Raw genomic sequence first — 72,089 nt, forward strand, 5'->3', positions numbered from 1 at the left:
TTATATCCTTTGCCCACTTTTGAATGACCTGATAGTCTTTTAAAAAATTAATTTGAACTTATCTATCAGGGAAACTGAGATTTTGTCTATGGTGGAAGAAGTAAAAGTTTTCCTGATTTGCTGTTTGTCTTTCTGACTTTGCTCATAACATTTATTGCATGGAGAAGTTTTATTTTATTTTTTTCCATAGTGGAATGTATTATCTTTTTTTTTTTTTATGGGCCCTGAATCTTATGTCACAGTTGGAAAAGTCTTTCTTATTCTAAAGTCACTAAATAATTCCCTTAAACTTTTTCCTACCACTTTGGGGTTTCGATTTTCTACATCTGGAATTTATCTAGTATAAGGTGTGAGGTATTGATCCAACTTTACTTCTTCAAGATGGCTTCTGTGTGACTTCAACACGATTGATTAAGTAATCCACTTTCTCCTCACTCACTGGAAATGTCACCTATGGATGCATTTTTATTTATTTCTACATTTTCTATTTTGTTCCATTGATGTGTCTGTCTGTTTTGAGGTAGTCTCATACTTTTTCTTTGTTACTGTCTTGGAATAGGTTTTTATATCTGGCATATGTATTCTCCATTCACTGCTCTTTTTATTCATAGTTTTCCAGATAAATCTTGTTTATGTGTCACTGTGAAATTTTGAATCATCATATCTGCATTTTTAGAAGTGATACCTGAAGTGAATGTCTACCAATACCCTTAAAACTTTGATGATATGACCACTGTCTTTCAAAGTTTTTATCTCTTTCACGCTCGATCTTAAATGGTTCTTACTATTTGGTCAGAGGCATTTCTCAGGGACACAACTTTCTCTACCTTCTGAAAATGAAATTATTAGCAAAATAAATCAAAGAAACCGTGCAGCTAGTGTACTGTCTTTAGCACCTATCTGGAGAGTTTAAATCCATCACTAGTAATGGGCAGATTTTAGGAAAGCATTAGTGGTGTCCTCTATCCAGCAGGGCAGTCTGCAGCATAGCATAGAGTCTCTACCTGCACACTCTCCTCTGATCTCTCCCTTCATATTCATGGATTTCCATATTCATATATTCATTAGCTATTTAGGGGGAAGCCACTATGTGCTAGGCACTGTTCTAGAACATGGCAATGCAGTAGTGTACTAAAAAATTGCTGCCTTTGTAGATTGTGGAATTTACGTTCTAGAAAGCTTATGGGCACATATACATACAAAAACACAAGTAAAAAATAAAATTGTACTACCAAACCCAAGTCAAGAGTTCCTGACCAATGTCCCAGACACCTGTTGTTTTTGGTAACTCGGACTTCCTAGTCTCTTGTTTTGATAGCAGCATTCTGGCTCTCCTTTGGGGAGCCATCCTTCCCACCTTTGGCTATCTAGGAGCCAACAACAGTGCTTCAAACTCTTGAGCTTTGTGAATAGTTCAGGCATATGTAACATATTAAACAGGAAGAATGAGGGACCAGGACTTTTTCTGAAATCGTTGAATAACAGGAATTATTTACACTGTGTTTGAAGGTCATAGAAGGCAAACTGTTCTTTCTGTGGCTATCTCAATCACCTTCCAGGGTAGAAATTTTTTAAAGAATGAAGACAACACAGAAGAAAGCCAGACCAAGACAGTTTACACCTATTTTACTGACTGAACTCCTTGATCCACCTTGTTTGTTTATTTTAGAAAGGGAGAGGGAGGGGGCAGAAGGAGAGGGAAGATTTTTTTTTAAAAAAATCATTTTACTTGAATTCAATTAACATATAGTGTATTATTAGTTTCAGAGGTAGAGTTCAGTGATTCATCAGTTGCATGTAACATCCAGTGCTCATTACATCCTGTGCCTCCTCAATGCCCATCACCCAGTCACCCTATCCCCCCACCCACTGTCCATCCAGAAACCCTGTTTGTTTCCTGTAGTTAAGAGTGAGAAAGAGAATCTTAAGCAGGCTCCATGCCCACTACAGAGTCCCATGTGGGGCTCAATCTCACGACCCTAAGATCATGACCTGAACCAAAACCGAGAGTCAGACTCTCAACTGACTGAGCCACCCAGGGACCTAGATTCACCTCGTTTAAAAACAGATCTAGGGGATCCCTGGGTGGCTCAGTGGTTTAGTGCCTGCCTTTGGCCCAGGGTGCGATCCTGGAGTCCCGGGATTGAGTCCCGCGTCAGGCTCCCAGCATGGAGCCTGCTTCTCCCTCTGCCTGTGTCTCTGCCTCTCTCTCTCTCTCTCTCTGTCTATCATAAATAAATAAAAATAAATCTTAAAAAAAATGAAAAAAAACAATCTTTAAAAAAAATAAAAATAAAACCAGATCTACCCCTAGACTTTTTAGTTCCATGAGCCACCGATTCAGTTGAACCCATGAGATCACATTTATTTCGTATTCTTAGAATTTTATCGTATGACTCTTACTCTGGTTTCTGGCATATGAACTGTGAAGCTATAAGCATTGTTTTAAATGTTCTTCTTCTCTATTCTTTCCTGAGAATACTTGGGAGCCCATTTTACTACTCTTTGTTCATTCTGTGTCCTGTTTTAGCTGTGCCACCAAAACTAAACCAAGATTGGGAGAGGACTGCCTTGAAGGACTCTGTCCAAATTTGGGGGTTTCTAGGGTTATATTGGTCACAGTGGTCATTCCCTGATGATCTGCCTGGGTTGCCATGATGAAGGAAGAGTACGAAAGCAGTAGCCAGAAAACCAAGCCATGGCTGAGAGCTGGCTGTTGGCTATTCAGTGAATGGAAGTAGGAGAACCAGCCAGAGAGGAAGATGAAAAGCATCTTCCATCAAAGGATGGAAATGAGGCAGCCAAGCCTGGAATGGAAGTAGGGCATAAGCAAGTGAAACGGATAGGACCTCAGTCTATGAACTCTGAGCACTCGGTAGGTGTTCTGTGATGGAGTGAACATTTGAAGGGAGCAAACTTGGCTGGGCAATGACATAGTGCTTGTCTGAGTTTTTCTCTTTTCTGCACTTGAGTATCATTCAAAGTTATCTTGAACACATTATCACCTCTTGCTAACTAGATGAGCCGATATTTAACAGGATAAACCCTACCTTTTCCAAAAGCCTATCATTTTAGTCCAACAGACTATGATCCAGAAGACTAAGCTGAGTTCCTGAGGAGAATCCATTACTAATCAACTGGATATTACTCCCCAGGTAGGCAGCTGGAATTGTGTTGTGGCATTTGTTGGTTGTCACTGTGACTGCAGGGTCACAAAACTGGTGTTTGATGGGCAGCAAGCAGGACTGCACTGTCGGCCTACAAAGTAAATATTGTACCGTCCTGAGTGAAAACTATGTTCACCCTCAAATGGAGAACTCTTGAGTATTCTCTAGACAGTAACTTCAACTGTTTACTTCTTAAAGGCTCCTTTACTCCCAGTCATGGATTTCAGTGGAAGGAATGCTGAAAACACTGCCTCTACCCCAAACTCAAGCTTGCCTCTCCTGTGGATGTTATCTGTTTACATATGAATCAGATACGCTGGGTAGCTCTCAGGATGTCTGGGGAATGCTGAAAAGGTGCCCGTCATGTTTCCTTTACTTCCCATTGGCTGTGCTATTTGTACCCACAGCTGCCCCCACCCCCCAGTTGGGGAGATTCCAGCTACCACGATGAGTCTCTTCCTTCCAGGTTTATTTGCCTGTGCATTATGATATGTTTATGCTGCTTCCTTTTGAAGCTCCAGATACACCTTCTGTGGAAGGAACCTACTCCTGATACATATAATGGATTAAACCTTTTCCATGTACTCATTTAGATTTTTGCTTTTTCAGTCACATGCACGGAGTAAGTATTTTGTGCCAGACACCGTGCTAAGGGCTGGGTGCATTTCTACCCTCATATCATGTGTTTTTCACTCACAAGCTTCTTGACATTCTTTTCACTTCTATCTTCTTAGAGTTATTTTTCCTCCTGTTACTTTGGGCATCACATTTAGGAACTTCTCCTTTCGGGTCAACCAGCATTTAGAGGACCACCTCCCAAACCCCTTTCTCTCTAGCAAAAAGATTTGTGTTTATATCATACTCAAGCCACAGGAAGACAAATGTGTGTATGCCCTGCAACTCCCCCAAACAGCTCAGTCATCAGGACATCCTTCTGGGCCTTTGCCTGAAAGCTGCTGTAGTATTGAGACAATTGTCATATTTATTCACCAGGTCACTTTTGGTCTTGAGTAATTTCTGGAAACTTCTACTTAGAGGCAGCAGTTTATCTGCCTCACACCTAAGTACAATGCCTCTGCTAGTTGACTGTGTTTGCTTGCTATACAAATTGTACAAATCATTGTTACTTACTTAAAAATATCTCCCCACTCTGCTGATGACAAGGTCACCAAGGATCCCCTTCAATTGGCTAAGCTTCTTCTATGAGGACTAAATCAATCCATTCTTGAGGCTTCTGACTCTAGGGTTACTGCATTTATTTTTTTATTATTATTTTTTTATTATTTATTATTATTTTTTTTACTGCATTTATTTAATGGCCAGAATTGGTCTGAGACTTCCTTATCAGAGTAGCTTAACAATCATTATTGGAGAAACTTCAGCTTCTCTAGTCATTTAACACTTGTTTATCTAGTCCTGAGTCTCATTCCACATGTTCACATCTTCCGTTCTGCACAAGTGCTGGGGTTTGAGGATGAGTCAGGCTGCTGGCTCACAGGGAAGGCAGAGGTAATATATTCCCGTAGTGGAACCCCAGTCATTCTGTCTCTATGGATAGAAAGTGTCCTGGTACCAGGTCCATAGATACCCAACTTCAACAACAAGGGAGCTCATGGTTTAAAACTGTGAAACTGAGCATCAGGGAGACCAAAGCACATCTCTATTTTCAAAAGTCTGATCCGTTGCAAACATACAGCCCTTGTGAGGGAAGACACAGTTATTAAAGGCATCTGCTGAGGCTTGATCTGCTTCAACCTAACATTGTGTGCTTGTAGAATGGAATTCTCTGAGATGAAAGAATTCTGCAAAGAGAATGCCCAGTACTCCTCTCCAATTTCAGGGGCAGGCTTTCATGGAAACTTCCAGGTCTAGATGATGGACAATGCTTGGTTCTTGCCAGAAGCACCTTCATGTGCAAAGAAGGCACTTCCTAAAGGTATGTTTAAGACATCAACTCAGGTTTTCTGGAAGGAACCTGCCTCTGAGGGCCTCAGTGGGGAGGGTAGAGGGAGACATGAAGGAGACGAAAGGGATTTTCTTGCAGGAGGCAGGAACTCAAAGCAAAGACTGGAGAGGATTGGGGGTGGAAAGCAGAGAGACATTAAGTTTGTGAAAAGGAAGATGGAAAATCTTTGAGAGAAGAGGATGGAGAGCTGCTGGAAGCCGTGATAAGTCAAGAAAAGTGGAAGCCAAATCAAACCAAACCAAACACTGAGGAGTAACAAGAAGCAGAAACTCCTTTTCTGGGGTCCCCTGAAGTGTGAATCTTGGCTGTAATTATGCAGTTGGCAGGTAAGAGCTGATTTCAAGGGTGACAACATTTATTTATTGTTTACTTATATTTTCTGGAACATCTGGATTTTTACAATTCTCAGCATAGGCAGAAGTGGCTTACCTTGCCCTGGGATTCATAAAACAAGGTGGAGGCATTCTAGTTTCTTTTTTTTTTAAAGATTTTATTTATTTATTCATGAAAGACACAGAGAAAGAGAGGCAGAGACATAAGCAGAGGGAGAACCAGGCTCCCTGCAGGGAGCCTGATGTGGCACTTGATCCCAGAATCCTGGGATCATGACCTGAGCCAAAGGCAGATGGATGTTTAACCACTGAGCCTCACATGTGTCCTGGCATTTTAGTTTCTGATGCATTTTGGTGGCCTTGAAGACTTTTGACTTAAGGCCTAGGCAACGCTAAGTGCCTGTTCATTCACTGTGCTCTGGATAAACAAAAGAGGGAAGTGATGTCAATGTCATTGCCAATGATAATAAGCATGTAAAAGCCTTGTGTGCCCTGCAATAATATAGCCTGGTTTAATGCATGCTGTTGGTACTTCTTACATAGTAATTAACTTGGGCAGAATAGACCCACATAATCTTAAACCAATTTTTGAGCTTGAGAGTAGTTGTCTTTGAATTGATGCACATAACTGGACATAATTTCTGTGTTTACTGTTGAAATTGGGTCCCAGTTGAGCTCCAGAATAGACACCAGAGACACTCTTCCTCTGGACAACACAATGTAAGAGCTGAGTACCTACTATTTGCAGAAAAAAACTTACTTATGTTACAGACTGAATTGTGTGCTCCCTTCCCCTGCCCACCACAAGTCCATATGCTGAAGCCTTAGCATCCAACGTGGCTGTGTTGGGAGATAAGGTCTTTGAGAAGATAATTAAGGTTAATTGAGGTCATAAGGGTGGTACCATGATCCAATAGGACTGATGTCCTTATAAGAAGCGAAGTGACACTGGGCATGCTTGTGCATAGAGAAAAGGTCATGTGAGGATACAGAGAGAAGGTGGCCATCTACAGGTCAAGGAGAGAGGTCCCAGGAGAAACCAACCCTGCTGACACCTTGGTCCTGGACTTGTAGCCTCTAGACCTGTGAGAACTTACGTTTTTGTTGTTTAAACCACTTAGTCTGTGGTATTTTGTTATGGCAGCCCTTGCAGACTTAGACAACCATTAGCCTCCCTTCTATGGTTTTTATGCTTCCATTGGAGCCATGGGGTCTTGAGCTCTAGCTTAGGCTGTGGCATTAAAGCTTTGGCATATTCATAAATTTAAAAAAATAAGGCATGGGTAGAAACCAGAGCTTGGCCTCTGCCAAAAGCTCTGATATACTGTAGGTGTTCAATAAATGGTTATGGATTATATGGAGAAGCCGCTAGGAATGACTTTTCATGAAAAGTGACTCTGGAACTTCTGAAGGAGTAACCACATACCTTGACCCAAAGAATAATGAAGAGATTCAAAGGATCCATCTGGGAAAAGGGACATGGAGAGCAAGATCAAAGAGGCTTCAGCAAGGAAGGGTCTGGAGCAGGGAGGAGCTCCCTAAGGGAGGAGCAGAAGTGTCTCAGAAGTGATGACAAAAGTTGGTAGAAAACTTCAGAGATCTTTTTATTGTTATTGATTTTTGTTTTTGCCATGAGTAGATGAGCTGGTTAGGGTCCAACGAGGGGGCTTAGGGTCAATGGATCCCAGGGGCTGGTCTATATGGGGCTCTGGATTCAAAAATCATTGTCACTGTGAAACTACAGGCTTGCAGTGGGGGGAGTGGAGTGTGGCCTGGGGAAGCACAAGTCACACTCCCCTCAGCCAGCACAGAAGCTTCAGCATTGTCTACACAAGACCGTTCTAAGAATTGTTATTCCATGAACCTCCATGGCCTCTATTTTCCATGGTCATCTTGGGCAATGGTGCTAATACACAGCAAGAGGGTCAGCTGAAAATACTAAGTAAAACACTGAGCTTGGACAACCTGGAGTGGACAAACCCTGGTGAAAACACTGTATTCTATGGCATCAGAGCCATTCTGCTGCTGGATCCCTAGGTAGAGAGAGACTTTAGTCACCAGGGGCTTTCCTCTCCTTGTCCTTTCTCTCGTTCATCCAGAGTCATTTCATGCAAGATGCCAGCCCAGGATTTCACAAGTCACCTTTTATATAAAATACAATTTATCTTTATCCTTCAAGAGTTCTATCAATGCTGGGTTCCTTCTCTTCCAGCTTTCATGCTTGTTAAAAAGCCCTACCTTGTCTTTTCTGAATGCTTCTGAGTGCCCCAACCATTATTTGCAACTATCCCCATTGCCACAAGCAGCCTTCAGGAACAATCTGTGTTGCTCAGCTACTTGAAGAAGTTTCTGGATGGAAAGCCATCCAGTTACCTCCTTTACAACAGGAGATATTTCATCTATGAAGGTATTTCCCTCCCACCACCAACTCTCTGGCTTGCTTTGCAAACACTGGCTGCAGCAGCGTAGAGATGTCACGAGCTGCATCTCACGCCCTTCAAGGCTGACTTTTCATGCTCTTTATATTCAACCCATTATCTGTAGAAACTCTACATGCCCTTGGCATTGTCACTCCAGAGCTGAAAGCAAAGCCTTGGCATTCCAGAATATTTTGTGACTCTTATGACTCACCCCAGATGAGAATGTCTAATTCTAGCATCATGAGGAAGGATGAAAGAACATAATTTCCTAAAAAAAATATATGACATTGTTAGAAATAAAAGCCTGTGAGCCCAAGGAGCACAGTCTTAAAACGGAGAAAGCAGAGAGTTTGAGAAGGCTTTCTGGAATCACAAAATCTGCTGTAGTTTTTTATGCTTTGAAAGAATAACTTGAAAGAAAAATAAAAATTGGCACACTGGGGGACACTCTGTGTATACAGCAGTTTTAAAATATGCATTTGTTCACATTCAAGAGTACAAAACCTCGTGGGTTCTTCTTCCTACAATGGCTTCCTGTCTCACTCTAACTCAACAGCTGCAAGTGGCTTTGGTAAATTGTTCTAGTACATTTCCATGAACATTAGTAAAATTTATGTCAACTGAACTGTCAACAATTGTCGGTCTTTAAAGACCCTAATCTCCCCCTTGCAAGAGAATACAAATCTGTGTCACACCTACGGTTTCTCATGTGTCCTGGTACCATTTGTCTATCTCGTTTTCCTTTTGTTCTCCTCTGGACTCAGAAGGCTCCTTGCTCATCAATCAGCTTTAGTGTCAATGAGGTATATTCTGACTTGGTACAGGCTCCCCCTATTACTCCCTCCTCTGGTACAGCTGCCTTTTTTTTTTTTTTAACCAGTGAATGAGGTTTTCCTTGCAGAGCAGCTCCATTTGTGTGCTGCAAAGACAGAAGACAAATTGATTTCAAAACCGCGTTATCCTACATAACTTTGGGGTAATGTCCATTATTCCATAAACAGAATTTTTTTTCTACAGAAACATACGCAAGGGCTTATGACTCCTACCCATCAGGAATTGTTACCCCAGGTTTACAGTTTTTCCAGAAAGTTATGTGATGTCGACAGTCCTCAAGCTCACAGCCTGTTCTATAGATGGATTGAACCATCTCTACATTTGATTGGCTGGGAACTCAGTTGGGGCTTCTCACACTATTTGTGGTGAAGGGTCAGCATTTTTTATTTCCACCATGCCATGGACTGCTGCTTTTATAAAATACAAGATCACAGACTTGGATGCTATGGTAACGTCAAATTTCAAACAAAAGTTTCTAAGTTTCCTGTTCCCGCTTTCTATACTTATTGCAGATAGTGACAGATAGTTCATGGACCAGCCCAAATCTGTGGACCAAATGTGCATAGCATTCAGTCTGGGTCTATGGTCACACTACGCTAAGACTTATCCTGCAAAAGCATCATGCGATGTGGGATGCGTTCTCCTCTGTTTCCTAGAGCAGCATAGATTTTAGACCTATGAGGAGGGAAATGATTTAAACTTGCTTTTAGAAGAACAGGTGCTGAAGGCATCTGTCTTTGTTGGAACCCTGAGTCACCGCAATCAAAGCATGATGATGTATGGCATTCAGGTAGGAAGGAGAAAACAAACAAACCTGCAAAAGAGCAAACAAATCCATTCGATGGCTACTCAGAATTGGAAAGGGAATCACAACCAAAAATACAAATGAGTTAGAAAAAAATGGGAAAAAAATCAAACAAATTAATAAACAAAAAACAGAATCAGACTTACAAATATAGAGAACTGATGGTTGCCAGAAGGGAGGGCAGTGAAGGGGAGTGGGGGAGATTGGCTTTTGGTTATAGAATGAAGAAGTCATGGGAGTAAAAGGCACGACAGAGGGAATATACTCATTGGAATTGTGATAGTGTTGTCTGGTAACAGAGGGAGCTGCACTTGTGGTGAGCAGAGCACAATGTAGAGAGTTGTTGAATCACTAATTTGGACACCTGAAACTAATGTAACACTGTGTGTCAATTGTGCTCAAATAGTTGAGAGAGAGAGAGAGAGAGAGAGAGAGAGAGAGATGAATATTATTTAGCCTAAAAGCTTAAAAATCTTGCCATTTGCAATATGCATGGATCTTGAGGACACCATGCTGAGTGAAATTAGTCAGACAGAGGAAGATAAATGTTGTATGACTTCACTTATATGTGGACTCTAAACACACCAGAGTCAGGGACATGGAGGACAGACTGTGGTTGTCAGGGGCAGGGGTGGATGTGTGTGGCAGTTTGTGGGGGAGTAAAGTGGGTCAAAGGGGTGGTCAAATGGCATAAATGTAAGAGTTCTAAGCTGAATAAGGATGTGAAGTGCGTACAGCGTGGTGACTGTAGTTAGCAATGCTGTATCGTATGCTCGAAAGCTGCTAGGAGGGTCTGTCTTAAAAGCTCTCACCACACACACACACACACACACATAACTGTGACTATGTGAGGTGCTGAGTATGTAAACTAATCTTATTGTGGTCATCACTCCACAACATGTATCAAGTCTCTAGTATGAATACCTCAAACTTACACTATAGGTCAATTATATCTCAGCAAACCTAAAAAAAATGAAAAAAGCAATGCAAGGCCTTGAAGAATTGCATGCAAATTTGAATATTTAGGTCCTCTGGCTGCAGCTGGAGAATGGATTACCAAGAGTAGGCGGGTAGAGAGTAGGCAACTGACCATCAGAGGAGGACAGGTGAGGGCCAGGGCCAGGAGCGGGTCCGGCTCAGCCATTTGGCACAGGAGGCACAGCGCCCATGGCCCACAGCACATTTTAGTGGTTCATGAAAGTGCTTAATTTGCTTATCTTAAAATCAGAATTCAAAAATGAATATAATAATGATGAACATATAATAATGAATTCAACTTGAATTTTATCTGTCTTTATATGAACAAAGTGATAGCACATAATTTTTAATATTTTTTTTTATGGCAGTAGGGGTCCATGAAGGCAAAAGTGCCCAGGGCTCCCTGGTGTCAGAAGGTGGCTCTGGCTGTGAAAGCAGAGAGAAAGTGACTCAGAAGATAAACACTGATAGGATTGGTGATGGCCTCTGGCTGTTGGATGTGGGGATCACACAGCCCCATGGTGGCCACGACTAAGATGGAAAGTAGTGAGAAGACTAAATTGAGGGGAGTGTGATGAACTCGACTCTGGACACTTAAATCAGAGACGTCCATGGGTCCTGAGGAGTTTACAGATGGACAGTCTTTGTGCAAACCGTGTTGTGGTCAGACAAACGTTTCATTTCTTTGGTCTCTGCCATGGGACAGGAAAATTGCTTTACTGAGCAGAAGCTTCTTTTGCAGTGGCATTTATTATGCTGAGATTTTACCTGTCTTACTTTTACTGTAGTAATTGGAGGTCTGGGGACTATTTGGAGAGATCTGAAGGAGTATCATTCTTTTGCTGAAATGTGCAAACTCTATCAGTACTGATTACATTTTGCAAGATGCAGAAAACCCTTGCTGATTTAAAAATTAAAAAAGAAAGAAAAGAAAAACAAAAACAGCTATTCACTCAGCCCCTCTTTGCACATTTAGGCAGATAATACCATGAATGCTGGAGCATAAACAACAAATTATATTAAACAAGCCACGCTATGTACATCTCCATTGAAAACACGTTAGAGAATGAAACTCAACAGCTGCCAAATGTACTAAATGATCAAATCGGAAGGAAGTGAATGTCTTTTTGAAGCTCTCCAAAAGGATTTACAACCGTGGTGTTAAAAAAATAAGATGATATGCATTTGATGGTGACCCTAGAAACGTCTTTTTTTTTTTTTTTTTTTTTTTTTTTTTTTTTTTTTTAGAAACGTCTTAAGTATCTTTCGACAACAATTTCAGCTCATGTTTTATTAAAACCTTTGTTTCTTCAATTACATCTGGTAATATAAAGCATTTTGTACATTAGAGAGAATCTGAGATCTTTTGCCCATGCTTAAAAAAACCTCATATAAAAGATGTGACATTCACTTTAGTCTTTTTTTGTAATAAAATAAGACTTGACCCAACACATTGTGATAAAAGAGCAGTTGAACCAGACCAGATGATCTACCTCTGAGAAAGGCACCACTCATCATTTTGATCATTTCTTCCTCCTCAAACACCAGCAGAAATGGGTCTTTTGTAAAAATTAACTATGCTAAAAGTCTTTTCTCTTTATGTTTCCTCCTGACATTATTAATTTTTAAGATCAACTGGAGCCATAAAATCTATACACATTGAGAGCTCATCATCTCCTTCTTTCCTTTTGCCTCTGATGCCTGAGGTTGTGGTCAGGCCAAAAACAATTAAGCAGAATGTAGGTCAGTTCACCGGGTGATAAATCTACCCATTCCTTTGGGTCTACACTCTGAAGATTCCCTGGTTAACGCTAGGACAGGTGCTATTTCGAGCAGAGATGAAAGAGAAGGATCTTCAAAGAATATGCATGGTGAATGTTTCTAGAGCACGTGATGGAAAGGCCTTGCAGGAAGGGGTTCTCAGCTTCATGAGCAGTCTGCTGTCCTAGAAGCAGACAGGAGGCTGAGTGGCTACATATGGTGACACATTTCTTTTAAGAAGAGGGCAGATACCATGTGGAGTGGAAGATACTGGCTGGAAGGATTCAGCTGTTGTGTGGACAACCTGGGTCTGGGAGTCACGTGCCCAATTCTGGGCCCTGTCAGGTCACTAACCAGATCACGTGTAGGTGGTAAGTCTTGTGCTTCTCTGGGCCTCAGTTTCTTCTTCTGCAAAGGGGATGTCAGTTCATCTCTCAAGTCCATTTCATGGACTGCCATGAAAATCTTGATGGCCTAAGAATCTGCCGTGAATTCATCTACCTCTTTCTATGAAGGGTTACTTTTTTCTGTTTGGGCATCTTGTCTTGTTCCTTAGTGTGGTAGGCAGAATAACGCCCCCCCCCCTCCTCACTTCCCCCACCTCAGAATGTCGACATCCTAATCCCTGGAACTTGTGAACGTGTTTCCTTGCATGACAAAAGGAATTTGCAGATGGAATGATGGATCTTGACATGGAGAGATTACCCTGGGTTATCCTGGTGGGCCCAGTGGAACCATGAGGATCCTTATAAAGAGGGAGGTAAGAATGTCTGGCTTAGAGAGAGGGAGGGAGGGAGGGTGGGAATTGAAGGTGCTATCCTGCTGGCTTCAAAGATGGAAGAAGGGTCCATGAGCCAAGGAATGCAGGTGGATTCTAGAAGCTGGAGAAGGCAAGAAAACAAGATTTTCCCCTAGAGCCTGCAGAAGAAAGCTCTGCCAATCCATTCTAGACTTCCGACTTACAGAATTATAAACTAAGAAATGTATGTTGTTTCAAGCCACTGAATTTGTGGTAGCCACAAGGAAACTCATACACCTTGAGAGGGAGGGCTTCAGTGTCTGTACCCTCCTCCCTCTGGCGGCATGGCTCAGTAGCACTGTACCAGCTCAGCTGGTTAGCATCTATCCTTCCCTGAGGAAGGATTTTTCACTTACAGGATAGGAAACGGCTGCATAGGCTGAGGACTGGCAGGGGAGGAGAGTGATGGTTCAGGCGGCACTCCATCAAAGAAGAAATTTTCTGTTCACCTAGAGCCATGTGTATAAACATCCCTGCCCTGGGGAGGCAGCGGACCTGTAGTGGGAGATTTGCATCCCGAGGCTGAGCTGGTGGAGGCAGCATCGTCTTCAGATGAAACCTTGTTTGGCTTTGTGTAGTATCAAGTGGCTCAGAGCCCAAGAGCAATAGAAACGGAATTGCAAAGCTGGTAGGGCTGCAGCAGGAAATTTACTTTAAGGGACGGATTTGAGAAACAAAGTCTGTAATAATTGCATGTTGATCTCTCCTGAGTAACAGGAGGGTTGGGATGTATCTCTGTTCATCTGAGCTGGTTTGAGATACCCAGGGCAGAGGACCAAGGAAAACTCTAGGTAAGATGCTGTTGAGGCTCACATGACATAATCCATTAAATTATTCAACAGTCATGTCCGTCAGCTCTGGCTGGCAAAGGACATTTAATGGTGCTATATGGGAACGACCATGGTGATGGCGCTTACAGATCTTCCTGACAGCGGATCCCACAGCCCCAGCTCTAACAAGGAAGCCTCTGCACCCACCATGCTCTGCATTGTCACAATATCCAATATCCATATCCCAGAAGAAGAAGGCCCAACCCTCAAAACTCACATTATCCAAACAGGGATCTGTCAGTTGTTAAAGGGAACACCTGGCAAAGCATATTGGAAGGAAGTAGATTCCTGGAGGAATCTATTGGACAACGAGTCAGCGTTTGAAAGCACTTAGTAAAAGGGCTTAAGCATAGTTTTGGTCTTGTTGGTAATGGGGTTGATTAAGAAGACATTCCAGAGAAGACCACATCGTATGAGACAAAGATGGCAGGCAACACTCTGAATTATTCACATAGCCATGCTGCTTGTCCCTGATATGACCGGAAGAGGAATGTCAGAATCTACTTTTAAATGGCTTAGGTTCTAAAATGTATATAAATTCAGAAAGTAGATGTCATCATTCTTGTTAAGGGAGCCCTTCTGTTGGCTTCATGAAGGGTCAAGTAAAAGTACTCTTCCTGATATAGATAAATACAGGGAGCTGAACTGCGGGTGCTGCAGAGCCTCGCACTCACGGTCTTCTGCTCCGAGGTGGTGGTGGCGTGTGTACAGTGTTCTCAGGGACACGCATCAGCGGGAAAAAGCATCGAGCTTGGAGCCCCGAGGACTGGGATGCCTGTGTAGTTTCCGCCACGGGCCAGCTCTGCAACACGAGGTGCTTACCTCACTTCTCTGGGCTTCAGTTTTGTTGGTCTTGAAGTGGAGGTTAAAATAGTACCTCCCTCCGGGATGTTTATGAAGTAAAAAAGTAGTCAGCGCATACAAAAGCCTGAGCAAAGTAAGTGCCCCCAACAGAACCAGCATTTGATGTGTCCTCATTATTATTACTACTTCGTCTCTCTGTGGGTTACTTCTGCCTGTGAGTGATGATCAGTCAGCCGCAAGTAGTGAGTTCAAAATCATACCCAAGAGCAGCTGCTTTGTGGAAGAGTTGAGCATGACAACGAAACTCTAGGTCCCCTAATATTCAATGAATCTTGAGCACCTGCTCTTCTGCTTTCATGGCTTGGCAGCTTCCAGCAAGTTCTCTGGCAAGAGCCATTCCATTTTGTAGTAGAGATTTAAAACTACCTTCCCATCCTCTGCAGGGCTAGAGCATGCCTTGGAGCCTGGGGGTTGATTAAATATGGAAACTCTAGGACTGGAGAGAATTTCTTTCTTTCGTTTCGTTTTTTCTTTCTTCCTTTCTTCCTTTCTTTCTTCTTTCTTTCTTTCTTTCTTTCTTTCTTTCTTTCTTTCTTTCTATCTTTCTTTCTTTCTTTCTTTCTTTCTTTCTTTCTTTCTTTCTTTCTTTCTTTCTTTCTTCTCTCTTTCTTCTTTCTTTCTTCTTTCTCTTTTCTCTTTCTATCAGTGAGAAGGCACAGCAGGTGCCCTTCCAAAGGCAAAGAAAACTGGTGCCCACCATCAGTCCCTACTGACAATATCAACAGTCCTCAGAGGTCCTGAGGCCCAGTGATCACCTCCCAAGGCAAATGCTGCTTTTTCACAGACCAAAGGAGCCCACAAAATGCCAGGACAGGATGCTCCGTAGGCTTGGGAACAGGATCCATCTCCCTGTGAGAACGAGCACCCAGCTTTTCTTCTCTCATCACCAGTTTTGTACCGCATGGGACCTGTCTTGGTCTCGCAGAAGTGGACACTAATTTCCTCTTCAGTGGCACATCAGAAGCGTGTCTGGGGCGGTGCAGGGAGGAAGCCACCCTGTCTGTATTCCTGTCCCTCTGGGCATTGGAGCCCCAAATGCCTGCACCGCCTGACAACGGCAGATGGGGTCTTCCAGGGAGGGAATGACAACAACTCTAGCTGCCAGGATGGGCTGGCTCAGCTTCTTGGGGAGACTTTGTTTCTTCCTTGACGACTTGTCTGAAAGATGATGACTCCTCCATCTGCTAGAAAGCTTTAGAGTTTGGCCAAGGCATGGAAACTTATTTTATTCCTTTCTATCTCTGTGGGCTAATGTGCTTGACTGGGATGAGGCAGGTGCAGTAAACACAGCACTGGCCCCGCAGACCCGGTGGGGTCCTGGCTGGCCCCACTGTCTGCTCCCTGAGTCTCCCCTCCCCATGCCCTGCCACTGTCAGAGCAGATGCTTTCTTTTCAGGGACTCCTCGGACCTCTCCAAGCAGATTCCTAACTTCTTTTTTTAACCTTATTCGGTCCCCATGAAAATCTCTTGGCATGGGACAGGAAAACCAGTGGTCATTGACTGTCTGTACATATCACATCCTTTCTAGGTGCATATAATTAAATAGAAGAGGGGCTGATATTTATTGAGTACTTGCCATATGCCTAGCACTATTTTAAATGCTTCACAAGATATTTTTTCCTTATTCTCATCATAGTGCTATGAAGAAGTATGTCACAATCCTCCATTTACAGATGAGAAAAGTGAAGCCATTATAGGTTGAATCAGTTACCCAGGATCACCTACCTGGTTGGTGTCCATGTTCAATTTAAGCCCAGCTGTCTAAAGTAGGGCACCACTCTTGCTATTCATTATTTTGATGTTGCACCCTTTGCAGGATTCCAAAGAAATCTCATGACAAACTTGTAATCTAGGAATCATTATTTACATTTTACATATGAAGATGTGGGTCTTAGAGAGGATGATGAATTTTTTTCATGACCTACACTTTCTGTCATTGAGAATATAGATGAATCTAATCTAAGATCTACATTTGCTCTTGAGTCAGAGATCCAGTTTTATCTTGCTCTTTCATTAGCTCACTGTAAAAATTGTAGGCTCTTAGAGATATGTATCTCCTTTTCTCAGGTTTGGTTTCAGACCATGTAATGGTCGCAGCACAGTGACTTCTGGAAGACACCATGAGTCCTGGAATCATTCAGATCCCGGATCCATGTAGGCACAGGAATCTATGATAGGCACAGGAACCACTCAGCTCCAACCTCCACATAGTAAAGCTACTACAACTACTAGCAAATGAAATAAATATCTCTACTTTGTTTCCATCTGTGTGGAGATGGTCATGTGGAGTGGTTTGAGCCAATAGACAAGCCAAAATTTACCTACTAGGGTAAGAGAGGTGGTTTAGGAAAGCTTTTACAGGAGAAACTAATGCAATTGGCACTACCACTTCCTCATTCTTTCTCTCTTAAACCAAAGTGTGAGGTTCAGCAACTACATTGTGACTGTCACAATGGCTGTCAACTGGAAATGGCAAAGAAGAAAGATGAAAGAGCATGGTTGAGCTTTGGGTTGTCTGTCTCCAGTGTGAGAAAAATAAACTCCTTTGCTTTTCCTTTTTTAAAAGTCCCTCTTTGTTGGAGTTTCTGTTGCCCTGTGAATGATACAAGGTCTAAACACCTAGAATAGTTCCAGGAATGCTATATCCTTGTGTCAGTTGGGGTCAGCTTAGTTCCATGCCATCTCCTCTCTTTCTTTCCTGTTCAACACAGCTTCACATTTTCCTTCATTCCTTAGAGTCTCCTGTGAAATATGGGTAATTTGCCTCCTGCTAACAATGTAGTAAGCATGCATGGAGGACAGCTCCAACCATTATTTTAATCTCTGAATGGGAAAACTCAAAGTTCTTTTTTTTTTTTTAAGTTGAAAGTTAAACTGAGCATTCTGCTTTTATGTGGCAATGTCAAGAAAATCTATATTCCATATTTGGGGCTGTGCAGATTGCCCTGGAATTAGAGGGGATTTTCCCCAAAAACATGTTATACATTTGTCTGTTCAATATCTACTAAGCTGGCTGCTGAGGTGGATGTATGGTTTATTGTTCTCCCCTCAGTCAAGTATGACCAAGACCCCCTGCTCTTTCTTAATTTAATGGAGTGATTACCTTGATTAGTTAAAAAAATTTATGTCTCCAGGAATTATGTTCTTATTCTATTTCAAACAAATTACTGAAAATTATTCTATTTGAATCAAACGCAGTGATCATTTTCACTTAGGGGGCTTGAAACTCAATAAACATAAATTTAAGTGAAGTAGTGTAATACAAAAAGTTTTTGTGACAAACAAATACGCATTCACACGTATGTGAGCACACATACATGCATGCATGCACACACATGCACACGCACACTCAGTGCAGGGATGCATACTAGAATAACTAGAATGGTTCTTTTAACTAGTTTAATAAGTGAGTGTGGGATCCAGGAAGTACATTCAAGTGATATTGGAGGAATGTCTTCAGAAGAGGCACTATGGTCTACAGGAACTCTGAGCTGGGCCACAGGCAGCCTGTGTTTGATTTCTGATTCTACTGCTTCCCTACGGGGTGGCCTTCCCCCCTAGTTCCTTACCTGAAACACTGGACATTGAACAGAGTATTCTCTCTTTTTTTTTTGGTCTTTGTATCTCTCACATTCCGTGACTGCATGTTCCCTCCACAGATTACACTCTTCTAGATTTTTAAAGAAATGGTATCATGAGTACTGGCTTTCATTTCATGAAGAGTAATCGCCTTACTTTACACTGGTTATAAAAATACAATCAGGATGTACTATAGGCATAATTTTTAAGGTTATATGAAGAAATATGTGACTTTGTTTATAACTCTGCATAGGGGGCACCTTCTGAAGGAGACTGAGAATACCGACCTATAGAAGTCAACATACACAAATTTAACAATATCAAAATGAAAACTTCTGTATTACAAGACATAACCTGGAGACCAGAGGACTACGTTTGCCTTCATGAAACAGGACAAACGACTGGTATCCAGAGTATATCTGTGTGTGATGTTGACCAACCATTTATGTTTCAGGGCTCACCTTATGGATCCTTTCTCTGGGGTATCACAGTTTTGCATTTGCAATTCTATCAAGACTGGAAGTTGAAGTCTGCTTAAGTTAATAAAACCTCAGTTTCTTGAAGTGTAGAAAAGCGGGTGATATGTACATCAAGTCACAGAAGAGGAAGTAAAAGTGACCAGTAAGCATATGAAAATTGGCTCCACTCTTCCCTCATCAGGAATACTGAAATCAAAACTAGGAGATCGCATGTTCCATAATGTGCCGGTAAGCTTAAAGAGAAATAGGGAAAAAACACCATGCAGGGTGTATAGTTGTACTGCCATTTTGGAGGGTAATTTGTTAGTGCTAGAAATTAAGATCTTGCCTATGCATTTATTTTTCTTTGCTTTATCTTTATGGCATCAACTGTGCAGATTTGGATTAATTATAATCTTGGTTATGGCTCAATTTAAATATGGTTCCATGTATATTCTCATTCATTTGTTCATGTTTACTTAATAAGCACATGTGAACTCATCAGCCAGTGTAAAACTAGGACCTCGACCATGACTTTCTCTGTGTCACCATCCCCAGGATAACACGTCTCTCTGTATCTACCCAAGGAAAGAACATCTAAAATCTTGTGTTCCTAATGTTGTTCTTTAAATGTGTATACATGGCTTTATCTCATCCATATGAATCCCTAAGAGGTATATTTTAAAATTCTAGTGTTTTTTTTTTTTTAAACTTACCATAAAAGGGCACAAAGCTATCCAAAGAGAAAGAAAAGACCCTTTCCAGGAAGTGTTAACACACAACCAAGACCAGGTCAAGCCCAAGGAGAATCTGGTTTCATGGCTATGTATTTATAGAATAATTTCCATTTGAAAATTGTTTTCCAAATATTTTAGGAAGCCACCGTGGGAGACTTTTCAGTTAGCGGAAAAGAAAAAAACTCATGCCTTGGTGAAATTTCTTATTAATTGACAATTAGTGTTGAGAATTTGGGAGAGCTTATGTAAGATTTGAAATGTAAGGAGGTTTTGAAACATTCACACAAGGATTCCTTTAGAAAGTTTGAAAAGGCCTGAAAAGATATGTTAAAAAGAATTAAAAAAAAAAAAAAACAGAGAGATTGGGGAAAGGTAATTACCAGATAAGGAGGGTTTATATATATATACGGCGGGTGATAAAACAGGCTGGTTATTAACCTGGCAGGTAAAGGGACAAGCCACTGACGGTAATTGGGGAAATGAGTGCTCAGAATAGTAATTCTTCCCTTCTCCCTTCTTCTGAGGAAATCATTGCTTAATTGAAGCGGATCCATGAGAATCTTTACAATTTCTTGAAAGAGATGGTGATTCAAGAGGCTTTTGTGACTACAAAACAGTGATTTAAATCATTTCCTGAGGAAAGGAGTTTGGAAGAAGATTAAAAAAATTAATGCCAGTTTAGCTATTAGTGTGGAAAACAATCAGGACTGAAATAGATGTTTACCAGCCACACTGTGCTTTTTATGACTTTAGAGGCAATGTCACATCTTGGCACATGTGAAAGCAGAGTTCCATTGTGGCAGACATCAGTGGAATGCCCTGATGTAATTCTGGGAATGCTGCAAAAAATATAATATTGTGTGTCAGAGCTTATAGTGGGGGAAAGTAAACAAGGGAAATTAGGGAGAGGAAACAGATATCCAGATCTAGGAAAAAAACTACTAGAACTGATAAATGAATTCAGTCAAGTTGCAGGACACAAAATCAATGTATAGAAATCAGTTGTGTTCCTATACAATAATAATGAAGTAGCAGCAAATGAAATTAAGAAAACAACCCATTTACAATTTCACCAAAACAATAAAATATCTATGAACAAACTTAACCAGGAAGGTGAAAGACCTGTACTCTGAATACTAGAAACCACTGATGAAATAAATTCAAGATGCAAAGACATGGAAGAACACTCCACACTCATGGATTAGAAGAACAAAAACTGTTAAAATGTTTATACCACCCAAAGCAATCTACGATTTAATGCAATCCCTTTCAAAATACCAATATTATTTTCCACAGAAATAGAACAAACAATCCTAAAAGTATGTATTCAAGAACTTGAATAGCCAAAGCAATCTTGAAAAAGACAAATAAAACTGGAAGCATCATGATTCCAGACTTTAAGTAATATTACAAAGCAGTAGTAATTAAAACAATATGGTACTGAACTGAAAATAGACACATATATCAACAGAATAGAATAGAAAACCCAGAAATAGGTCCACAATTATGTGGTCAATTAATCTTCTACAAAACAGGAAATAATATCCAATGGGAAAAATGATGGTGTTTGGTGGGGGGCACGGGGGTGGTGGTTCCTGGGTGGCTCAGTCGGTTTAGAGGCTGATTTGACCCTTGATTTCAGCTCAGGTCATGATCTCAGGGTGGTGATACCAAGCCTCAAGTCAGGCTTTGTACTCAGCGGAGAGTCTTAAGATTCTCTCTCTCCTTCTTTTCCTCCTGCTCCCGGCTCTTGTACTCACTCTTTAAACAAAGCCAAACAAACAAAACAAAAAACAAATGGTATTGGGAAAACTGGATGGCCACATGCAAAATAATGAAACCAGACCACTTTCTTTCATCATACACAAAATTAATCTCAGACTGGGTTAAGGTCTAAATGTGAGACCTGAAGTCATGAAAATCCTTGAAGAGAGCACAGGCAGTAATCTCTGTGACGTTGGCTGTAGCAAAATGTTTCTAGCTACATCTCCTGAGGCAAGGGAAGTAAAAGCAAAAATAAACTATTGGGACTACATCAAAATAAGAAGCTTCTGCACAGCAAAGGAAACAATTAACAAAACTAAAAGATAACCTATGGAATGGGAGAAGATATTTGCAATGACGTATCTGATAAAGAGTTAGTATCCAAAACATGCAAAGAACTGATGCAACTCAATTTCTAAAAACCAAACAATCCAGTTAAAAAATGGAACATGAATAGACATTTCTCCAAAGAGGACCAGATGGCCAAAAGACACATGAAAACATGCTCAATATTGCTCATCAGGGAAATGCAAATCAAAACTACAATGAGATATCACCTCACACCTGTCAGAATGGCTAAAATAAAGGATACAAGGAACAGCAAGTGTTGGTGGGGATGTGGAGAAAAAGGAACCCTGGTGAACTGTTGGTAGGACTGCAAACTAGTGTAGCCACTATGGAAAACAGTATGGAGATGCCTCATAAAATTAAAAATAGAACTATGCTATGATCTAGAAATTTCACTCCTGGTATTTGTCCCCTTCTCCCCACAAAAAGAAGACTAATTCAAAGGGATATATGCACCTTGATGTTTATAGCAGCATTATCTACAATAGCCAAACTATGGAAACGGCCCGAGTATCCATCAACTGATGAATGGGTAAAGAAGATGTGACACACACACACACACACACACACACACACACACAAGCACTAGAATATTATTCAGCCATAAAAAGGATGAAATCTTGCCATTTGCAGCAACCTGGATGGAGCTAGAGTATGATGCTAACTAAGCAAAATAAGTCAGAGAAAGACAAATACCATATGATTCCACTCATCCGTGGAATTTAAGACACAAAACAAACGAGCAAAGGGAAAAAAAGGAGACAGAGAGGCAAACCAAGAAACATCCCTTAACCAAGAAAACAAACTGATGGTCACCAGAGGGGAGGTGGGTAGGGGGGATGGGTGAAGTAGGTGATGGGGATTAAGGAGGGCAATTAAAAAAAAAACAAAAAAAACTAAGTGACCTGTGTTTCCCTTCCTAAAGGATTTGTATTTGAAGAGAGACAGGTTTGTTTCACTCATGGTTCACTGGAAAATGCTTTGAGTCTAACAATGTTGTACTTCGGCCACTGATCTAAGCAGATAATGAGAACTCAGGTGATAGAGAAGAACATAAAGTCAGTTTTGGGCAGGACCTTAGCATCGTGAATATACAGTACATACAGAATGGACCTAACAGTCCTGGGAAAGAGTAACATAGACCATTGTTGGACTGAATGTATGTGATTTCTTAGATACATAAAATAAATAACTGTGATTTCACAAGATCATTAGGTTAAGTCACAGTGTTTTCAGTCTCGATACAGAGTGTGATCACGAATTTTCTACAAATGATGACTGAATGATGGGCGTGTGTAATTCTGCTTAGCTTTTACAGATCCTGTTCTTAACTTCCTTTTATAAAGAAAACAGCTATATGCTTGTTTAGCCTTTCTTTTACTATGAAGTATACCCTGCCAAATTCTTTTAGTATTAAGTGTGTGTATAGATGATTTCATTTTTTTTCTTAAGACTTTTTTTTTTTATTTATGATAGTCACAGAGAGAGAGAGAGAGGCAGAGACATAGGCAGAGGGAGAAGCAGGCTCCATGCACCGGGAGCCTGATGTGGGATTCGATCCCGGGTTTCCAGGATCGCGCCCTGGGCCAAAGGCAGGCGCCAAACTGCTGTGCCACCCAGGGATCCCCAGATGATTTCGTTTTATATCAACATTCTCTTGTGCAATTCTTTCAGTGGCATAATGTCCTTCTGTGTGTGTGTGTGTGTGTGTGTGTGTGTGTGTGTGTAACATCATGCCCACTTGGAGAGTGATGAATTGGGTGTCACTTTGAAGCAGTCACAATGTGTCATGTTAGTACTTTTGCATTAAGTTCCAGTTAATTAAATAACCTCTGTCTTTTACTGCAAAAAAAAAAAAAAATCTTGAGCTTTATTAAGTTAGAAAATTTACAACCAATAGCATAATCAATAAAACATTAACAAACATGTCACCCCCGACAAACCTTTTGTATTGATTTTCACATTCTTACAAAGCCTGCCTGTAGCCTTGAAATAAAAACACCACTGTGGTAATGGGTTGTAAAAACATTGGCCAAACACCCCATTCCACGGGGCAGTTGTGAAACTCTTGGAATTGCTGTTGGTTCTAATTATTTGGAAAAATCTACTTACGGATGCTTTTGGAATGGTTTCACTGCTGAACGAGCTTAACTCCAGAGCCCACAAGAGAAAGGCAGAACTAACAGCAGGGATATCACTCGAAACTTTTTCCGTTGGTGGTTGCAGATTGAAGGAAGAACTGAACCCATTTTCTTGCTAATCCAGGTAACAGCAACATAGGCTTCTGCCTTAGTCGTCTGAATTTTTCAGGAGGCTATAATTATTTTCAGTCTGAAATATCCAAATGACAGCTTCACACCCCCTATGTGAGCATATGGAGATGACCATTTTATGGGCTAAGTGTTAGGGAGCTGGGTTTGAATTGTTGCTGGAAAAAGGATGATTGAGCTTGAGCATGTTGCTTCTCCTGCCAACCAGGAAGAGCTGCAAATGTGTCCTTGAATATGTATAAAGAAAGGTCTACATGGGCTCTCTGAAAAGCAACTTGTGGCCTGGATTTGCAATTCTGAGGTTGGAAGCTGCCTGGGTAGGCTTTGGGAAGGAGTCTGTCTTGTGGCTGCCTTGTATGATGCCGTGAGGAGGTGAGGCTGGCTTCTACCCTGGAAGCAGGAGGACCCACAGTGGGGCAGCAGCCAGAGGGTGATTAGGTCCCTCCCACGTACACTCAAGAAGCCTATGGTAGGATCCTCCCTTTAGTGCTGATTCTATCAATGCATCCCAGGGCAGGACTCACCATGGCAAGTAGCAGAAATGGGGCTCCCTCTGGCCAGTCTGGTTTCCCATTTAGAGAAACCCCTCATAGGTAGGGGTGTGGAATGGGAGGTGGACTTATATATTTGAAGAATGTACATGACTTGTCTGATGAAACTATTCCTTGAATTCTAGAGTTTGACTCTCTCAAAATCACAAACATATTCATTCACTCATTCATTTATTCACTCATTCAACAAAACCTGTGCTCCTATCAGAGGCCCAATACTTTGCTTACATTGACCTAACGCAAGGAAATATTATTCGTTCAGCCTTTGGAAGCAGAGGGGAGATATTTAGTGGTGAGGATAGCGATCTGTCCCCAGAGTCTGGAGAGCCAGCGCTAGGCTCCCAGCAGGTCTGGACGACCACTTGGGAGATGTGGTTGTCCCCCTGGGCCCTTGGAAGGGTGCCCTTGTGAAAGGCTGTCCTGAAAGACAAACTGTCCCATGCCTAACGTCAGCCCATGCCCCATACCCTGTGGGGAATATGATTTGTTAAACTAATGCAAGATGGCTGTTGAGAGAAATAAAGACAGATGGAATTCTGTAGGTTAAAACAGCTCTGTGGGTTCACTTTTACTGAATCTTTTATCTGTTAGGACTTGACGCTGTTTTCCTCAGCCTCTCTTCTTATTTTCAGTGGCAACCATGGTGAACCAAAATGCTCAGCCTCTTATTAACAATGGTTTTTGTGATGGACATCTTTAGTAATAATAATTCGATTGGGTTGGAAAGTGGAAAGCAAGAGGCTTCTATCCAAGCAAGAAACTATAGAGAAAATTCTGTAACAAAAGCTTCCCAGAAAAACAAAACAAAACAAAACAACAACAACAACAACAAAAACAAAAGCTTCCCAGAGAATGGAAATGAGACAAAGACTACACTATATTATGTGTTGTGTGCTATTTTAAGTTGGATTATACCTGCTGTAGTGGGGTGAACGGTGCCCTACTTCCCTAGAAAGATATCTCTATTTCTTAAGCCCTAGTACCTGTACATGTGACCTTATCTGGAAAAAGCGTCTTTGCAGATGTAGCTAAGTTGAGGCTCTCAAGATGGATCCTCCTGGATGACCCACGTGAGCCCTAAATCCAATAACAGGAATTCTTGTAAGAGACAGAAGAAGAACACACATGTAGAGCAGAGAAGTCTGTGTGGAGGCTAGGCAGTGATTGGAGTAAGTCTGGAGCCACCAGACACTGGAGGAGGTCAGGATGGATTCTCTTCTAGAAGCTTCAGATGGGGCAGGGCCAAGCCAACCCCTTGATTTTGGACTTCTGGCCCTCAGAAGTGTGAAGGACTAAATTTGTATTGTTTTTTAAACCACCCAGGTGGTGCTAGTTTGTTTCAGCAATCCTGGTGAAATACTAGAGATGCTAATTCACTTGGGCCTCACAACCACCCTAGAATGAGGTTCTATTACTACCATCATCCATCTTATAGAGAAAGAACCGAAGACTCAAGGACATAATCGAGGACACAAAATTTTTGGCCTTGGACCTGACCAAGGTGGCACTGGGCCTGGAAACCAGGCTGAGTGGGTCCACAGTCCATGTGCATTATCATTGCATCGGGGGTTGTAACTTCTAAGCTATGGAGACCACACATCTGCCTTCTGCAGGCTCCTCCAGCTTTAACCGCCATTTATCTTTTTAGTGCCAAATGCTGAAAACTTGGACAACTCCGAAGAGAAGAAAACACTGGAAACGTCAACGGTCCCACGTTCCAAAGGGAACCATGGTTTACAGGTAATTTACACACACCCCTAAACCACACACCCACACATACTATTTTACTTGAGAGCAGTGTATGTTAGCATTCATCATGATTCCCAGATTTCCTAGTAACATTTCCAAAACAACACATAGGATTACCATACCGCCTGTTTATTTTGCCAACCAAGGCCACTGAAGCAGCCGCAAAACAACAAACAAAACCTACCATCCTCAAATCCCCACCCCCACTGGATACAAGAAAGGAGTTTAACCCCATAAAAGCAAGATTATGATCTCAGAAGAAACAGCGGTGCTAGAAATTAAATTTATTTAACTTTGCGAAAAACTCAGTATGTTGAGCTTTCTCCCTCCTCACAATGCCATGGGCCTGTGGAGATGTCCTTAGAGGCGAACAGCAGGCTGTAGTGTAGACCAGCGCAAATGGCAATGTGCATTCAGAGCCTTTAGAGTTCTTGCCCAAACGCAGGTTTGATTTGGGAGGTCTGGGTGGGCACTGAGACTTGGCATTCCAACAAGCTCCCAGGCGATGCTGCTGCCAATCCAGAGACCACCTTTTGGTCCATGATTTGCAGGCCCCTAGACAGAGGCACATCTTTGTGTAGTCTGACTTTTTTCCCTTTCAGGAACCTACTGTAAACATTTCCACATATCAGAAAAACAGTTCTACAAGATGACTTTATACCCAGCTACCTGAATGTGTCTTGATTTAGTTATCCAACCCCTTCTTGCTGATTGTCTGTGGTTTTCTCTTTCTTCTCTCTGCCTCCTGCTTTCTCCTATTATAAATGCAGCAGTGATGAACATTCTTGTACCTACCTATCTGTGCACTCCTCTGATTGGTTCTTTAGGAAATATGCTAGAAATGGAGCTGCTGTTTCAAAGGAAAAGCACATTTGACAAGTACATTTTCAAAGCATTAGCATGTTTCCTTTTATCCTAACCCAGCCCCAGAGGTCAGAAATCAGAGCCAAATGGTTGTCGCATGACTAACTAGCATCAACTCAACTGACCCAGTCATGCAAAATACAACAAAGCATAATAAGAGAATTTCTAATAATTTGTTAGGCTTCTTTGCACCTACAACATTTAAGTAGGTCTAGGAAAAAAGCAGAAGAAATTATAGTATCTGTAGTTATTAATGGGCTCAGGTGATAAAGCCTGCCATTAAGTTTAGTTCATAACCTTCTCTTTCTTTTTTTTTTATAAAGATTTTATTTATTTATTAATGAGAGACCCAGAGAGAGAATGAGAGAGAGAGAGAAAGAGAGAGAGAGGCAGAGACACAGGCAGAGGGAGAAGGAGGCTCCTCCATGCCCGATGTGGGACTTGATCGTGGGACTCCAGGATCACGTCCTGGGCAGAAGGCAGGCACTAAACCGCTGAGACACCCAGGGAACCCCCATACCTTCTCTTTCTTAGACAGGGATTGCCTGCTTTACTCCCCAGGTGAACCTATAAAAGGTTTGAGAGAAGGATGGAATATTCCAATGTGCATGGTCTTAACTTGCTTTGTCGTGGCTCAACCACCATCTCTCAAATATTGTAGAGAAGACAGGACCTGGAGCCTGCAGGCTGGCTGGGAGGTTCCTCACCTGGAATTCCATGACAGGACAGACCCTTGTTCTCTCCAGGGATGTGACTCAGCCAAAGGCAGTAGAATGACCCACAAACACACCTTGAGTTCCTTCCCCACTAGTCTTTAATGGATGTCAGTGAATACCCTGTAAGAATAGCTAACGGATATCCAAGTGAACATGTACTTGGCTATAGAAAGAAAAAAATGAAATTCATAGTACAGAGAATTTCCATATGCCCTGGTCTTTGATGAAAGTGATAGCAAACATTCAAGACCACCAAAATGATGCCCTTGTTCCCATTGTATTGATGGAGGATGGTTCTTTTATTCTGTTGTTACTACTGCATCGCTCTGTCCCAACTCTAAATGCTTTCGTTCACATGAACGAAATGCTGGATCGTTCACATGAACAAAGCAAGTTAGTTGGCAAAATGGAGAGATGAGTGTATTTTTGATGGTTCTTCAGCAGAAATGACTCATCTACGACACAAGCACTGCAACCCCACCCCACTCCTGCCCTCTCATGCTGGTGTGATTTCTCGGCAGATATTGCTAATTGCTCACTACATTCTTTCTAGACCTATCTCAGATCTCAAGGCCTGGAATTTGGGGCAGCTGGGTTGTACCACTGCAGGAGGCATGGGTGGTATTGAACTCTCTGGGAGTATAACACACGCTGCCACCAAAGTAATAAAATGTAGCAACCGCATGTTGTGTGTTGGGACATAGTCGGCACAAAATAAAAATGGTTGACTGAACCCAGATATGACCTCTGAATCCTTCTCGACATAGCACTTCAAACAGCCTGATTGGATTTGGCATGCAAGAGGAACCTATTTGCTATTCCTGCTTTAAAGAAACACGCCAAGAGCCTGCCAACACAGAACATATTTAATCATCTTTGCACGAGTGTGTGTTGGGTACATGCATAATGTGTATGCAAATACAGTGTGCTTAGAACATGCAATTCTCTCCCTTCCCTCCCTCCCACTCCCTCCCTAAATATACAATTTCATGAAAACCACACCTGTGACTGCTTATTGGAACGGGAAGGGGTCCAACTTATGTTCTCAAATTTATAACATTTGCCTGTGAATTTCTAAACCGTGCTTCCTGTAATAAACTACAGAGCCTGGCAGAAAGGTGCAAAATATTTATATTTGGGCCTAACGACGTTTTCACTGGCTCCCACAACTAGAGCTCATGATACCCATGTTTGTGGACATGGCTCTTTTCTTTCTCCCTCCCAGGCTAGCTTCTTTCTTGTCCCTTCCCATGGCCCAGCTCTTTAGACTGAGAGGAGGAGATGTGATCCATATTCCAGTAGACTTGGAAAATTAGTTGTTGGCATTTCCATGAAAATTGATGGGGAAAGGAGTACAGGCAGGAGAGGCAGAACTGGTACATTTTGTTTTTGTCTTCCAGGATTCACGATACGATAGGAGATGTGCTATTGTTGTTCGCCACAGCACATCTGAAAGGGCTGTTGAAATCCTGATATAAAAACAATTTCCCAACACACAACCTTTCAGCCCTGTTTCCCCATTTTGCCCTTTTCTGGAAGCTAGCATTTAGAAATGGTCAGTTCCCAATCTATCATGTGGGAAACGCTCTAACTTTCACATTTGTCCTTCCCCTTCCACACATCTCAGAAATTTTTGGGATTCGTGGAGAGGTCCCTAAGTGATTTCATTCCATTACTTTCTGAGACTTGTATGGGATTTACGGTTTTGATGGTGCAATTGTCTACCCATGACTCTGTGGCCTCTTTTGCTAAAGAACAGAAGGTAAACTTCTCTTGGCCAAAAAATAAACAACAACAGGCAATGGTAGAGTGGAAGGAGACATTTGGGATAGATGAACTATGGTTTGAGTCGGGTAAGATTGTGGCATTGAGTTATTAAAGGAGCCTCAACTGGATGCAATTTGGCACTAATTTTTGTGGTGAGGTCGCAACTATCCTGTGGGAAATGCAAAACACTCTTAATTCATTCCAATTTTGGAGAATATCACAGGAAACCAATTTAAAGTCCTTTAAACACTATTGCAGTTGACGGAATTTCTTCTAGTGAAAGACTATGTGAAAGCAAGAGTCTAAAGTTTTCTATCCATTCGGACAACTTTGGCAGCAGTTGATAATATGAGTTAAATTAATCAAAGTGGGGAAAAAGCTAATGACCCATTTGGGAACAAAAAGAGCCCCTTATTGAAAGAAGTGGAGTTAAGAAATTTATAGAATATTGGCTGATGTGCCCTTTGGAAATTATAAATTTGCAAAGTCCCCTTTCATAGTTAATAGTTGGAGTCAAATTATCACCCAGTGTGGCCCTGGAGATGTGATACAATGGTGCTCATCAGAAGACGCAAAGTGCTGCTCAGTCTTTGGGTTGGTTTTCTCACAGTTTTTGTTAATGCTTGTTGTCTGTTGGCTTCCTTTCTCTCCGGTTTTCAGACACTGAACTCTCGGGAGCAGTAATCCTTCAGTCAGGCTTTCTGAGAAGGTTCTTGTCCAAGAGAAACATGAATTTTCCAAGCCCATTTGACAGACAATTGGTCTGGGTAGAGCTCTTGTTTTACCAATGGATAGAAATGAAGCCGAGAGCATCACAACACCCAGGCAGGGAGAGGATTCCAATGGCCACAGGAACATGAAGGAGCAGGCCACTTTGCACATGAGGAGGACCCGGAGACTGTCCTCAGGGGTGGGGGTGGGGGGTGATGGTGGCGATGGGGGTGGGGGGTGATGGTGGCGACAGGTAGTGGGGTGTGGCTCTCCGATCATATTCTTCCCACAACCTTATCACCAACCACTTGAGGAGGAAGTCATGGCAAGTGGCATGCACAGTCTGAGATTTGAATTTTCTCTGTCTCATCTCTCTTGAATCCCCAGCATCCAGAAAGCTCTTGCCACTGGATTATGTTGAATGTTGGAAAGAGCACAAGTTCTGGTGAGCACAGCCCCTGCTTCCCCCTTTATGAGAGAGTCCCTGGTCCATTGCTTAAATTTGCAAGTCTTTTACGTTTTTTCTTATAAAATGAAGTCAAAATATGTACATCAGAGGGCTGTCTTAAACACTAAATAACCCAAATAGGTGGAATGCCTATCACAGTCAATAAATGTGCATAGTTTTCATTATTATATATTAAGTGAATGGCTAATAATAATAATAATAATAATAATAAATGTGTACTGCGGGCTTGGCACTGTCCTAAGGGTTCAGAGGTGGATACCCTCATCCAATCGGTGGAGAAGTTCGAGTTCTGAGACAAAGAGGAATGTACGGAGGCCATAAGGAATGTACTGTGGCTGGAAAGAGAAACTGCGTATTTTGTGGTTGCCAAAGGAGCCCAGGAGAAGACGCTGGCCATGGGGCTTTCTCTTTGGCAGGATCCAGGCCCTCTTTTCATCCTGGCCAGCCAGCCTTCACAGACCCCGGGACTATGCAGAGTGAGAATCCAATGAGCTGCCTGAAGCTGGTGCTAACCAAGAATTTATGGAAGATTTTATTGCTATTTCCAACTGAGAACTTTTCTTCAATCATTTATGGAAAACATAAAAGCCAGTGGGAATCAAATAGGATGAAACAAGGTTGGAACCACTCTTCCAGATGCTGCGCACAGCTGTTTTTTGCTTAAGCAGTGGGAGCAAGAAAGGAGGATATTCGTTTACTATTTGGGTCAGAGACAGCACTGTAAAATCTCTCCTACATAATTCATCTTGTCCCAAATAGAATGTGAGGTCAAATTTCAGACCCTCAATGTTTTTTGTCAGTCTTCTTCTTCTTTTTTTTTTTTTTTATCTCACGGGACTGGTATGAAAAATAGTAAGGATTCTATTCCATAAAGGAAAAAAAATCTCTCTCTCTGGGGTAGTGGATATCACAATTCCAGAAACAAAATGGAATGCACCAAGGGCTTCCCTCTGTGCCAAAATGCGGAAGGTTCTTTCCTCTGACTCCAATGGAGTCTTTGCTCTGGGAACAAAGAGAAAAGTGGGAACAATCCCGCTTTCAATATTTATAACTCGTGTGTAGGATGAAAGGTTTTTTTTTTCTTTAAATAAGTTGATGGCCATCCTTTGAACTTATAATGCTCCTTTCACCCAAGGGGCTCTGGAAGGTTTTGAGAAGATCCAGCCAGCCAGCTCAATCTTCCCTCCTCATGACCTACAGAAAGAACTCTCCCTGGGGACTCAGTACAGAGAAGGCATCTGTCCAATCCACACTGGCTCTCTCTGGGTTCAGAAGAGCATGACAGTGGAACCATCTTACACTGTCTGTAATCCCTGTGTAGCTGTAGACAGGACCACACGTGGGGGCTGATATCAGATGGGCATGATCACACACTTGATGTTCTCATTGGCTGGTCTGAACACAAATCCCATTCCTTCTATCGGGAATACACCCTGGAATGACCCAGAGAAAGGGCTGAGGCTCTCCGGTGGTGGTGGTGGTGTGGGATGGGGAGGGGCTGGCAGCAGTCTCCTGGTAGGAAGCTGTGTTGGCTGATCCCAGATCCCCTGCCTCCTGAAGGCAGAGAGAAAGCCTGGGTCTGTACTCTGATCATCACCACACCCAAAGGGATTGAAGAGAGGCCAGGGAGACACAAGAGTGATTATTTAAAGGATGCAAACATTTGCTTTTATAGTGAGAGAGAGGAAAAGGGTGGAATTTAAAATGCCCTTGAGTCTCCTCATGAGAGAGTTTAGGGCCTGACACTGAGCAGAAAGAAGGCTTTTAGGAGAGGACCACAGAGTCTTCGCTGTATTCTTTTTGGGAATTCTGGCGAGCTCTCAGAAGAGAGATGCAGAAGAAGAAAAAGCAAGAGTGGGAGGAGTCTGAGGAAGAAAGATAAGTGAGTCATCTGATTGGCACAGTGGTTCTCAAACTCCAGCATGCATTAGAACCAGGGGGAGGCAGGAAGGTGCCAAGCAAAAGCGTTTTCCCAGGACCCTTTGGGGGGCAATGCAATAGGTCCGGGCAGGGTTTGGGAATCTGCACATCACACGCTGAGAAACACTAAGTTAAGGAGACAAGGGTGTAGAATCAAGGATCCCAGGAGAATTGTGCAGATGCCAGAATGACTGAGGGGAGCACTTCCAATCTGACTTGGAAGTACAGGTTGCAGTGTGAATCCACTGCAGGATTCACAAGGATGCAGATGGTCTTGCGTGGACAGGAGGACGAGTTGGAGTGCATGGAGGGCTGCTCTGGGGCTCCCTGCTGCGCCAGCGTGCAGATCATTCAGTGGTCTGAGAACAATTTCACATACTAGCCCTCCAAGTCAGGGTTCCCAGGGTAATTGTCTCCATTCCCACCGCAGAGGAACTGCGCTGTCCAAGGGCCAGCAGGCAGGGAGCCCAGGGTCCCCAGTGCTCCAGCCAGAACCTTGCTGGAAGTGACACTGATGCTGTGACTGCTGAGAACTACGTGTAGTTATTAACTACGGTCCTAACAACAATGAAGGCCACGCGTAATTCTGTGGTTTGCCTTCTGCCTGCAGAGCTCATGTCTCAAGCATCTCATTTATCTTAGGATAGTCTTTTTTCCTATGCATTTTTTTCTCCCCAAAGTCGGTTATAAGTGAAAAAGGACTAGAGTGAGAAATATATTTATTTTTAGCCAAGAGGTAGCACACTCAACTTTTCTTCCTGGGAGCAATGCTTCACTCCCCTTCTCTGGTTAAATATTTAAATCCATTGTTGTATTGAGCTGAGATTTGGCTTCGTTATTCAGGTAGAAGTAGCTAAATAAAGACACACTTAGGAATTCATAACACTGTACATTTAAGTGCTGGAATAAAGTATAAGTTAAAATGGAACCTTGGTGTTTTTTTTTTTTTTTCCCATGGATAGAGTTCAGAAATACTATCAAAGTAAAGAAGAAGAAGAAGAAGAAGGAAGAAGAAGAAGAGAAAGAAGAAGAAGAAAGACGAAGAAGAGAAGAAGAAGAAGAGAAAGAGAAGAAGAAAGAAGAAGAAGAAGAAGAAGAAGAAGAAGAAGAAGAAGAAGAAGAAGAAGAAGAAGAAAAGAAAGAAGAAGAAGAAGAAGAAGAAGAAGAAGAAAGAAGAAGAAGAAGAAGAAGAAGAGAAGAAGAAGAAGAAGAAGAAGAAGAAAGAAGAAGAAGCAGCCCAACATATTACCTCCAGGAGAAAATGGAATACCGTGATACAATGGATTATGCTTATGATTTTATTTAACACTTTAATCTTCACCCACAAACACAAAACTACCTTAGTGGTAGCTGGTTTCTTAAAAAGAAGAAAGGTGAGGGACACCTTGAGTGGCTCAGCAATTGAGCATCTGCCTTTGGCTCAGCGCATGATATTGGGGGTCCAGGATCGAATCCTGCATCGGGCTCTTTGTGGGGAGCCTGCCTCTCCCTCTGCCTATATCTCTGCCTCTCTCTCTCTCTGTGTCTCTCATGAATAAATAAATAAAATCTTTAAAAAAAAAAGAAGAAAGGTGAATATTATAATCAGTGCCCTTAAAACATCACTGCTCATCACACCGAATCTTTTTCCAATGTCTCATTTAGCTTTTGCTAACATCAAGCGGGGATTTTTAAGACACATCGCAGCTCCCAACTGCTGTGCTTACATTGCTTCTGGAAGCACAGAGCCCTCTGTTGATGCTTCAGATTTCGCTGTGGGCTGGGGGGGAAGTGAGGAGAAGTCATTTGCATCAAAAAACACTAGCTGTCTATTCCCATTAGAAAAAACACTTGGTGTTTTAGTGCAAATTATTTTAAAAGGGCGGATAACTTATGGATGCAGAAAGGGTAATCCACAACGATGTATGCAATTTTGTTCAGTTGGATGTCCTCAGGGCAAAAACATCAAGGATAACAAGTGTACTAAATACAAACAGACACTATCATAAAATATGACACCCATGATTAAAATACCCTTTTCAAGGGACCTCTGCATTTAGGAGAGAAGCTGCCTTATTAATATCAAGGCCCGTCATTTCTGAGATTCAGAGGCAGGTTAAAACAATGATATCTTTTCTTTCTTGACTGTATTCTTAGAAAGTTATGAAATTCTTTAATCAGACCAGTGTAGAATCACAGAGCTGGTCAGTGAGGAGATTCCTATAAGGGTTAGGAACTCAGGCTTTGGAGCTGGGCAGATTGAGTTTTGAATCCCAGGTCTGATACCAGGATGCTATCTATCTTCTTTGAAGTCTAGAGGATTTCATCTACAAATAGGAAATTGAGTTGTTGAGTGGATTAAAAACATGACAAAACAGAAACCCAGGGGTAAAGTGCTTAGTGTAATGCCAGGCACCGAAAAAAAAAATGTGTGTGTGTATGGTTTCCTTTCTTTAAAGCCTGATTACAGAAAAGATTTGAGAGTGGAAAATCACTAGTATATCACAGGAAGAGATTTTTATGGTTTCAGATATTGGTAATTTAAACAGTAAGAGCAAAATGCAATCTCTAAGTTTGTGGACAGCATTGATATAATAATTGCTCATTGCCAAGGCTTAGGTATATCTATTTCATTTATCTGAGACTAACAGTTAACGGCTATTGAATACTTACTTGGTGGGGTGCCTGTGTAGATCAATGGGGTAAGTGTCCAGCTCTTGACTTTGGCTCAGGTCGTGATCTCAGGACACTGTGTCCAGCTCCCAGTTCAACAGGGAGTCTACTTGTCTCCTCCCTCTGCCCTTCCCCCAACTTGTACTCTCTCACGCTCTCTCTCTCTCTCAAATAAATAAAGAAATCTTCTTTAAAATCGAGCACTTACTTGTGCTGGGTGCCATTGCAAATGCTTTATATGCATTGTTTTATTAATCCTCCCAACATCTTCATGAGGAGGTCCGATTATCCCATTCCACAGCTCAGGACACATAGGAACAGAGAAGTTAGGTGACTTTGTCTAAGGTCACACAGTTAGTAAGTATTGGAACCAGAATTTAAATTCAGGCCCTTATTACAGAGTCTTCCCTCTTTGCCACTATGTTCTGTTCATTTATTTTTAAATTCCTCGCAGCATTGTACACAGTGCTTTTTACCTAGTGGTCACGAAATATTTATTTAATAATTATTGAAAGGATGCAAACACTTGCTTTTAAAGTGGGGGAGAATGAAAGGGTTGATTTGATTTTCTATTGGATTTTGGAAAAATAAAGTTCAGGAAATTGTCTAGCCAGAAGGTAGATGGCATCTTACCAAAGACCCATGGGATAACACTCTGTGCAGCCCTGGGGCAGTAAGTAAGTATAGACTGCACACTATACTTAACTCTTCAATTCAGACCCAGAAGTATGTAAGCTGATAAAGGATCTCCCTCAATATAGCATCTACAGAATGACCTAGATGATTGCTAAAATCTTGTGACATTATCATCGTGTATTAGAAAGACCATGGGGTTGGTCTGGTTGGTCTTTCCAATACAAGTTATCTTACATAAATTAGATACTTGGTTCCACTTCATAATAGCTCTGTGACCTTGGGTATATTATAGAGCCTCTCTGAGCCTTAGTTTGCCGTTATGAAAAGGAGGATAACAAAAATAATACTTGCTCCCAGCTTTCTCACATGAGATGACTTGTATGAAGCCTTTATGTTAATAATAAAACACTGAAGAAATATGCATTAGGTAATCCTAGGTACTCTAACAGAAAAACCCCATATCTCTGTGGTATAATGAAATAGACATTTTATTTCCCCAATGGGTCTTCCTAACCCTCAGGTAACTCCCCTCTATGTGGAAACTTAGAGACCCAAGCTCCATCTTCTGGCCTCCCCATTTCCACATGTTTGCTGTGGAAGGGAAACAATGTGGAGGAACTCCTACATGAAGTTCTTAGGACCAGGAAGTAGCTCAGTCAGTGGCCACATCTGAGTGTCAAGGATGCTGGGAAATGTAGTCTAGAGATGTGTTCAGGGATGAAGAGAAATGGTTTTGGAGACCAGTTAGCAATTCCAACCCTCATCTTTTCACAGGGTTTCTGTGAGATCAAATGAGTTAAAGCATGGGAGAGAGCTTTGTTAATCATAAAACAATAAAAATACTATAGCTGATTGCTTACATACATCTTAAGCACAGAAAATTCCAAACGATGGCAATTTTAAAGTTATCATTCATTTTTTAAAAGATTTTATTTATTCATGAGAGACACAAAGAGAGACAGAGACATAGGCAGAGGGAGAAACAGGCTCCCTGCAGGGAGCCCGATGTAGGACTTGATCCGAGGACCTTGGGATTACGACATGAGCTAAAGTAGTGGAAGGAGAGGTGGGCAGGGGGATGGGGTGACTGGGGAACGGGCATTGAGGGGGGCACTTGACAGGATGAGCACTGGGCATTATAGTATATGTTGGCAAATCAAAATCCAATAAAAGTATATATAAACAAAGGCAGATGCTCAACCACTGAGCCACTCAGGTGCCCCCCCCAACTTTTTTTTTTTTAAATACCAATACCAAGGGGTGCCTGGATGGCTCAGTCAGGTAGGTGTGGACTCTTGATTTCAGATTAGGTCATGATCTCAGGTTATGGGATTGAGCCTTGCATCAGGCTCTACACTGGACATGGAGCCTGCTTGAGATTCTCTCTCTCCTCCTCCCTCTAACCGCCCCCTCCCATCACACACACTCTCTCTCCTTCTCTAAAAAAAATCCTGAGAAACAAACAAACAAAATCCAAAACCAAAAAACCATGGTTGTACTAGAGGCCATTTAATCTTATGAAAAGCTCACAGATCTCAGAGAAAAATGGTCACTGACTATTGCACAGCAGACTCATCAAATAAAGAGTTTGAGAGAGAAATTTGGAAAGAAAAGCATAACAAAGGTCAACCAATGATATGGATCATCTTTTTTTGTGAAAGAGCTATTGCCTCATCTATGAATGCCATAACAACACTTTCGGAGAATAAGTGAATTTGCCGTTCCTTTATGTGAAATCAGTAAGGATTTCTCGGTGAGGAAAGATTTTACATATTTTTCATTATTGCATGATTTTTGTTTCTTTAGGACATTTCTAAAGAACTGAGTGTGAATCAAGTATCCCAATTTTCTGAAAGACTCCTAACTTTGGGAAACGAACTAGGGGTGGTGGAAGGGGAGGTGGGCGGGGGTGGGGGTGACTGGGTGACGGGCACTGAGGTGGGCACTTGACGGGATGAGCACTGGGAGTTATTCTATATGTTGGTAAATTGAACACCAATAAAAAATAAATTTATAAAAAAATAAAAAATAAAACAAAAGAAAGTATCCCAATTTTCCTGAAAAGAATTGAAAAATGACATATATTAATTTTGTTTCCATCACTAAATACTATTTTATTTTCCATCACTTAATACTTTAGATTTTCTTTTTAACATGGTGTTTTTGTTTTAAGGCAAACCCAGAAGTGTTCGATGGATGGATGCAAAATGATGACAGATTTGTAATACATGAATTAATACATTTAATACACTTTTAATATACTCTTTGGTAGATTCAAATGATATGTGTATATTATATAAAGAACATTCTAAGCAATCTTGTCATTCTACTTTGCTGCTTTATTTTTCTTTTCAGCCTAGATATATTTATGTGTTTATTGCCAGCCTATTCCTACCAGAATGTAACCTCCATGAAAGCAGCGACTTTGGATGTCTTTGTTCCCTGCATGCCTGGTCCCTGGAATAGTTCCTGGTACCTAGAAGATTCTCAAAAATATTGGCTACCTATATGCACACATGGAAATTAGGTCTCAGACATTCTGGATCAAGTAATCTTCTACTGTATATTTCTTCCGTCTTGAACATAAGGAATTTTCATGGTTTAAAAAGAAGGCATTTTTTGGAAAATCTATACCAAGATACTGATAATCTTAGGGAGTGAGAGGAAAATGGAATCTTACAACCATCAAGTTTGTGGATGACATAGATTTATAACAAAGCTTATGTACACCCGCTTCAGTCACCTGAGAACAAGGGTTAACAGCTATTGAGCACTTAAGGCACCAGCTGCCATTCTGAGTGCTTCATAACCATCATTTCATTAATCCTCACAACATCTTCAGGAATGTAGTGTCTGGGAAACACAACCAGGCCCTGCACAGCCACCTCCATTGAGGTCAGTATGAATGAAACTCATGGTGTCTCCTCCACCTGGCATAGGTTTCTTCACTTGGGAGTTGGTCTCTAGTTTCTCTCCCCAGGCTTAGCCATTCAGGAACAGGTAGACTTACTGGCTTCTAAGGAGTAAAAGGTTTCACAGAAAAGGGGTGCTGTGGTATTTGGTAGGGAGTAGGGAGAGTTGGGAGAAAAATTGAAGGAACCATCAGTGCTTTATAGTTGTTGAAAGTTTCTCCTTTTGCTCTCATGAACCAATAAATAAGATAGATGGATACATCAATAAACTATAAAATAAAAATTTTCAAAATTTTCCACTTTAAAAAAAGATTTAATAATAATTCCTCACAGACAGAACTGCCTCTGGAAATGCTTATCTGGGTAAGTGAGACTCCGGAAATGGACAGAGACTAGGATTAAAGGGGTGGATTGATGGTTTTGAAGGGGAGTGTTGAGTGAGGAAGAGAAAGAGGGAAAAGCTGATGAAGTGTCTGGAAGCAGGAGAGTGAGGGCCAGGAAAGCCCCATGGGAATTGGCAGCTGGCCTTCAAGATGATCCCCAACAATCCCTCCTTCTGGATAGTCACCTCTGGGATTCACATACTGTAAACATCCTCTGTGCTGTGCCAGAGATGGTCCATATGACTAAATAGAATATAGCAGGAACAATGCTATGTCACTTTCTCTTTTTTAAAAAATATTTTATTTATTTATATGAGAGAGAGAGAGCAGAGTGATAGAGAGTATGAGTGGGGGGAGGGGCAGAGGGAGAAGCAGACTCCCTGTTGAGCAGAGCACCTGATGGAGGGCTCAATCCCAGGGCCCTGAGATTACGACCCGAGCCAAAGGCAGACAGACGCTCAACTGACTGAGCCACCCAGGTGCCCTGCTATGCCACTTTCAAAGATTAGGCTATAAAAGACTCTGGCTTCTGTCTTAGACTTTGTGTGTGTGGTGTGTGTGTGTGTGTGTGTGTGTGTGTTTCCCTCCCTGCCTCTGTCTCTCATCATTCACCCTTGGGAAAGCCAGTTTCCACACTGTGAGCAGCTATGAGGAAGCCCATGTGTCAAGGAACTGAAGACTCTGGCCAATAGTCAGTAAGGAACTGAGTCCTGCTTATGGCTGCCTCAGTGAGTCCAAAGGCAGATCTGTCAGCCCCCGAAAAGTCTCGTGATGCCTGCAACCCTGGCCAACATCTGATGGCAGCCTCAGAAGAGACCTGGAGCCATAACCCCCAGCTAAGCCATTCCCAGATTCCTTAGGTAGTAAATACCTGCTCTTTCAAGGTGCTGTGTTGGGGGTCATTTGTTATGCAGCAAGAGCTAACTAATACAGTATAGCAGAGGGGCCACCATTATGCATAGTGATGCCCACTGCTTAAAGGCCAGTTCTTAGTGGAAAATGGACTCTGATTCACTCCTATCCCCAGACTCTGGGACACACTTTTTGTACTTGGACAACGAAGAGAATAGGAGAGGGAGATTTGAGTGCTTTGAAGAACTTGGGACTCCGAGTTTTCCCCCAGGATGACTTAGATGGGCCCGAGTTGTAGTGAGGATACTCAGCTGTAAGACAGAATTGCCAATAAGTCTGGCTCAAATTGACAATGTGTCACAGTGTAAGGTGGCATTTCAGTTAGAAGTGTCTGTTGTAACCAACAGAAAACCTATGCAAATTGCCTTACACACAATGAGGACTGATGGGTCCAGAGACTGATAGACTTCACATGAGATGGGACCCAGTGGTCCAACAATGTCCCCTGGTTGGTTCCTTCCTGCCTCTCCGCTGTGCCCAGGGGTCAGCATCACCCTAGCCTGGATTCTATTCTGAGCACAAGACAGCTGCCAGCTGCCTAAGGAGCCTGCATGGCCCCTTGTTTATGTCCAGCCAGCAGAGACAGTTGCTCTCTCCAAACCATCAAATAGAAGTCATAAGCTCCATGTTGACTGGGTGAGAGGAGATCATTGTCTGATTCTGAACCTGAGTTCTCTGGCCTGGCTGGCTGCCTCTCCTCATCCCACTGAGGCAGTGGGCTGGGATTGTGCAAGTGGGTCAGGACTGGAGCTGGAGGAAGGATTGATAATGGAGCAGAGGTGGAATGGAGGCTGGCACTGGGATCCAGGGAGGTCTGCTGGCTTCCCCAACGCCAAAAGATGTGCGAGGATTAGAACTAGGTTTTGACTCAAGACTGTTGGGCTTGTCCATGCTTGTCCATGCTGATTTGCTCTTGTCTCATGCTGATACCCAGTAAAAGCTCAGAAGTCAAAATGTACTGGTCACCTCCCACGTGCCTGGCACTGTGCTTGTATGTGTTCACTCACTCATTTTTCACAATAGTTCTTTGAGGGGGGTGTTGTTATTCCCAGTTCTCTGATGAAGAAACCAGACCTCAGAATGCGCAACCTTTTCAAGATAAACCAGCAACTCTAGAGGGGCTCCATCTGAGGTAGTTGAGTAGAATTCTCTATGAACCCTGCAGAGGTCTCTCCTTGCAAGGGGAGTTGTGAGCTGTGGGGTGTTAGGTGTGGAGTGGTAGGAGCAACAATCAGGTGAGAGTTTTCAAGCATTTTGGAAACATCTGAAAGCTATTCTTTGGCCCAGAGCATTCCTTGGTCTTAATTATCTCCCTGTGAATCCTTGCTACCTCTGCTCCCCAATGCCTCCTACTCACCAACACAGCCATGCACACATGCACAAACAAATTCACAAACAGACACACAAAACAAATTCATACACAGGCACACACACACACATACACACAGACTTATAGACACATATACATGCACACAGGCACACATGACAGCTGTGCATGCACTGCTCTTCCTCTCAGGCTCAGGCACCAGTGTCCTGCTGCCTGCTGCCTCCCATCTCTGGTTTCTTACCATACTTTTTCTTTTCCCAGTTGGAGAGCACACAGTCTTGCAGCTGTCCCAGGAAAAAGTACTTTTCCTTCTGAACATTTTCCAAGCATTTCATTGTTAGCAATAATGAGACACATTCTAGAAAGTTCCTGTCTCACAGAGATGGCCTACAGAAAGCCAGCACTTCAACAACATCCTAGCTAAATGAGACTCCTAATTTTTCCCCGTGGAGGAAGCTGGCCTCCAGTGGCCCTGAGTTCTAAGAAGATGGGGCAGGGCCTGAAAAGCTGTGTAGGAAATCATTGCCTTGGTGGTGGTGGGAAGTGGGAGACGGGGAGTTTGAATCTTGTGGGAATGGTATCGGTGATAGTATCCTTCTCACCCTGCGTCACTATCAGGATCTTTTCAGGTTCCTACCAGCTCCAGGATTAACTGAAGTGGCTCTGGCTGATGGAGAGACGCCAGCGGAGTGGAGATTGCAATCTTGAGATGAGAAGACAGGAAGCTCACATCTGGGCTGGCTGGGAGTTTCTCAAGGACCTGTCCTACGTCCCCTTCATTTATAAGCATGTGTAAAGGCTGCTTAGAGGCACAGATCATTCTCGCTTGAGCCTCCATGCCCATAGACCAAATAATGATACACAACAACTGTTAACATTTCAACACAGGTGTAGGCCACACCTGTGCTTGTCCTTGGTCTGTCTCTAGCCCCAGTTTCATGAGACTTCTTGGCTGTTTGGCCTCTCGTGGACTGTGGAGCAAGAGGAAACCACAGACCCTAGAATCAGAACTCACTGTAGTGTTCAGTTCTGCAGCTTAAGTAAGTCACATTCTCTCCCAGAGCTTCTGTTTCCACATTTGCCCAACTTCTGTGTTGTTATTTGTATGATACTGGTGCCTCCCCTGGTCGCGTTGAAGATTAAAGAAGGTGATGTATAAAGGTATGAAGAGTAAATTCCTGACTCCCTTGGAGTGTCACCATTACGAGCATGCAGAGTAACGCTGATGTCACGAGCACTCATAGGAAGAGTGTGACAGCTAGAAACCACCCCGAAATTCCTCATGGACACAAAGTTTTTGTTGAATTTTGAGCAATTCCTCTTTCCCTTTGCATTTCAACTGAGTACATGGATTTGAAAAATAGACCCAAGTATAGAAAACCCACAAATCCTAGTAGTTTTTGGGGTAGTAGGAATGAAATTGGCTCTAGCCACCTTGACTCCAACATTCAAACGGGGGAGAAAATGTTCTCTCTCTTGGATGTTTGACTCAAGAGAAAGTCCTGGAAGATGAAAGAGTGTCACCAGCAGGGTGGAACAGCAACATAGAAAGGAAGATAAGGTCCTGCTGGTGGGTGGCAGGAGAGGACTCTAGCCTTAATGTAAATCCTTTCTGTCCCAGGTCCTAGGAACCCGAGAAAGAGCCTCGTGAACATTAGCTGTAGGGAGAAGTGAGAATACCTATTACATGTGAAGCCTCTACATTCAGACTCACTGGAATTCACCTTCCCTCTTCCCCAAGGCTCTTTTCCTCCTGTGCCTGGGCTCTAGAGGGCTCCTTATGTTCCTTTTGAGATTGTGAACAGTTTCTTGGGTGAGGATTTTTGGTTTGTTCTCTTCCCCTGCTATCTTGTATCTCAACACAGGCATTTCCAAGAGGGCAGGCTTTGCTGTTGGGGCATGTGTTGACTTACTCCTCCTAACACAACAAATGGGGCATAAGAGTCCTGCAAGTAGCCCCCACTGCCATGGCGGTGGAAGATAGGTCTCTGTTCACCAGAGTTATCATTCTTCGTTGAATTCCTCATTCTTGCTGCATTTAAGAAAACTATCCCTTCTCTTGATGGAAGTATTCCTGGCCCAATGAGTAGACAATAAAATGAGTAGACAACTTATTGTCTATTCATTGTCACACCCTAAAGGATCCCACTGCACCCATCTTCAATATGTACTCCAGGATGAAACAAGTAATATCTCCTTCTACCTGGAATCTACCCAGAGAATTTCCTGGAAATTGGGCAGCAACCTTTGTCCTTGGCTCTTCTTTATGTGCTCCCTTCCAGGGTCCCTGGCTCAGTGTCCCGTCCCTAGTGTCCTCTTTCCCATCCCTTCCAGCAGATCTGTGTTCTCATGTAGGAGAGAATCCCTGCTTTTGTTCATAAGAGTTGGACAAAGACAGAATTTTAGAGCTGGAAGGGATCTTAGAAAGATATCATCTAATAATGCTTCTTTACACAGAACTACAGAGGCAAAGCAATTTGTCTGTAAGTTCACTTCTAGTTAGGGCCAGAACTACAATCAGTTCTCAGATTCCTAGTGTGGAAGTCAGAGTTCTTTCCACTGGATTATTTACTCATTCCCCAAAGGGGATTCCCCAAATGGTATTACCCCAGGGAACTGAAAGGGGGTTCATATGATATATATGTGGTTAGCAGAATGTGGGGCAGTTTTCAAGAAACTAAAAATAGATTGGAAGGGAAGTACATCATTATGTGCAAAATTGAATTTGTTGGAGGAAGTATAATTTATATCCACAACACAGATTCAAGATTAATCTAATATAAGCAAGTAATGGAGAATTAACTCTTCCACTGTTATTCTTGAGAATACGGGTAACTGCTTCCTCTTTCTTGATAATGGATGAGATTCTTTTTTAATTGTTTCTGACAGCCCCACTATTTCAAGACAAAAATGTGTGTTTTCTAGAGGTTGACATTCTTCAACTGATTATTTTCTCTCTAATCCTTAAATATGCGTTAATAATTTGTGTTCTTTAAAACATTATATTTACTTCTCATGTACTTTTTTTCTGGTCTTGGGATAATTGGATTAACCCTAGAGGTCCTGGAGGGAAAGTAGCTCTGGTGGACCCCAGGAGACATGGAGCTTTTCAAGAGCAGAGACTGTATGTCATCCATCCTTAGATAATCATTGCCCTTCTTATATGGATTGCTATTTTTTGTGTTAAACATCATGGAAACCAAAGCATTCCCCAAGGGCTATGAAGATTCCTTTTGCATCCTTGAGGTCATTTCATTCCAGGTTCCCTTAGTCTTTGGTCACTTGGCATTTGATGGAGCATGTGGACACTTTGCAGTTTCTCTGTCCATGCAGGAGCAGTGAGCCCACGTGTAGGGGAACCAGAATTCAAGCTGAGTTGCACCATCTCCCATTTTGGACACCTCAGATTCCTGAGAAGGAGGGGTCTTCTGCTATTTCTTAGTGACACTCAGCTACATATATGGCGCCGTGTTGATTGGACACTTCCCAGGAGATTGGTTTAAAGGGTGTGTGAGGGGAAATGACAGGCAGATCTTGGTCAGGCATCATTATTCTTCCAGTTAGGTCTTTTCTGGGAACCTGTCACCTTCTGGATTCTGAATGCTTTGGCATGGTCACTGGCCAAAAGTCTAGTCTCCTACCCAGTCCTCATGAGGGTTGGCATGTTGCCCTGTGAAGTATCTCCCTTCCTCCAAGTAGATGTTTCTGCCCTCTTCTACTTCACAGCCACTTTTGGATGATAAGATTGGAGAGTAGTAACCAATATAAGCGTGATCTCTCTTAGTGACTTGAGGAGGTTGAGTGAAAATCTGTTGTAAGTTCAAAACTAGGTCGTTCTCCTTGGATGAACTCTAAGGCGGTTCAGTAATGTGAAATTGTTAAGTGCCACTTGGCAGCTAGGGGAAAACTAGGGTCAAATGTCAGATGTGTCAGTCACTGTGACCTTGGACAAATTTCAAAACCTCTCTGAGTCCAGTTTCCTTATCTGAAAAATGGGGAAAATAGTACATACATCATAGGGTGGTGATGAAGAAGAAGTGGTAAAGAATGCACAGTGCTTGTCTCAGTAAACATGAACTATTGTGATAGTTAAGCTTTGTGATATGAAATATGACCTAATTCGGACTCCCTTATTTTTCAGATAAACAAAGACGTGACTGTTATGGTCCGATTGCCACACAGCTACGGATAATGACAGTCGAGAATAGCTCTTTGGCTTCTTGAAACTCAGTTCAATGCTTCTTCATATTGTACTTTGAGTCGAACCTGCAATGTGCCTTCCCCAAATCATGGGAAAAAAAAGTCAAGTGAAAAAAATGTACTTTTTGAAATAATTCCGACATGATCTTATTTTATTTGCTGCCTATGGCTCTGGATGGCATGCTGTATAACATCAGATGATATGCGAGTATGGGTTCAATAAATAATTGTTGATAACTGAAGAATGCTAAAGTTACAGCTGATGTTTGGATAAAAGTTACATTAAATATAATGCATTGTTTTTCCCTGAAACAGACACAGTTAAGGATAATAAGTCTTAAAGGCTGAACGTTTTGTTTATTTTTACCCTAAATGTTTTGCTGTTCCAAGAAAAACATGATTAAAAAAATTTTTTTTAAGCCAGTATAGTGAAAGTCAAACTGTACCAACTTGTTTGAACTGTGATATTAACCTACAAGCTCTGCCTGCAGATAGGGTCACGGGGTTAAAGGTCACAGGGAAGGCAGATCCAGTGCACTGGCTGGATACCATATTGTTTACGGCTTGGAATAGAATCCCCTCTGCTCCCACTCTAAAGCGCAGCTTCATACCAGTTACTCAGGCCCAAAGTTTACTTCCGATTCCACCCTTAACAGACAAGTGCCGAGCCCATCAAGTTTTATTGCCCTCAATACATCTCCCTTCCAGAAGCAACTGGTCACAGCCATTTCCAACACAAAGCTGCTTGGGCCACTCTTTCTTCTTTTTATAGTCTGTTTCCAGACATTCGGTGACCCATAAAGTTAACTTACAACCAAGTCACAGCCATGACCAGAGCTGTTGTTCTTGTGTCTACCCCTAACACTCCCTGGCTTCCCAGGCAGGGACCTGTTGTCTTTTCCCAGGATGAGTGTGCTTGGAGGTAATGAATCATACTCTTCACCCCTGGTGGGGTCTTTCCTTTTGGTCCAACCCCAGGTCCTGGGTCCTTATCCCAGATGGTTTCCTTTAAACATTCCCCAAACTCTGGGTTTTCCTGGTTTGCCCTCACAAATGCCATCCTGTGTTGAATGTCTGTCAGACCCTTATTAATGGAGCTTGGCTCCTGCTTGGCAAGTCAAAGTCTGTCTTCTACCACCTGTGCAAACACAACAGTGGTTCAGTTGATATTGCTAGCTTTATGTCCTGGTGGTTTCATTTACAACCTAATTTGTCTTCATCTCCTCCCCTTCCTCTCTAAATGGGGGGGGGGGAGTATATAATATATATATGAGAGTGGGTGATGGAGTGACTTGGCATGTAGGCAGGATGGAATTTGGGAATTATTTAATTTAAAGAAACTCATTTGGATCTGAGGTCCAGAAATGATCATGTCCAATCCCGTGATGACTACATTACCCAGCCTCCTAATTTTATCACTTTGGTAGGTCAGTAAGATTCCTGGACTCGATCAATGTTGTGAAGCCAGTTAAAGGCAGGGCCAGGGTTAGAACTTAGGTCTTCTTCCCTTCGGTGTTTTTTTCATTACACAATCCTATGTTCCATCAGAATATGATTTTGTTTGGGGGCAGAAGGACTGGCTTCATAAATAGGGAGAGAGGAATGACATGTATTTTGATTTTGTAAAGCTGGTGCCTATCTCCCACAGCATATTAATAAATGAAGGAAGAAGATAGGAGTTAAAACTCACAGAAACACACAAAGTTAGAACACTCTGGTTATAAAATTTTGATTTATAATGTTTTAGAACTGGAAGGTACTTTATATATTTTTTAAAGATTTTATTTATTTATTTGACAGAGAGAACAAGCAGGGGGAGCAGCAGAGGGAGAGAGAGAGGCAGGCTCCTTGCTGAGCAGGGAGCCTGACTCGGGATCCTGGGACTCTGGGATCATGACCTGAGCAGCTTAACTGACTGTGTCACCCAGGTGCCCCTGGAAGGTACTTAAAATAATCATCCAGCACAGTGAGTTTCACACTGTGTTCAGTGGAAGCCTGTGTGCCTTGAGGGCCTTCTATGGAGAGAGGAAGAGAGTAAACAGAACTTAGAGCACTAGGGCAAGCCTGTCTTCCTCACCTGTTCTATAAAACGTTGGGATTTTATGTTAGATTTTATTCTACAAGGGGGCTCTGCTTCTTCTTCTTCTTCTTTTTTTTTAAGATTTTATTTATTCATGAGAGACACATAGAGAGAGAGAGGCAGAAATAGAGGAAGAGGGAGAAGCAGGCTCCCTGCGGGGAGCCCGATGTGGGACTCGATCCTGGACCCTGGGATCACATCCTGAGCCGAAAGCAGAGGCTCAACCTCTGAGCCACCCAGGCATCCCAGGAACTCCGTTTCTAAAGATAGTTTGCAAACCTTAAATCTAGGTCAACCCCCCTAATTTACAGAGCAGACTGAGGCCTTGAATCTTCACCCTTGGAGTGGCAAAGCAAGAAACATCCCACTTGAGGGTGGAGGAAACCAAGGTTCAATCTCTAAAAGATCTATAGAAAGTCAGGAATTTCGTCAAGTGGCAGAACCAGATAAACGCTTTTGTTTTTAATTCCCAGCCCATGACTTTCCCCATCAGGTCACATTATTTAAAAACATTAAACAAGTGGGTGACCTTAATTGCTCCCTGATCAAAGGAGTTCCTCAAAGAACAGAGGACCAAAAGGGAGGAGGTCAAGGAAGACGAGAAAGAGATGCAACAATCAAGTAGTGTGGGGTGGATGACCTACACCCAGACTATGGAAAGAAGTTGACCTCACTTTGTTTCTTCATGAGTCCATTTCATTATGCAAGTTCCCTGGTGCAATATTATATGCCCGGGACCTAAACAAAGCCTTGGCTCTTAGAGCTCACCACATATTTGTTAAATCCTCGTACCTTTGGAACCCTTTCCTGATCAAGAACTCGAGTATGGTATGTTTAAAAATCAAATACTATTATCAAATTTGTATAAACATAACCATCAAATACAGCAGACTCATTTCCACACCAAGTGCACAAGGCCTGTTTAGCGAGCGAATCAATGAACTCCGCTGGCAGGGTTGAAATGAAAGAAGAAAATATGACTCAGAGTGGATCACCTTCTCAAAGCCGCCCTGGCAAATCCCCAGGGTGCCTGGGCACCAGGCAAGTTTCCCAGTGGCAGCTGGCACTGCTGATCTCTGTTCCTGACAGAGGGAAGTACACATCCTGCCCATAAGCTGCCAGGCAGATGTTCAATTGCCCTCTGGGGTAGCCTGACCCTGAATGAGCTTAAATAGAAACAAATAAAACCTGGAATCAGAAGGTTCTTATTATATCTTCCCCAAAGTGGTTAGCATTTGTGGTAGCTTATCAAAGAGGACTGTACAACATCTTTCCCTAGGGAATTTTAAGAACAGGATGGCTAGATCCTGCAACTTTTTGGGATATTTTTGTCTCTATAATGACACAACAAGTTGTATTAACAGTTTTGGGCCTTTCAAAGTGCCTTGAGGCAGGGCGAGGATTGGGTGCCCTTCTGCAGCCACAGGCTCCTTGGATTTGTTTCAGAGCAAGAAAACATGAAGTGGCCTCCGAAACCACAAAAAAAAAAAGAGTAGGAGAGCTTCCAGGAGAACATCACAAGGCAAAGAACAAGAGAGATAAAGTGAGAGAGAGAGAGAGAGAGAGAGAGAGAGAGGGAGGGATCCTATCAGCAGGACGAAACGTGTGCAAGTGTGAGAATCTGATGGAAACCATGTTCCCCTCGGATGGTCCTGGTTCTGCCCACAATCTGGGATGGATCCACCTCTGGCATTTCCGAGTGAGGTCTTCCCTGCGTTCAAGGGTGGCCTGGTTTGGGGATCCCCGGGTGGCTCAGCGGTTTAGCACCACCTTCGGCCCAGGGCGTGATGCTCAGGTCCCGGGATCGAGTCCCACGTGGGGCTCCCTGCATGGGGCCTGCTTCTCCCTCTGCCTGGTCTCTGCCTCTCCTCTCTCTCTCTCTCATGAATAAATAAATAATCTTAAAAAAATGTTTACATAAAGGGTGTCCTGGTTTATGTCAACGCGGTGGCATCAGCGTGAAAGTCACGAGGCGCCCTTCTGCACGTGGCTTTCCCACTGAGTCATCAAAACCCAGAACTCCGCGGCCCTCCTCCTGCACCCGCTGCCGCCTGCCTCCGCGGGGGCCCGCGAGCAGCTCCTCGGCCTGCTGCAGGCGGGGCCCCGCCGCCAGGACCTTCGATCCCGATCCCGTGGCGTGGATCCAAGCGGCACTTTCGGTCCCAGGGCTCGGGCCGGGGCAACGAGTCCCCGCGCGGTGCACCCGCCGCCGCCCACCGGGCCCGGGGTCACCGCTCTGCAGCGCGCCAGTGGGAAAGTCCCACGTTGGGGCGCTCGGCTACTCTTAGTCCCTTCCCGGCCCCTCGGCGGCAGGGCTTCCCCGGCCGGAGGCGCACCCCACCCGCGCGGCGCCGATGCAGCCCCGATGCAGCCCCGATGCAGCCCCGATGCCGCCCCGCGCGGCCCGGCCTCTCCCGGGGGCGGGGCGCGCGCGGCCCCGCGGGCTGCCTCGCGCTCCCATTGGCTGCTGCCTGTTGCTAACCCACGTGACCGGCGCCGGCGCGCCCCGCCCCGCCCCGCCCCGCCCCGCCCCCGCCCCGCCCCCGCGGGCTCCCGCTCGGCCGCGCGTTCCGGAGCGCGGCGCGGGCTGCACGGGGCCGGCCTGCGCCCCGCCGCTCGCCCCGCCGCCTGCGCCCACAAGGTGGCAGTGCCGCGCTGTGGGTGCCCCGCCGGGTCCGCGCGAGCCGCCGGGGCCCCGGGCGCCCGTGCGTCCCCTGCTGCAAAAGTTTCCCTGAATGCAAACGCACTGGGTCCTGGGGCTCTCCCGGGCCGCGCTTGGGGAGACCGGCGCTCGGGGGCCGCGATGGCATCTTCTTTGTCCCCACCTCGGACGGTCGGGGTCTGGGGCCTGTCCTTGAGGCAGGTGTGCCGGTGCTCTCAGGAGGGTTTCCTGAGAAAACGTTGCTGCGGTCGGGCCCCGGCGCTGGGACGCTGGGACGCGATCCTTACAGACACAGACAGACATCCCGACAGCATCCTTTGTCGCTCTTCCCGAGGGCCTCCCTCAGCAGAGAAGCAGTCTGCATGCAGCAAAACCCCTAAAGCACCGGCATCCCGGAGGGTGCTCGCAGGCGCCCGGGCCCCGGGCCCCCCGAAGCTCCGACCTCGTCCGACCCCAGCGCGGGCAGCAGGCGTCCTCATTCAGCAAGCGAGGCCTCGGAGGGTCGGTCGACTTTCGTCTCTGCTCCTCCCTGCGTGGCCCGTGGCCGGTCCTACGTTCCCCACTGCAGGGACCCCTACACCCCGCCTCCTCTCACCTTCTCACTTTCAAACAGAATGTTGGGCGGGCTCCCTGGGTGCACGCCCCCTGGGGAAGAGGCAGGTCTGGGCACCCGAGGGCAAGACAGGAACTGGGGCTGTAGTCACCTGTCGGTGGAGAAGGGAAGAAACACGCCCCGGTTTTGCACTCTCTACACCGTGGAGCCCAGATTCCACTCCCTGGCAGTCATGCCCTCCCTGTTGGGCAACCTCAGGTGCCCTCCAGGTACCTTCCCACCGTGCACCCAGTCGGCTTCAACCTAGCATTCATCCACTGGTTGCTAAAGGATGCGGAAGGGGGACTCCGTTCACACGGGCTGGAGTTTCTGCTGAGACTCACACACTGGAGAGAATGTGCCAGATAATGCAGCGCACAATCTCACGAGAGGCACGGACCAGTGTGTAGGATTGCTGGGGGAGCAAGACCAGCATCCTTTACCTCCCGGCTCCAGGGTAGGAGGCCGAGGACCCAGGAGGCACCACCAGTGAACAATTGTTTAAGAAAGGTGTGCACCTGTTGTGTTCTTCTACCTAGGTTGAGGTAAATGAGGAGGGCCCTGGAGGACTACCTAAGGAGCTCTACCGATGTCTCCTGGAGTTCTGGGGGTAGGGGAGGGAGACAAAGGGACCCATATGACCTCACAGAACGGAGAGTTGTTCACAGTCATTGGAGCAGGTATTTGGAACAGCCTCTGCTTCCAAGAGCTGACAAGGCAAACACACACGAACCAGTCTTCCTGTTGGCAGAGCGGACCTACTTTCCCAGATCGGGGTCAGGGCAAGGTGAGTGACAGGAATGGGGACCTCTGGGGACAGAGCGAGTGGCCAGCTGACAGAGGCCACCCATGGAAGGGAGGAAACCCACTCAGTACCCCACAAGAGAAAAAGAGCCAGCATCTGTACATTTGCCACCAGCCCCTGATCGTAGTTGAACTCTCTTGAAGAGCTTGGTTCTTTGGGTCTCCAGAGACCTGAGCCACCAGCCAGTGCCTGGAGAAGATAGAAGATCCAAGAAGGAGCAAGCCTTGCTCATGTTTCCTGCCCAACTGCCAGTTCCCAAACCTAAGCCAGCCTCCCGTAGTTGGTGGGGAGAGAGAAGCGTTCATTTCAATGGGATGGTCAAGTTCTTGCATTTGATTGGACTGAACTTCATATCTAAAAAACAGGGCAATTCATGAATCCCTGAGAATGACCAGGTAAACTGGTTGATGAGATTGTACTCGGCAGTGGGAAATAATAGTATAGGCAACAGCGAACGGTCACATCATATTTAGCATTTTACAGGTATTAACTCACTACGTCCTTGCAACAGCCCTGAGAGATGAATGGCCTTATTATTTCTGTTTCATAGATGAGGCTGAGGCCCAGAGAGGTTAAGTAAATAGTGCAAGCTAGTAAATGGCAAAACTAGGATTTGAATATAGACTTCAGAGTCTAGGTATGGAATTCAAGTGCTTCCCCGTGGCTAACCTTACCCGCCTCCAAGGCCCAGCTCTGTTCCCATCTAGAACCCTCCGTGCCAGCTGACAGAGCCTCTCCTGACCTAGCATGTTTTTCCGGGTGGGGTCATGGCTGCAAAGTGGCCATCGCCCCAAACACATCTTCTGAGCACATCTTCTGGGCACATCTTCTGAGGCATTGCCGCCAGAACCTGTGGCACGTTTGTTAAATACCTCCAGCGCTGGCGACTGCTTTCCTGAAGGTGGATATGATGTTTGGAACCATCTCGAAGTCATCTGGAGTTCCATTTAAAAACCAGTGATCAAGCTAAGAGAAACCATTTTTGGTAAAAGGAAACAGAGTACACTCACTGAATGAGACTGATTTTCTTCTGTGGTTTAAAAAATGGATCTAAATGTAATTTTCAAAAGAAAGTCCCCCCTCCCCCTCCCCCCCAAGATGAGTCATGGTAGCCCTACTGGGTTACATACTTACTTTCCTACTGGAATACGTCCTTGGGAAGCACATACTCCAAGGTTATAGGCAGCATAAGACTCTCTCTCTATTTTTTTAAATACACACATAAATACATATATTTTTCTAATCGTGCTCATCACTTTCTACTCGATTTCATTTATATTCTTTGTGTACAACTGGATTATAAAAATGTGAGGAAAGAAACTGTCTTTCACTTCTGTATATTCCCTTTCACGCCAAGTGTACAACTTGGTGATGTGCACATAGTAACTGCAAAATAAGTATATTATTATTATTATTATTATTATTTTAAATAAGTATGTTAGACTGACAAGGAGCCTTGTGTGTTGTGGGACCTTCCTAGTTGAGCAGAATTAAGAGGGGAGTCCAGGTTATGCAGATGAGCTGCTACATCAGGTTGAAGAAAAGTTACAACGGTAGAATTACGCGCGAAATACTTGGCCTACTTGTCTACTGTGTCTCATGGGGGGTAGAGTTTATTTAGCAGAGTCATGGGAGATAGAATTAGAAAGGGATGTTTTATGGGCAGGTTAAATCTTTACCTTCTAGGTCAGTGGCTTCTAATTTTTTTTATCATTAGAAATTTCCCCCTGCTCCCCGTTGGAAAGTGCTGCACCTCCCCTCTCCCCGCCCGGGTAGAGAGACACAGTATAAGGAACAGGTGAACATAAAAGGTGTCTGGCTGCAGTTGTAGGGGAGGGGGCCCAAGGCTGTCTCCCTTAGTGTGGTCCTGTGTACACACACCAGCTACGTCTGAGAAATCCCAGGGATCTTGCAAAGCAGTTGAACCACTACTGTAGACACCAAGGGGCCCCTGAACAGTGTGTCCCTTTTGCATCTCTACGCAAGTGTGTAGGTCTTAGCTTCCTGACACTTCTGGTCTGCTCCTTACAACATCAAACCTCTCCTATCTCCAGGGAGTATTGTGGGGCCCTATACATTATAGGATACCCTGCCCAATAGCCTCTCCTCTTTCTCTCTTGCTAATGGAACCCAAGTTTAATCTGGGCAGCCGTGTACTCAGTGACTCTGATAAATCATGATTAGTCTAAGGCAGGGATTGGCCAAATTCAGCTGCCAACTCTTTTAGTAAATAAAGTTTTATTGGAACAAAGACACTCCAGACAAGGTTTACCTCTTGTCTATGGCTGCTTTCATGCTACGAGAACAGGGTTGAGTCGTTGTGGCAAACTGCACGTCTTGCAAAGACTAAATTATTTACTATCTGTCCTTTTACAGAAAAAGTTTGCAGGCAACCATGGCAATTCCATTCTCGTTTGCCAGAATTAGGGGCAGACATATAATCACTCTTGACCAAGGACATGTGAAGTCTGTTAGAAGCATCTGAAAAAGTTAACTCGAAGTGTATTATTAGTTTCAGGGGTAGAATTTAGTGACTCAGCACTTGCACATAACACCCAGTGTTCATTACATCACGTGCCCTCCTTTGTGCCCATCCCCCAGTTACCCTATCCCCCACCCCCCACCCCTCCAGTGACCCTCAGTTTGTTTCCTAGATTAATAGTCTCTTATGGTTTGCCTCCCTCTCCGTTTTTATCTTATTTTATTTTTCCTTCCCTTCCTCATGTTCATCTGTTTTGCTTCTTAAATTCCACATAGGAGTGAAGTCATCTGGTATTTGTCTTTCTCCGATATATATTTTATATATATGTATCTCACATCTTCTTTATCCATTCATCTGTCAATGGACTTCTGGGCTCTTTCCATATTTTGGCTGTTGAAAAGCCATGCTCTTAACCATAAGTATAAACTGCCATTTCTGTCCACGGGCCTGAGTTCATGTTCCATCTCGGCCACTTAGCAAGCAAATTACTTAACCTTCTTGAGCCTCAGTGTCCCCATAATGCTGTGAAGGTTATCCCTTCCTCAAAGTAAGAATGTTCCAGTATCATGCCCGAGACATGTGTTTCATTGTTCTTAGCGTATGTGCTTGGTTCTTTAGGGGTAGGCGGATGTCAGTAAACAAGCATCAGGAGTAACCAAGAAGCAGCAAAGAGAATAGCTAGGGACGTGAGTGGACAAAGGCGCAGCAGTTCCTGAAAAATTAAGGGAGGCTGGCCTAGGGCCTGGAGTGGGGTTCAGTGAAGAGAGAACAGAATGCTGACTCCCCGTAGCTACCCCTTTGCTTTTGACCACACATGTGGCAGTGATCCTATGGTTAGCAGTGGCCTGGGTGCACTTTCTGGTCCACTTGTCCTGTCTCCAGGTGCTTTGAAAAATTGTAAGGAGCTAAACAAAAAGAAATCCCTTGAGTTGTTGGGATCACTCCCCTTTGGGTAAAACAGAGCCACTGTGCAGGAGCAAGTGTTCTTCAGAGTATGGGTCCCTGGGGCGTATGGCCATCAGGACATTGCTATTTTCCTTACTGTGGCAGGGCTGTTGGCCCACGAAGAATGGAAATCCGCAAACTCTGAGGGAAGACCAGAGATTACCTTCGTGGTCCTGGGCTCCATTCGAGTGATTTCCTCTCTGTACGTTACTGTACAGCTTTTAATGGGAAAGGGTAATCGAGACCAGTTCTCTCAACGACCTTATGGAAAATACATGAAATATAGAGCTTAGAAACCCGATTTAATTGTTAGGACTGTTTTTAAGAGAGACCAAAGGAGAGCAAGAAAAACGACCCCAATGGCGTGTTATGTAACATCCAGATGTTTGGCATCAAACAGGCCAGATGAGGGAGTGACTTTTTCACTCTTCATCTGGTTGCTTTGGCCTCACTATAGACACAGTGAAGGAGGGAGTTATATAAGAAGCTTGCTGGAGCCGCCTTGTCCTTGGTCTCGACTCGCCCTTCACGAGATCTGTGAACATTCAGCTGCATTTTCAAGCTCAGATGCAGCAGATTCTTAACGAACACATTCCTTAGACCCAGCATGGGCTCAAGAAGCTTCTGGAAATCATTTAATGATGGCTCCAGGTAGACAAAGCAGTGGGTGAAAGAGATTTTTCCCTTCTCATTCAAATGTTTTTAGGCTCAAGTTGACCTGGAGTTGTTTCATTATAAATAGACTAATCTCACATAATATTAAAATATGCCGGTGGGCTTCTAAAAAGTGACAGCCGCTCTTCAGAGTGATAGATGGATGTCCACATTTCAGCTTGCTTTGTTTGTCAGCGTGGCTGTTTGTTCTTGCCAGAAATGCCAGGGAAGGGCAACAAGCACTGTTCTGCTAGAATACGAAAACGAAGACCTGATTAGTGTAAGCGTTTGTTGAAAAAGCATTTTCACTGCGCACTAATCTCTACATATCCTGTGGGGAAATCCTTTCAATCCCATACCTGATAAATAAATCTGGCAAGTGAATAAACACTCTGTAAGTCTCTTACTGATATATAATTCCACCTGTTATGTGAGTTGCCAGCATCTTGTACCTTGCAGACTGACCGGGAACAAAGCCATACCAATGAAAAGAAATGTGCCTCGACCCTGCCCCGCACCCAACACTTGACTCCAACCTTTCATAGGAATCAAGGCGGGTATTTAGGGCCAGTGTTGATGTCCTGGATTATGGTTGCTTTTATTTGGTGCTTTTGTTGTGCTTGAGTACTCCACTAGGCATTCTATAATACTGCAGATCAGAAACATCATGCTCTGTTTCCTTCTGGCTTTCTACTTAGGGCAAGGGTAGGGGCCCTCAAGTGGCTACAAAAATCCTTTTTAAAAGTTAGAATTGAGTCTCGGTGCAAATACTCCCTTCTTATGGGACCATGCTCTCTCCCCATCCACCAGCAAGAGTCTTTGGAATGCTGCTCCACCGCACTTTCTATGTAACTACGTTAGAGTGATTTTCCTATAGGTTCCTGGGGGCACAGGCGATACCTTTTCATCTTAGTGAAATTGGTGCCTGGCTCATTCATCACTCATTAACTGTTTGTTAGGAATTAATTAATGCTGAGTGAATGAACTTCAGTTCTTTGTAAGTTTGTGTGTCTATGTGTGTGAGACACTGCCAGAAAATGACATGTAGTTCCTGTTCAATTAGGGATTTATTTAGAAATGAATTAGGAAAATTCTTTGTAAAGTCCTTGATAGGACTGTCAAAGATGAGGGTTCTGCCTGCCAAGGGTAGTCACCGGGTGCACTACACCAGCACCGGCCTGGGGCATGCCTGCTGTATCTGGAAGAGGACTCCCTAGATGTATGCCCAACTGTCTGGAAGTCCACATGCACACACTGGAAATACCTTTATAAACCCCAAAGGAGTCAGGCTCACTGCTTGGTAGGTACCATCAGTCACCTATGCACGATGTTGAAACAAGTTTCTAGATGATACTAGGAAAAGAACCAGAGTGATATCTTAGCAACAAAAGAGGATTTATTAGTTTTTCTATTGTTGCATAACAGTTACCCCCACACTTAGTGATTTAATACAACAAACATTCATTATCTCATAGTTTCTGAGGGTCAGGAATCTGGACATGACTTTGCTGGGTGGGCTCTCTCAGAGGCGCTCCTGAGGCTGCATTCATTGGAAGGTTTGACTGGGGCTAGAGGATCTGCTTACAAGATTGCGCCCTCACGTGGCTGACAGGAGCCTCCATTCCTTACTACATGGGTCTCTCCTTTGGCTGCTTGAGTGTCCTCGCAATTTGGCCATTCATTGTCCCCAGAGTGAGTGATCCAAGAGAAGGAGCAAGGAGGACCCTGCGGTACCCTTTATGATTTAGTCTCTAAAGTGGCCCACCATCACTTTGGCTTTATTCTGTTTGTTAGAAATAGGTTCCTAAATCCAGCCAATACTTGAGGGAAGAAAATTAGGCTTTGTTTCTCGAAGGGAGGAGCATCAGAGACTTTAGGACATATTTTTAAATCTATCTCAGAGCTGTTGTTTTGATTTCCCAGGAATGTTTTTGAGCACTAGCTGGCCTATCCAGATGTGTGTGTTAAATATGTAAATCCTGCTCACATCTGGAAGGAGTCACATTGGGTTGTCCCATATGAAAAACAGGTTGTCTGAAAATCAGTGGTTCTGAGGGTTTGACCTCATACCTTTGCTTTGATACTATTTCTGTTTTGCATGGGGAAGCCTTTCACTTAAATCCACTTGCAACCTTTCTAAGAGGAGCAAAAATCACATTCACAATTAGCTGTACTTACGTGCTCCACAAAGTCATTAAATTCTCACAATGACCCAATGGGATAGATGTTCCTATCATCATCCTTATTTTACAGATGGGGATACTGGGGGCTGATGTAATTTGCCCAAAGTCACCTTGTCAGTAAATGGTAACACTGGAATTTGAACCAGGTAGTCCAGCTCCAGACTCTGGGCTCTAATCTCCCCCACTGTGTTAGATTGCCCCCTCCTTCAGCTGGGCTGACTCTGTTCACCCAAGGCCCTCAAGTTCTTCATACGTATGTTGTGTAGATTCCACTTTAAGTCAGACCATGTCAGAAAAACTCTGCCAACGAGGAAGGGATTGAGATCTGGTATTTCTGACCATCATCACCACTGAGCCCCAGTCTAGCCTTCTCCATAGCCATGCCTCAATCTGGGTTCTAGAAACTGTTCTGTTTTCTGCACCTTCAGGTATGGAAATAATAACAGCTCCTTACTTGTGGTGGGTGAAATAATGACACCCCTCCCCCCAGAGATGTCCATCCTAATCCCTGGAACCAGTGAATATGGCAAAGGGAACTTTGCAGATGTAATTAAGTTAAGGATCTTGAGATGGGGAGATTGTCTTGGATTATCCAGGTGTACCCAAAATGCAAAGATTCTTAAGACTGAGGGTCAGAGTAGGGCAGGGGTTAGAAGATGCTCTGCAGCTTTGAGAATATAGGAAGGGGCCACGAGCCCATGAAAATGGGCAATCTCCAACAGCTGGAAAGGGCAGGGAAACAGATCCTACCCTAGAGATTCCAGAAGGAGTGCCGCCCTGCTGACATCTTGAGGTTAGCTTAGTGAGAACCGTTTTAGACTTTGCACCTCCAGAACTCTAAGGTAATAAATTTGTGTTGTGCTAAGCCAAAAAAATAATTCTGCAATGATGATGAAAATCCATTCTGCTGTTTTTTACATAATACGATGACAGATGAAGAGACTACACAGCTACATCTTATCAGAAATTATACAATTATACACATGTGGCACATGCTTATGTTCTCGGCTGTGGGAAACAAACCCTGCCTCGGAGAAACTTAGAAATGCATTGGCAAGCAAAGGTGCGCACACAATAAAGCAAGCAAAACATCTTTATTTCAGGGAAAATGTGTGCAGTACTGATAATGGGACCGGAGAAAGCAGGGAAAGCACGGATCCAGGTGTGACCATCAGGGATGTCTGGAGCACCTGGGTGTCTTCTGGAACTCTGCTGTCCACCTTCTTGCCATGTCAAAAAATCCAGTGGGAGGCCAGAAAACAATCTTGCTGTTAGGCAGTGCCCAGGCACACAGCATTCCAGAAGGTATGAAATAGTTCTCTACTTTTCTCATTTGGCCTCCCTTTCATGGACTTAGAGAGCCTCAGCCAAGTCCCCTCTGCCTCTGCTGTCCTGTGTGTCCATTTTATGCTTCTACCCTCTCCTCAGCATCAGTGCCATCCTGCCATGGCTGAGAGCGGTCCAGAGGTACAGACCCATGCTCCCAGCACCGCTGGATGGCCCAGAGCTTCTGACGCTCCCTGGCTCCTCTCAGGCCTCCCCATAGCTCTCAGGATGGGTTTGCCAGCCTTCAGAGGTGAGCGTCCCCACGACATCGAACCTTCCTCTTGCCAATTGCAGTTCCTCCCCAGCCTGACCCTCACCCAGCCGCTGGGCTGAGGAGGGGTGAGTGGGATGGCAGGCACAGACAACGAAGTCGCTCCTCTGCCCCAAGCAGGTGTCAGGATCTGATGGGCTGTGCAGAAAGGCTGGGCCATGAGTGTGGGAGGAGGGTGTAGGAGCATTCGAGGCTGGGACAAAGCACACCCTGGATATTCTGTTATGGGAACTCTAAGAGTTACTTACTGCCAGGTCTTGGAAATAATTAATATACTTACGAGTCAGAATCACATCCCCGTGTACACACGTAGGTCCCAGGGCACGCAGCTCGACTATTTGTCACATTTTCCAGGACGCTGCCCGGAGCCCCACGCCTGCTGTGATTTTTGTAGCTGATGGCACAGGTGTCTGAACACGTTAGTGTTGATCTCGAGCCCGGCTGTCACAAGGCGCTCCCCCAAAGAAACATTTGTCTGTTTTTCTGATATTTAGAGGGGCATCCTGTGCTCTCTGCTCTGTGGATATCAAATATAAATGATTTCAACCCTGGTCTTTGAGCGTGGAGAGACTAAGCCATGAGTGCGAGTATTTCATGAGGTCTTTGCAGAGGGGCTGGGCTGGTCCTCGTGTTGTTCCTCTCCGATATATCATGGCATTTCTTTGGTTTCTCAAGTACTGATATGGAGAAGATTATCTGTCTCAGTGGCAGTATCTCATCCAGAATTTCTATCACTTTTGTTAAGTGGGAAGGAGGATATTCACACATACTATAAATATGCTGGGTCCTTACTAAAATATTTTTTAATTTAGAGTGGAATTTAGTATAAGAAGTTTCCTTCTTGGACTCCAGCCAGAGAGTTTTAGGGGATTACCCGACGGATTTCATTATGAGACTGAGCCACTCACAGATTGCTCTTGCCGGGAGGGGCTCGAGTAACACGATGGGGCCAGAGGATAACCAAGACATGAGAAGAGGTTTTGGGAAATTGTCCCAGTTGATACTGCAAGGAGAGGGGAGACTTTCAAGGTAGAATTGGGTTCATTAGGTAAAATGGTTACCACCTCTAGTCTTATTTAAATGGTGAATTATCTGCTCTCCTGCTTTCTACTCTATAATGTGGCTTCCACAGTGAGACAACACCAACTTCTGTCTAAAAGCATGCGTCTTGGGGTCGGCTGACTGGGATGTGGAACCCAGCCCTGTCTTTCCTGGCTGTGAGACCCCTGCCCAAGTGACTTAACCTCTCTGAGTCTTGGTTTTATGATGCGGAAAATGATAATACTAACAGCAATGACCATCACCATTGTATCTATCCCAAAGCCTTATTTTAAGAATTAAATCACAATAATTCCCATGAATTGTTTCATATCTGGCACATAGTAAGCAGCCAAAGTGCTCTCTCGTTATTAGTAAGAGTAGTAGCAGTCATATTGTATTTTTGTAATGAATTAGAAGATTCGAGGTACACAAAATCAAGATAACGCTGCTGATAGCAAAATTTTTCAAAGGGGGATAAGACATCCTGGGTTTTAGATAACGATCAGGAATGAAGTATTTGCTTTGTTCCTGATAGGCGTTAGCACCGTGTTTGGCTCTGTAGAGGTTTATTGCCAGCTATAGAAGAAGCCCCTGCACTTTCTTTGGCTTGCACATATGTGGGAGTGTGTGTGTGTGTGTGTGTGTGTGTGTGTGTACACATGTATCCTGCTACATGTAGTACACCACTGCAAGATGTAGGGAGAAGCATTATGGCTGTGAATAAAAATGTCACAGGAAAAAAGAGATTTCTCTTCAGTCCTTTCAAATGGACCACAGCCCACTGAGGGGGCCTTTTCTTCACTCAAAAGCCAGCTAAAGGCATTGGGGCTGATCATTTTTCAACACGCTTTTTTCTTCTTCTGTTTGGATTGTTCTAAGCATGGTCCCCAGGCATCTGGAAAATTAAATGAGAGAAATAAAATAATTCATCCTTTTTTCCCTTGGAGTGAGGACCTACAGAAATAAAGGGAACCAAGGTACTTACAATAGGATCCCTGTAGGTTTTAGGGAACAAAGGGTGACAACAATCATGTATAGCTTGAAATAGCTACACTTCAGGGTAGACCTATTATACAAGAGAAATTATACCGGCGGTATTCTCTGCCACGTAAAGGAAGACACGATCTCCACTCACCTTCATAAAAAGATTTGCCTTCTGATTGCAACTCTTTCACTGCTATAGAGACAGCACTTGCCAGCAATGTGGAAGACAATTGAATTGGGAAGGGGCAGAGAAGTTGGGGGAAAAGAGGTGCATTAATGACAGTAATTGGAGTTAGCACCTCTGATTCATGACATTTTTGGTGTCACTGGTCAGGTCTCTTCAAAGAGTGGGCACAGCCGTGATCCTGTAGGCATGGTTTGGGGAACAGCGGAGCAAGATGGAGAGGGATTCCCTTGGTGCTCGTCTGTGCTTTACTGTCTGTCCTGAGAGCTGACATCACGTGGGTAGCTGAGAGCATGATATTCCCAGCACCCTGTCTCGGGGGAGCCCCAACTGCTCCGGCAGGGTCTCTTAGGCGGTGGAAAATAAAACAGGTGAAGAGTCAAGAATGTTCAGAGAGGAAGAAACAGCAATAGTGGTCTCTAACATAGGAAAGACTTTGTATGCCTTGGGGAACCTGGAAGGAGACCAGTATGAGTGGGGAAGAGGGGTCAAAGGTGGGGCGAGCCAGGCAGGACCCATCCATGCCACTCCTCAAAGGCCATGGGAAGGAGTTTAGATTTCTGTTGTAAATGCATTGGTAAACCGTGGAGAATTGTTAAGCTGGGGAATTACCAGTTATCTGATATATATTCCCAATTAGGAAGATCTCGAAAGAACTTCAGGGTACTCTCTGAAATGCTAAGTTTTCCATAGTCTTCATCAATATTCCACCCAGGCAAGTTGGGATAATAGAGGCCAGCCCCTCGGCCAGGGTCATCCAATCTGCTGGAGGGCACAACACATGAGAAATTTGGAATGTCTATCATTAGACTCACAATCTAACATTATTGTTAAACTATATTTGCCGTATATAGGCCCTAAAAATAATTTTAGGGCTAAGTAAGAAAAGTAAAGGGTAGAAGGTATAGGGTAATTAGGGCATATTCTCATGCAGAGGATGGTTTGATATTAATCATGTGATAAGCATATGTGCCTCGTTGGGTTATTATTAGTATATAAAGAGAGCAGAAGGCAGTGACGTCTTTCTTTGTCATCTTCTAGCGCCAACGGGTCTTTATTCAGAATTGAGCTATTCTCAGGAGGGTGGGGAATTCTTCTGTATCTCTGGCTCCAGGTTAAGATATGAAAGGAAAAGTTTGCAAATGAAATTTCACTTTCAGAGATTTTCCTGGATTAGAAAACTCCAAAAGTATAACAAAGCTGGAGACCATTTAGAGAGCACTAGAGACTTTAAGAAGTCTTACAAATGCCACTAAAGCTTTCTCTGGGTCCTTTAGACACTGTGTCCAAATCCTGTTATAATGATTTGTAAGACAGCAACAGACCCTATTAGACCAATGGCTAGACCATGTGTTGGCTTTGAAAGTTCTGGCAGAAGCAGCATGGGCCACTTTAATACACTTCTCATTGGCCAAAGCAAATCTAACGGTCAAGCTCAAAGTTACCAGGAAGGGAATAATTATTGTTCTGCAGAAATGCTCTGTAGGGAGGGGTCCTGAATATCATGGACAGATAATGAATGTAGGACAATGCCATGTTTTACTTTCTGCATTTTTTTTTTTACCAGCTTTAAGGTGGAAATCCTGTAACAGTTTTACATTCATAGAGCTGAAAACACTCAGGTACTGTAACTCAGAGTATGATTCGGTCCCTGAAAATTAGCATCACAAGCATTGCTTTTGAAGAGTAACTTCTGAAAGTGATTAAACATAATTTTACTAGAAGAACACTTAATAAAGTAGAGTTCTTAATTCCTAATCTCATCTTGAACCAATCTCTCAAACATTTGAGGCCAACTGCTAGGAGGGCTTTAATGTAGAGAAGAAAGGAGAAAAAAAGAATCTCGTATTTTTTTCTTCAAGTTTGGGTGAATGGGATGCAGAGAATATATTGGTAACATAAATTTAGTCAGCATTATGTTCTATTTAGGAAAGTCTGAATTATGTGGTTAGCTCTGGAATATGAAACTTTATTTACACTAAGTTGAAGTGAAAACAGCTCATGTGAGTCTGGGAAAATACACGCCAACCATCAAAAACATGTCACAGCGAGTCGGGGGTCCATTGCATTAAGTGGCCCGTTGCATTACAGTGGCCCCAATTGACCTCTTTGATTCTGCCCTGGTCCCCCAGTCTATTCTCCATACAGAAGCCAGGCCAGGCCTTCTAAAACTTAAGAGTATAGCACGTTCTGCTCAGAATCTGCACAGAACACTCTGAAGAGACTTCCGGTAACCTCTGAACCATATCCATTTCTGTGGCCCATAGGATCCTACATGACCACTTTCTGACATCTGCTACTACTCACCTCCCTCCTCATTCCATGGCAGCTTGTTCTTCCTCTTCCTCTAACCTGCAGAGCCTCTGCTGTCTCAGGACCTTTGCACTGACTATTCCTTTCACCTGGGGCACCCTGACTCCAGAAATCCACATTCTGTATTCTTCTGCTTTATCAGAGGCCTTCCCTAACCACTATATATAAAATATCACCTACACCTTCTCTGCCTTCTTACCCCATTTTATTTCCCTCCTCAGCACATATTGCTACCTGACACCGTATACATTCTTATCTGTCATCTTCTTTTCCTCAATCAGAAATCAGAATCACCGGGAGAGCAGGGACTTCATCTCATTCACTGTTTTACCCCCGGTGCTAAGAACTCCAGGTGACTGGCACATAGTAGATGCATAATAAAATTTGTTGGATGAATGAAAGGAAGGGATTATTGCTACTATTCCTAATTCCATCAGATCTGTGTAAATATTTAATGGCCCATTAGTACAGAGACTAATAAATATGTATTTTCCTGCCTGGAAGATTCATTCTACAAAAATGTGACATTAAATGTTTTGAAACAAAACAGAAAACCACAATCTCTGTAATTTCCCCTGCTTTCTGTTAATGTTCTTCTGTAAAATCTCAGTGTTTACAGTACCAGGAAGCGTGACAGATCACAGAATCCTGAATAATGGGTGGGATGAAAATGAACTGCCCTTTGTAAATTGAACACAGTGGATTATGGTTACAACAATTAGGAGAGCAAAAGAACAGCAAATAGAGGGATAGTGGGAAGCAGCTACAGGTGAGTTGCTCAAAAGCAAACCCAGGAACCTACAGAGGTGGGTGACCCAACTACTAGAACGACTATATGAAAGTATTAAACAGCCACCAGGCCAAGAACAACCAGCCACCATTCAGCGTACTTTCTAACATGGCCCGGAAAAGTGAGTCCGGGACCTCCATAACCTTGAAAAATCAGTCTTGAGTTTCCTTCTTCTTGTTTCCATCAAGACAACTGCCGCCCCTTGCCTGCACCTTGCTGTCACCCTCTGGTGAGCCGTCACCACACCATGATGTGCCCGGTCTGCGGCTTTGTCGGCATAGAGACCTGGTGAGTGACCGCATGAGGGGAGGTACTGGGTCCAGTTTCTTGTTCTAACTCTGAGCTCCTGAGGGGTAAGGGCCATGTTTTATATTTGTTTTCTCTGTCCTTTGACCAGTCGTGATGACACATGGTGGGCCTGTATGACATATTTGTTGAAAGAATGCGTAATGGAAAGAAGGAGTTGAATTTTTCTTTGGGGATTTAATGAACCCATTTGCAACAATGATTAGTGATCCAGATGTTTTAATGATTGAGAGTGGAGGTGGTCAATTATGACCTCAGGGCCCAATGCTTAGTGAGGTGCCACCCTGAAAAGGATGGCCTTGCCTGGCAGGATGAGTGGATTCTCATAGTGCAGCCTTGAGGAGGAGATCCTGGGCCCCATGATCCTCCAGGGCCTTCCTTGCTAAGTTAGACTGCACGGTATGTGCAAGGTTTTATCCTCAGCTGGCAGGGGCTGGAAGTGGTTCCCCAAGCTTTCGTCCCACCCATGAGGCACGTACTTCTCCACTGGATGTAAGCTGATAAAAACATCTTTTCCAGAGGCCGCCCAGGTGGCCAGATCAGGAAACTCTGGGAGACTGGACCCCGCTGATGGGCTCAGATCATCATCTGCAGCAAGCCCAGGGGGCAAAGTGCCTTTTGTAAAGTACATAATCTAGTTCAGATACATGGTGGCACCCAATAGATGTGGTCTCACTTAGCTTTGGAACAACCTTGCTCAGGTCATGTTAGTACCCTCATCTTAGAGGCAAGGAAGTCACTACTCAGAGGAGTTAAATAACTGTCCCCATCAGTCAGGGTCCTGGCAGGAAACCCACAACCCACTCATGAGGGTTGAGGAAGGGTGCTGGTTACTGAGGTGTGGGCAGGGCTGCAGGAGAGCACTAGGGATGGCAGCTTCTGGGGATGAATAAGGGTGGGAAGCCAGCCCTAGCCCCAGGCCTGAGCATCAAGGCAGCCGGTGGTGGCAGAGCCTGAGGGCACAGGTGCAGAAGGAAGCTGCGACCACCCAGGATGCCATGCAGCCCAGAGAGACCCCTGTCCTCACTGCCACAGTGAGGAGACGGCCAGGGGAACGAAACCATCGCCCTTTGGCCACAGGAAAGCCACAGGACAAGGGGGCAGATGATCCAGTACCTGGAAAAGGGGCAGGGCAGAGGGTGGATGTGGGGATGGCGATCAGAGCACGGCTTCCAGTGGCACCTGCGGGCAGTAGAGGATGCAGGGGCGGGTTCGCCACAGCCCACTATGAGTGCACATCTTGCGTTCTTTGCTGAGAGAGGAGAAGGAAGAATTAAGTCTTTCTTCTCCTGTTATCCCTCATACTTTGGTGTTTGAAAGCTTTCCCTTCTCTCCTCTCTTCCCTCCTGTCTTCCATCCTCCCACCCTCCCTTACCCCCTCTGTCACAAACCCACTAGGCACCAGGACACCAATAAACAGGGCCTGACGCCCTGTTTGAGGTATTTAAAAGCGGCATCCTGTTATTACAGAGCCTGTTCCATTCGGGGTACTGTTTTTTAAAGCCCTAAGTGCAATTTACTTCAGAATTTCATTTTTTAAAAGGATTCCATAAAAGAAGTTCTCAGAGATCTCCCAGGCAAGGGCACAACCCCAGGCCACAGCTCCCTTCTCCAAGGGGTCGCATACCCCGAGCTGCCTCCATCTGCTGATGGAGCCCCAAGACTTCGCAGCTGTGTTCATTCATTTCTTTTTGAATAGATTTTCCACTCTGTCTCATACCAAAATGGGCTTATGTCTTTGTGCTGCCCCTTTTTGGAGGCTTCTACACTCATGAGTCTTCCTGGAATAGGGATGCTTGGGACCACACCCCGTCATCAGGTTTCCTGTCCCTCCCCACCTCCTCATCTGGGCCAGGAAGACCCTCCCTGGGTAGGAGGAGTAGGGTGGGGGGCAGGACTCCACCCTGACTTCCCTTCCTCCCTGTGCTGTGAACCGGGGCAAAGCACTGATTCCTTTCTCTGCACCCCCATTTATAAAATGGACATAATGACCCCTTTTCCTTTTAACGGGAGTGCCAGGAGGCTTTGGTGCATTTCTAAAGTACTCAGAGCCCCTCATTTGGTGAGCAGAGAGTGCAGGGCACTCTGTGGTTCTCATTATTCGCAGAGAGGCACATTCACTTCAGCTCACCCTGCGCTCCTGTCATTTCCCGGTATTATTGACTTAAGTACTCTTCAAGAAGAATTTTTCCGAAGCTCCCATGTTGACATCCTACTAGTGTTTTGAGAGCCAGCCTTGCTAGCTGTTTGTTCCTTTGGATGAAAGCTGCAATCGCTCTATTAAACAGTCCGCATTCAACGAGAAGAAGAAGTGGGGTACTGAGCAGAAATCCAATAGCTGCTCACAAAAAATAGGAGGTCATCCTTTGGCTTCTCAGCCTTTCCTCCAAGGCAGGTTGAGGTAAAAATACCTTGGTGCTGGCTCGGGCATCCTGCAGGACTAGCTCTGGCCAGGCTGGGGACTCTGGGTGGTAGCGACTCAATCTCTTCTCTCATTCTCTCTCATCTTTCCAAGCAAAAACATTTGGCCTTACAACTTCTCTTCTCAAACTCTCTGACACTATTTCCCCACATCAGCCCTTGCTTCTTGACTTGTTGCCAGAGAAAACAGCAGACATGGGAAACTTGGAGATTATAGGGTGCATCCTATAAGCTTCTTAGGGAAGGGGAACCGATACAAGTATGCAGTGGAACCCAGACTTCTGGACATTTGGGGGCATATCAGAGCAAAGCAGCAACACCTTTTTTTGGAAGCTCATTAGCATCCTTGGTAGACAACCTATGGAGGTAGAATGGGCATACATAAAAGAAGCTGGGCTTCATCTCAAGCCAGCTTTGTGGCTTTGGACAAGTCATTAAATATCTTCAGACCTCAGCGTCCTCAGTTATTAAAAAATGAGGTGAGAATATCGGTGTCATAGGATTTTTGTGAATATCCATTCATTGACTCAGCAAATATGAAGTGAGTGCATGCCAGGGGCTGTGCACATTTTGGGGCTGTTGGTCTTTGCATTCAATATGTTGCTGGTCTATGGGAGAAATAGATATAAAATAGGCAAAACCAATAGTGTTTGATGAGTATAGTGTGCTACTGGAGGGGGGTGAAGAGAGAGAGATGAATGACAGGAGGGGTGCTCGACCCCATCTTGGGTGGTTAGGGAAGGCTGCCTGGAGGAGGCCACAACTAAAGTGAGAACTGACCACTGGGAGAAGTTGGAGGGAAAGGGTTGCAGAGATCCAAGAGAGAATTGGCCATCAGTTCGGAACATTTGGAGCGGAGAGAGAGATCAGTCAGGGTGAGGGACACAGGTAGTGGTGGTGAGGATGGCATGTGCCTGGAGATTCAGCAGGAACTCCATTCAGGGATGGTGTTAACAGGTTCAGACATCATCCTAAAGCAAGTGTGGGGATGGCAAAGTCATATTTGTGCTATAGATAAGTTGCTGGAACTGTGATATGGAGATTGAGTGAGAAAGGATGTTTTCTGTTGGTCTCTCCAGACCTTTCCCCCTTGCTTCCTTTCTCCATCTCATTCCATGTCCCAGAATGTTGCCATTTATGGACTGCAACAATAGGCTGCTCTGCCCTTGGATTTCCATATGGGGTCAGCCCGCAGGAGGTAGGAGCAGGAGGTGGGAGGATAGGAAGAAAGAGAAGTCAGGATATCTGTTCCCCAGTCTCTGTCCACTACAGACTCAGATTGGCAGTGGCTGTGCTCCGTTACTCTGGCCAAGCTCCTGCCTGGCAGAGCTTTCTCCCAGCTTCGACTCTCTCTCTCTCTCTAGTATTATATATAAAACCAGCTCCCTTTAGGTCCAGGCACCTATGGCTCCCCACTGTTGCCAGCCCCAGATGCTTCTCTGTCACGTGTTGGTTTCTCTTAACTCGGCCAATAACTTTTGTAAATAGGGATTCTTTGAGGGCCCCATGGCAGTGTGCCATCTGCTGGACCCCTGCCCCATAAGAGGATTATAGCTGGAGCAGCATGAGGCTGTTGCATCCACACAGGCCACACAGCAGATAGTGGGGATGTGATTGAAGGGAGTCAGTGGATTCTGAAGATACTCAGGAGATAAAAACAATAGGATTTAGATGTATGGGTGAGAGAGAGAAAGCTATGGGTTACTTCTAGGTTGTGGCTTCTGTACCTGGGAGGAAGGTGGTACTACTTGTTGAGATGCCAGGAGGGTTGGAGTAGCAGGAAATACTGAGAGGCTTCAAATGGCAATGCTCAACAGGCCCTTGGGTATAAAAATCTATGGTTTGGAAGTGGAATCTTGGCAAGAGATTCATTAGCACAGAGATGGTAAGTACTAGAAGGGCTGGGCCAATGGAATGGAGGCCCAAGAGCTAAGAGGAAGTCCAGGAGACTGAGATGTTGGAACAGCTAAATAGGAAAGGATGAATGGTGGCTGCAGATGTGAGTGCTGAGAAGTGCCACTGGCTTCAAGAGCAAAGGCATGGTTGACTTTGGTTGACCTTGGCAAAAGCCATTTCAACAAGAGTCCCTGGAGACCAAAGGAAAGGTTCATAGGCAAGTAAGTTGGTGACGTAGGGAGAACATAAGTGGTGGTCTGTTCTCTGCGAAGGAATTGCTGAGGTCTGCTGATGGAGCACAGAGGGAACAAAAGAAGCACGAACCTGTCTTGCCTTTCCTGCTGTTTGACGGGAGCATGTTGCTCCTTTTATTGAGGAGTCTGTTCTCTGGGTGAGGAGGGCTGAGGTAACAGGAGCAGAGGTAGGAAACCTCAGAAGCTGAGCAATTTGGTGGTGGTCTCAGCACTTCCACTGTGTCCTCAACTCCTTGGCTTGCTTGTACTTTGAGGGCCCTGGTTTCCCTTCATCCCTCAGAGATCCTTCCAAGTATATGAAAGATGATGTGGCCAGTGGCCTCATTATCCATTAAAGCTTTCTTCTCTGGCTGGACGCCTTTTCCTTTGCTGAAGCCCTTCAGAGAGAAATGGAAGCACAAGATAAGATTTCAGTTCCATAAATATTGTTTAGTATATAGAGAAAACTACCCTAAAACAAAATGGCCTCTAGGGGCGCATGATGTGCAGGACCCTTATGTCCTATTTTGCTTTTTTAAGCTGTAGTAAAATGCACATAACATGAAATTTATCATCTTAATCATTTTTATTTTATTTTTAAAAACATGTTATTTATCTGACACACACACACACAGAGAGAGAGAGAGAGAGAGAGAGAGAGAGAGAAGGAGAGCCAGAGAGCACAAGCAGGAGAAATGGCAGAGGGAGAGGGAGAAGCAGGCTCCCCACTGAGCAGGGAGCCTAGTGCAGAGATTTATCCCATGACCTGAGCTGAAGGCAAACATTCAACTGACTGAGCCACCCAGGTGCCCCTTATCTTAGGGGTTTTTAAGTGCACAGTTCAGTGGTGTCAAGTATATTCCCATTGTTATGCAACCAACGTCCAGAGCTTTCTTCATCTTACAAAATGGAAATTCTGTACCCCCAGCCCTTGGCAAGCACCATTCTACCTCTATCTATATGAAGTTGATTATGTTACGTAGCTCCTGTAAGTGGAATCGGACAGTATTTGTCCTTTTGTGACTGGCTTATTTTACACAGCATGTCTTCAAGGTTCATCCATGTCATAGAATTTGTCAGAAGTTCCTTCCCTTTAAAGCTGAATGATAGTCTGTTGTAAGTAGAAAACACATGTTGATTCGTTCACCTATCCATGGACATTTAATTTGCCACCATCTTTTGGCGGTCATGAATAACGCTGCTATGAACATGGGTATACAAAAATATCTGTTGGAGTCCCTCCTTTCAATTCTTTGTATATGTACCCAGAAATGGTCTATCATGGGATTTGTTTTGCACTTAACAAAATATCTGATTTTTTTCAAATTTTTATTTAAATTTTAGTTACTATACATAGAGTGTAGTATTGGTTTCAGAAGTACAATTTAGTGATTGGTCACTCATATATAACACCCAGTGTTCATCAAAATCTTGCCATTTGCAGTGATGTGGGTGGAGTTAGAGTGTATTATGCTGAGCAAAGTAAGTCAGAGAAAGACAAATACCATATAATTTCATTCATATGCGGAATTTAAGGGAAAAAAAGCCCTGATTATCTTAATGAAAGTTTAAATTTTAGTGATTGAAGAATACTAAGGAACAGAGATTTTTTTTTAATTATATTTTTCACTTACGGCCTGCATTGCTTCTCTTCCATCCTATATTATCTGGGACCTCTGAAACCTATAAGAGACTTCCCTGAGAGAATTCTGGAATACTAGGATATTCCTTTGGAAATTTTTCCTCCTCATCCAGGCATTCATTTCTTTATTCGTTGCCTGAATTGGTAGCCACAGGGAGCTATTTCTTTTGTGACTGGCTTATTTCATTAGCAGAATGGCACAGTTCATCCACCTTGTAGAGTGTGTCTGAATTTCCTTCCTTTTTAAGATTGCACATCACTTGTTTTCCATGGTAGCATGTTTCTCAGCTCACAAAGGTTTTTCATACCCATTTTTTCTTTCACCCTCATTTTCTCCACAGGGCAGCCAGAGAGTGGTTATCACTCTCATGTTCCAGCGGAGAAAACAAGACGAGTTGTTCCACCCCAGGAGCACACGGAAAGCGCAGGCCTGGGACCAGGACACAGTCCATTGTACCTTCCTGGGAGCACAGCTGTGTGTGCAGAGCCCTGGCACAGTTGTGCGTGACTCTGCATAGCAGGCCTTGGAGTGGCAGAGGGGGACTCTTGAGAGAGAGAATAGGTCCAGTGACAAGTTGGTGACAAGGCAAAATGGAG

At 43.9% G+C, this 72,089-nt stretch overlaps 1 long non-coding RNA gene across 1 annotated transcript; it reads left to right on the forward strand.

The window, feature by feature from the left end:
• The first annotated feature begins 4,964 nt into the window (after positions 1 to 4,964).
• On the forward strand, positions 4,965 to 28,687 carry LOC119867617. The gene is made up of 5 exons (XR_005384156.1): positions 4,965 to 5,103; positions 5,212 to 5,459; positions 18,791 to 19,043; positions 26,113 to 26,204; positions 28,561 to 28,687. It is a non-coding gene; the product is annotated as an uncharacterized LOC119867617 (long non-coding RNA).
• The last annotated feature ends 43,402 nt before the right edge of the window (positions 28,688 to 72,089 follow it).

This window comes from Canis lupus, chromosome 35 (genome assembly GCF_011100685.1).
Source record: "Canis lupus familiaris isolate Mischka breed German Shepherd chromosome 35, alternate assembly UU_Cfam_GSD_1.0, whole genome shotgun sequence".
Lineage (NCBI taxonomy): Eukaryota > Metazoa > Chordata > Mammalia > Carnivora > Canidae > Canis > Canis lupus.